Genomic DNA, 72,089 nt, shown 5'->3' with positions numbered 1-72,089 from the left:
ACGTTGGGAAGAGTCTGAGAAAGGAAAAGAACAAAAGGAGCTTTTATTAAGTCAAATAGGAACTCCTAAAGACCTTTTAAAAAGTTTAACCTCAATTCTAAAAACAGAATTTTGTGGTTATTTTGATAAAAAAGATCAAGATAGTGTAGCTAGTTACACTCTCTCAAAAATAAAATTATGTGATATTAGATATTTAGAAGAATTTTCTAAAAAATTCCTTCATGAATATCAAAAACTAAAAATGAAAATATAGAGTTTTGGAAAAACCAATACGTATCTTATTTAGATAAGCCTTTGTAGAAACTCGGGGCTTTCAAAAGATAATATAGATACTATAGGTAATAGAATTAACTTTGCAAAGAAAGAATAACTTTACATTGTTTGCAAAGTAAAGCGGGTAAACAAGTCAAAAATAAGTTAAGTCATAAATATTGTTCTAAAATCTTAGAAAATGAATGAGAATTTGGGTGTAAACAAATATATCCCAACACTTATAAAAAAGCGTAAAAATATAAATTAGGAAAATGGAAACCGGTAATAAAAATTTTACGGTAAAAATCAAAAAGTGGTTAGGAAAAAGACTTCTAAACCAAAGAAACAAATTTGTAAATGTTTTATTTGTGATGAAGATGGTCATATAGCTAGTAATTCTCGTAATGAGGAAAAATGCTAGAAAAATGATAAAAAGTCTTGAAGAACAAGATTTAGAAATATGTTATCAAAAGGAAACAAATCTGAAGAAATTTTATATGAGTTACTACTGAAGCAGATTACGATAGTAACGATGAATATATATTTATGTTTAATACAGGAAGTAGTTCTAATAATCAATTAGAAGAAATTTTGAATCTGAAAAGCAGGATATTAAATTAGGAAATTTAATCGGAGAAGAAAAAACTTTTACGATGAAATGATAGAAAAGATTAATAAAATCATATTTCTAAATAAGAAATATATAAGATCTCTAAGTTCAAAATATGGACTCGAGACATATAGAAAAAATTAGCGGGAACACGATTAGCTAAAGATACAAGAGGAGGATTAATAGAAATCCTCTCTTTACTAAAGAAAAATCAAAAGGATTAGAAAGAAATATCCTCAAGTTAGATATATTCGGTTAGGTATAATCATGATTACTATTAGAGCTTTATTTAGAAGAGGTCATGATATTCCTATTATAGTGTCCTTTTAGATAAAAGATTTGAAAATCCAATAAAAGCACTTATTGGAGGTATTAGATCTAATTTACATCAGTAGTAATAAATTTAAAGTTAAACCTAATTATTTTATTTTCATTCTGGATCCTCTAATAGAAGAGTGTCTTTTCCTTAGAATTCAGACAAAAAATTCTGATATTAATGATTTGGCAGAAGATCTAGCAATCAGCTGGATTTCCATTAATGAATATACAAAAACTGCTGAAGTAGAAATAAAAGAGATTAATAATAAAATTATTGAACTCTTTGAACCAAACAGTTCACTCTTGAAATTCACCAAGATTATTAGATATAAGAGATATGTCAATTCCAAGAGATTGGATGATGGAAAAAATTAATAGTTCTAGTACTTCTAAACCAGTTAGTACTATAGAATATATGTCATCGGGCAATAAATTGTATTTTAAAAATAATTGTATAACAAATACAAATGGAAATTTAGTTTTACCCTCTAGTTCTCAACAGGATGAAGAAGAGGATAATATTAGTACAAATAGTACACCAATAGGAATTAAAGCTGTTCAAATTCCTATATTTCCTCTTGATCCTAGTAATAATTCTAGAAAAACTAGGATGGAAGAAAGTCAAACTTTAACAATTGATAAAAAGTCAAAAGTTGGAATAAATATCAAAATCACATTTCAATTTAGAAAATATAAAAATATTCTCTAAATGCTTTTATTGATCTTGGAGCTACAATTTGTAGTTGCGGAAGAAATGCAATTCTGTAGAAAATGGGAATTAATGAAAAACCTATAAAAATAATAGGAATAGCGGTAGTAAAACTACTATACATTATAAAGCTAAAATTTACCAATCTACATAAACAATGTTAGATTTGTGATTCCTAAAATTGTATGTTTTCCTAACATGAAAGGAGATATATTATTAGGAAATAATTTTATATGTAAATATTTACCTTTTACTATAGATAAAAATTCTATTTGGTTATCAGTAAAAAATGATTTTATAGAAATTCAAATTGAAGAAAATAATAAAATTTTGTGTAATAAAAAATTTACACCTATTAAAATTAATTAGTAGTTTATTACTAATATTTGCTGATTTCTTGAGCAGGCCTAATGGATAGAGGTAAACAGCCTCTAAAAGAAATAATCGGTGAATGGACAACCGTTCACAAAAAACCCAACAAAGGGAAAGCAGAATCAAACTCCAAAAAAGGATTTTTACCTGCACAAATACCATTTTATCCTAACCAAGGATATTATGTGTCCTATCCAATAGTAAACCAGCCAATGGGAAATACGTTTTCATTGACTCCAAACACGGTAAGTCAATTACAATGGTCCCAGAATCCGAATTCAGTATCACAAACAAGTTATGTTGAAGTCATTAAAAGAGCTGAGAATTTGTTGAATCAACAACAAATTCAAGAATTAAAAGATCTTTCAAAAATTAAAGATTGTTATAACCCTGGTTTATCACCAGAAAATTATGATTTTATAAATGAGATATGGAAAACCCATATTTCAAATCAAAGAGCCAACTTAGAAGAGCTTTTTGATTTTCATTATTCTTAGTTGAAAAAACAACTAAAGAAAATGAAGCTGAAGATTTATTATTAAAATCTATTTTATATAGAGAATGGGATGAATTCCAGTTAGAATTCATGGATATAAAGGAGATAAATAATCTTCTTGATATCATTCAATATTTTATTCATAAAGGGAAAAACAATTAAAGTATTTATATTTTTGTGGATGCGGTTGCTTCCACGTCTCCATCTTTTTGCATAGCTATGGTTGCTTCCATGTGTCACGCTTGTATTTATGACCGCTGTTGTCACTGCTTGTGTCACAGCTGCTTTTGTCGTCTCTTACATCATCATTGTTTTAATGATGATTAAGACTCGATTAAGACTTTTTGTCTTCATCTGTATGTTTTTATCAAGCATTAATGGTTGCTTCCATCTTGCTTGCATCATCAATTTATTTTGATGTGATTAATGGTTGCTTCCATCATAATTCATCCCTCAAGATGATGAATGGTAGATATATCTTGATGACAATTTTCCCATGTACTTCTCATTTGTTGCAGAATGCTAGATGGAAAATCGTCTATTTTCATGTCTGCTATCTTTTTTAGCAGATTGATGCCTTCATCATTTTCTTCAATAAGATGTGAATGATATGCTAATATTCTTCTTCCATCAGTTCTGAATTGATAATTTCTTTCTTGAAGAAGATATTTAGCTTTAGCCATTAAATCAACACCGGCTTGGATTTGATAATAGCTTGAATTTTCTTGACACTTGTCAATTGTTTTTGCCAAGTATTCTTTATCTTCATTTACAGCTGATAGTCGGGGGGCTTCCGAGCATTCTGTGAATTTCCCATATTTGATATGGCTGAAAATTTTTTTCTTTTTCAGAAATACCAATAAGAGTACTTATTTGAATATAAAAATAGTAGAAAAAGTCATCATCTTCTATGATGTTTTGTAATAAAGATTTGACAACTGCTGGAAAATCTTTTACAAGATGAAAAGAAAGATTTTGGACTACTATTTCTCTAACAAAACCCCATTCGATACTTGTTATATCAAACGGTTCATGATCCAATCTAAATTTTATAGCTGGATATTCTTTACTTATAAAATTTGTAAAAACATAAGATTGTAGAAAATATTCGAAAAAGATTTTTGGAATTGAGTCATTGATTCTGAGATAGTTCTATTAATTTTATTGAATATTTCCATAGGTAAAATCATCTAGATTTATTATATAAAATGATTCTAAATACTTTATTCATAGTAGAATTGTTTTTCCTTTATGAATAAAATATTGAGTGATATCAAGAAGATTGTTTACCTCCTTTATATCCATGAATTCTAATCGAATTCATCCCATTCTCTATATAAAATAGATTATAATAATAAATCTTGACTTCATTTTCTATAGTTGTTTTTTCAACTAAGAATAATGAAAATCAGTAAAGCTCTTTGGAAGTTGCCTCTTTGATTTGAAATATGGGTTTTCATATCTCATTTATAAAATCATAATTTTCTGGTGATAAACCAGAGTTATAAAAATCTTTAATTTTTGAAAGATCTTTTAATTCTTGAATTTGTTGTTGATTCAACAAATTCTCAGCTCCTTTAATGACTTCAGCATAACTTGTTTGTGATACTGAATTTGGATTTTGGGACCATTGTAATTGACTTACCGTGTTTGGAGTCAATGAAAACGTATTTCCCATTGGATAGGACACATAATATCCTTGGTTAGGATAAAATGATATTTGTGCAGGTACAAATCCTTTTTTGGAGTTTGATTCTGCTTTCCCTTTGTTGGGTTTTTTGTGAACAGTTGTCTATTCACCGACTATTTCTTTTAGAGGCTGTTTACCTCTATTCATGAGGCCTGCTCAAGAAATCAGCAAATATTAGTAATAAACTACTAATTAATTTTAATAGGTGTAAATTTTTTTATTACGCACAATTTTATTATTTTCTTCAATTGGAATTTCTATAAAATCATTTTTTACTGATAACCAAATAGAATTTTTATCTATAGTAAAAGGTAAATATTTACATATAAAATTATTTCCTCATAATATATCTCCTTTCATGTTTGGAAAACATACAATTTTAGGAATCACAAATCTAACATTGTTTATGTAGATTGGTAAATTTTAGCTTTATAATGTATAGTAGTTTTACTACCGTCTATTCCTATTATTTTTATAGGTTTTTCATTAATTCCCATTTTTCACAGAATTGCATTTCTTCGCAACTACAAATTGTAGCTCCAAGATCAATAAAAGCATTTAGAGAATATTTTTATATTTTCTAAATTGAAATGTGATTTTGATATTTATTCCAACTTTTGACTTTTTATCAATTGTTAAAGTTTGAATTTCTTCCATTCTAGTTTTTCTAGAATTATTACTAGGATCATTAGGAATTATAGGAATTTGAGCAGTTTTAATTCCTATTGGTGTACTATTTGTACTAATATTATCCTCTTCTTCATCTCGTTGAGAACTAGAGGTAAAACTAAATTTCCATTTGTATTTGTTATACAATTATTTTTAAAATACAATTTATTGCTGATGACATATATTATATAGTACTAACTGGTTTAGAAGTACTAGAACTATTAATTTTTTCCATCATCCAATCTCTTGGAATTGACAGATCTCTTATATCTAATAATCTTGGCTGAATTTCAGTAGTGAACCTGTTTGGTTCAAAGAGTTCAATAATTTTATTATTAATCTCTTTTATTTCTACTTTAGCAGTATTTGTATATTCATTAATAGAAGTCCAACTGATTGCTAGATCTTCCGCCAAATCATTAATATCAGAATTTTTTGTCTGAATTCTAAGGTAAAGATACTCTTCTATTAGTGGATCTGTAATGGAAATAAAATAATTAGGTTTAACTTTAAATCCTATTACGCCTGTATGTAAATTAGACTGAATACCTTCAACAAGTGCTTTTATTGGATTTTCAAATCTTTTATCTAAAAGGACAGCTATAATAGGAATATCATGACCTCTTCTAAATAAAGCTCTAATAGTAATCATGATTATACCTAAATGAATATATCTAACTTGAGGATATTTCTTTCTAATCCTTTTGATTTTTTCTTTAGTAAAGAGAGGGATTTCTGTTAATCCTCCTCTTGTATCTTTAGCGACTGTGTTTCCGCTAATTTTTTCTATATGTCTCTGAGTCCATATTTTGAACATAGAGATCTTATATATTTCTTCTTTAGAAATATGATTTTATTAATCTTTTCTATCATTTCATCGAAAAGTCTTTTATTCTCGATTAAATTTCCTAATTTAATATCCTTTTTTCGAGATTCGAATTTCTTCTAATTAATTATTAGAACTACTTCAGTATTAAACATAAATATATATTCATCATTACTATCGTAATCTGTTTTTGATATTAACTCATATAAAATTTATTCAGATTTGTTTCCTTTTGATAACATATTTCTAAATCTTGTTCTTCAAGACTTTTTATCATTTTTCTAGCATTTTTCCTTTATTAGGACAATTACTAGCTATATGACCATCTTCATCACAAATAAAACATTTACAAATTTGTTTCTTTGGTTTGGAAGTCTTTTTCCTAACCACTTTTGATTTTTACCGGAAAATTTTTATTACCGGTTTCCATTTTCTTAATTTATATTTTTACGCTTTTTATAAGTGTTGGGATATATTTGTTTACACCCAAATTCCCATTCATTTTCTAAGATTTTAGAACAATATTTATGACTTAACTTATTTTTGACTTGTTTAGTCATTGTATTTTGCAATCAATGTAGAGTTATTCTTTCTTTTGCAAAGTTAATTCTATTACCTATAGTATCTATATTATCTTTGAAAGCCCCGAGTTTCTATAGTGCTTATCTAAATAAGATAAATATTTGTTTATACATATCTCATCCCAAGGTGGGGTAATTTATGAAAGTATTGGTTTTTCCAAAACTCTATATTTTCATTTTTAGTTTTGATATTCATGAAGGAATTTTTAGAAAATTCTTCTAAATATCTAATATCACATAATTTTATTTTTGAGAGAGTGTAACTAGCTACACTATCTTGATCTTTTTTATCAAAATAACCACAAAATTCTGTTTTTAGAATTGAGGTTAAACTTTTTAAAAGGTCTTTAGGAGTTCCTATTTGACTTAATAAAAGCTCCTTTTATTTTTTTCCTTTCTCAGACTCTTCCCAACGTCTAAGAAATTAAAGGACATCACCTTGAAAAGTTCCTACAAAATAATTTAAGAACTTTTCTTTTGACCATGTGTTGTTGTTTACAACAATAGTCATAGACTGTGCCCAATCTTCTATAGTTTTTTCATAATTTGAAATAGGAGTATTAGACAGATCTAAATATATTCCTCCTTGGGCAACATTTCTTTTATTTAAGTCATCTATTCGTTGTTGAACAGGTTGACTTGACGTTTCTCCTGGGTATTCAGGCTTTACATCATTAGTGGCTATATTTTCAGTTTTGTTACCAAAAATCCTAAATTTTTCATTATCGAATTCAAAGTCTTTATTAGAAAATCTAAGATAATCATCTGCTTGACTATCGATTCTATTTTTCCTTTTCTATATGGATCTCGTGGTTCAGTATCCATAGGGTCTGGGATATCTATATCTTTGTCTACTTCTTCAGATGAAGTGGTTTCTTCATCAGAATTATAAGTTGAGACTTTTATGTCTTCATCTTGATCTGTTGAAGTTTTTCTTCATCGATTGTTTCTTATATAATTTTGTTTTTTCCGAATTACTTGAACTACTACTATCATCAAATTTTAACATATAATGATAATTAAACATACTAAAAAGATCTTTATGTTTTCATAAAGTTCTTCTATTAGTTTTAAATATTCAACTCTTTCTAGTTGATCATTACTATTAGTAAATTTTTCTTTCCAATGTTCTATAAGGGTTTTATAGGATTGGAAATCATATTCATTTTGTTCATCATCTTTTTACGTTTTTTATGTTTTTATAATTTTTAACATAGATGACGACTCATCGATGAAGTGTTTTCTTCATCGATAAAACAAAAATATGATCTAGACCATTACCGTAATATAAATGACCTAAATTTACATCGGACTCGATATTATTATTATTAAAACTTGATCTAATTTATTATTAACACTAGTTAATATTTCTTTAGACTCATGGTTTAAGTCTAAATCTTTTTGTTACCTATGTTATTTATTTTTCTTCTCTGTAACTGACTTTACTAAATAACCTACCAAAATAAAAAGAAGTCATATCAACAATACTATTAATACCCTTACTCAGAGATGAAACATTGTTTTCATTTCTAGAGTCTATATGCGTAATATGATCACAAGTTTTATCTTTAAACTGACACTCGATTTGTTCCATAATGTTTGTCTCGGGTACCTAAGACCAGCCTGTTATCCTAACGTCTTCACACAACGCCTAACGTCCTCCCTGGACTCAACGGCAACAAGAAGACAAATAAACAGATATAGGTTTTGAAACAAATAACTGTGGAACAAAGAGAAATGCAAATCAAAGATAAAAACTTACAATGAATATTACGATATTATTTCTCCAGAAAATCGTTACACCGGCACCTCTGATACCAATCACCAGGGGGGGTATACAAGGGATTTGAGAGTCTGAGCGGAAGGGAATATAGACTATTTATTAACAGAAGGAAAAGGTTACAAAAGAAAAAACTAAAAAGTAAAGTATTTGGTAATTTACAAGATGCTATACAGTTGATCTTTCCTCCCTATTTATAGAGGAATTCTAAAACTTCTATACAATTGTATTTTGAATCCCGAACAGTGTTTTTGATAAGGACTCGGCTTCTTTGTGGATGTGGTTGCTTCTACGTCTCTATCTTTTTGCATAGCTATGGTTCCTTCCATGTGTCACGCTTGCATTTATGACTGCTGTTGGCACTGCTTGTGTCACAGCTGCTTTTGTCATCTCTTACATCATCATTGTTTTAATGATGATTAAGACTCGATTAAGACTTTTTGTCTTCATCTGTATGTTTTTATCAAGCATTAATGGTTGCTTCCATCTTGCTTGCATCATCAATTTATTTTGATGTGATTAATGGTTGCTTCCATCATAATTCATCCCTCAAGATGATGAATGGTAGATATATCTTGCTGACAATTATCCCATGTACTTCTGATTTGTTGCAGAATGTTAGATGGAAAATCTTCTATTTTCATGTCTGCTATCTTTTTTTGCAGATTGATGCCTTCATCATTTTCTTCAATAAGATATGAATGATATGCTAATATTCTTCTTCCATCAGTTCTGAATTGATAATTTCTTTCTTGAAGAAGATATTTAGCTTTAGCCATTAAATCAACACTGTCTTGGATTTGATAATAGCTTGAATTTTCTTGACACTTGTCAATTGTTTTTGCCAAGTATTCTTTATGTTCATTTACAGCTAATAGTCGGGGGCTTCAGAGCATTCTGTGAATTTCCCATATTTGTTATGGCTGAAAAAAATTTTCTTTTTCAGAAATACCAATAAGAGTACTTATTTGAATATAAAATTAGTAGAAAAAGTCATCATCTTTTATGATGTTTTGTAGTAAAGATTTGACAACTGCTGGAAAATCTTTTAAAAGATGAAAAGAAAGATTTTGTACTACTATTTCTCTAACAAAACCCCATTCGATACTTGTTATATCAAACGGTTCATGATCCAATCTAAATTTTATAGCTGGATATTCTTGACTTATAAAATTTGTAAAAACATAAGATTGTAGAAAATATTCGAAAAAGATTTTTGGAATTGAGTCATTGGTTCTGAGATAGTTCTATTAATTTTGTTGAATATTTCCATAGGTAAAATCTGTCTAGATTTATTATATAAACAGAGTCTAAATACTTTATTCATAGTAGAATTGTTTTTCCTTTATGAATAAAATATTGAGTGATATCAAGAAGATTGTTTACCTCCTTTATATCCATGAATTCTAACCGAATTCATCCCAGTCTCTATATAAAATAGATTTTAATAATAAATCTTCAGCTTCATTTTCTTTAGTTGTTTTTTCAACTAAGAATAATGAAAATCTGGTAAGAGCTCTTCGGAAGTTGGCTCTATGATTTGAAATATGGGTTTTCCATATCTCATTTATAAAATCATAATTTTCTGGTGATAAACCAGGGTTATAAAAATCTTTAATTTTTGAAAGATCTTTTAATTCTTGAATTTGTTGTTGATTCAACAAATTCTCAGCTCCTTTAATGACTTCAGCATAACTTGTTTGTGATACTGAATTCGGATTTTGGGACCATTGTAATTGACTTACCGTGTTTGGAGTCAATGAAAACATATTTCCCATTGGATAGGACACATAATATCCTTGGTTAGGATAAAATGATATTTGTGCAGGTACAAATCCTTTTTTGGAGTTTGATTCTGCTTTCCCTTTGTTGGGTTTTTTGTGAACGGTTGTCTATTCACCGACTATTTCTTTTAGAGGCTGTTTACCTCTATCCATGAGGCCTGCTCAAGAAATCAGCAAATATTAGTAATAAACTACTAATTAATTTTAATAGGTGTAAATTTTTTTATTACGCACAATTTTATTATTTTCTTCAATTGGAATTTCTATAAAATCATTTTTTACTGATAACCAAATAGAATTTTTATCTATAGTAAAAGGTAAATATTTACATATAAAATTGTTTATCTCCTTTATATCCATGAATTCTAACTGGAATTCATCCCATTCTCTATATAAAATAGATTTTAATAATAAATCTTGACTTCATTTTCTTTAGTTGTTTTTCAACTAAGAATAATGAAAATCTGTCTGACTCTTGGAAATTGGCTCTTTGATTTGAAATATGGTTTATAAAATCATAATTTTCTGGTGATAAACCAGGGTTATAAAAATCTTTAATTTTTGAAAGATCTTTTAATTCTTGAATTTGTTGTTGATTCAACAAATTCTCATCTCCTTTAATGACTTCAGCATAACTTGTTTGTGATACTGAATTCGGATTTTGGAACCATTGAAAACGTATCTCCCATTGGTTGGTTTACCATCGGGTAATTTAAAACATTTGATCCAAGTGGTTGATTTACCATTGGATAGGACACATAATATCCTTGGTTAGGATAAAATGGTATTTGTGCAGGTACAAATCCTTTTTTGGAGTTTGATTCTACTTTCCCTTTGTTGGGTTTTTTGTGAACGGTTGTTCATTCACCGACTATTTCTTTTAGAGGTTGTTTACCTCTATCCATGAGGCCTGCTCAAGAAATCAGCAAATATTAGTAATAAACTACTAATTAATTTTAATAGGTGTAAATTTTTTATTACACACAATTTTATTATTTTCTTCAATTGGAATTTCTATAAAATCATTTTTTGATAACCAAATAGAATTTTTATCTATAGTAAAAGGTAAATATTTACATATAAAATTATTTCCTAATAATATATCTCCTTTCATGTTAGGAAAACATACAATTTTAGGAATCACAAATCTAACCTTGTTTATGTAGATTGGTAAATTTTAGCTTTATAATGTATAGTAGTTTTACTACCGTCTATTCCTATTATTTTTATAGGTTTTTCATTAATTCCCATTTTTCACAGAATTGCATTTCTTACGCAACTACAAATTGTAGCTCAGTATCAATAAAAGCATTTAGAGAATATTTTTATATTTTCTAAATTGAAATGTGATTTTGATATTTATTCCAACTTTTGACTTTTTATCAATTGTTGAGTTGAATTTCTTCCATTCTAGTTTTTCTAGAATTATTACTAGGATCGAGGAAATATAAGAATTTGAGCAGTTTTAATTCCTATTGGTGTACTATTTGTACTAATATTATCCTCTTCTTCATCTGTTTGAGAACTAGAGGTAAAACTAAATTTTCATTTGTATTTGTTATACAATTATTTTTAAAATACAATTTATTGCACGATGACATATATTCTATAGTACTAACTGGTTTAGAAGTACTAGAACTACTAATTTTTTCCATCATCCAATCTCTTGGAATTGACAGATCTCTTATATTTAATAATCTTGGCTGAATTTCAGTAGTGAACCTGTTTGGTTCAAAGAGTTCAATAATTTTATTATTATCTCTTTTATTTCTACTTCAGCAGTATTTGTATATTCATTAATGGAAGTCCAGCTGATTGCTAGATCTTCTGCCAAATCATTAATATCAGAATTTTTTGTCTGAATTCTAAGGCAAAGACACTCTTCTATTAGAGGATCTGTAATGGAAATAAAATAATTAGGTTTAACTTTAAATCCTATTACACCTGTATGTAAATTAGACTGAATACCTCCAATAAGTGCTTTTATTGGATTTTCAAATCTTTTATCTAAAAGGATAGCTATAATAGGAATGTCATGACCTCTTCTAAATAAAGCTCTAATAGTAATCATGATTATACCTAAATGAATATATCTAACTTGAGGATATTTCTTTCTAATCCTTTTGATGTTTTCTTTAGTAAAGAGAGGATTTCTATTAATCCTCATCTTGTATCTTTAGTTCTTGTGTTCCGCTAATTTTTTCTATATGTCTCGAGTCCATATTTTGAACTTAGAGATCTTATATATTTCTTCTTTAGAAATATGATTTTATTAATCTTTTCTATCATTTCATCGAAAAGTCTTCAACTTCAAGATCATATTATTGTAAAAATAAAATAATTTCTGAAAAATAGAAGATAAAAACATCTTTCACAATTTTTAGGAATAGTCAATTATGGAAGAACCTTTTTCCCAAATTAGCTGAAAAACTAGGTTCATTATATGATAAATTAAAAAGAATATTTGTTTTTTTGGACTAAGCAGGATGAAGAAGTTATAAAAATATAAAAGCGAAATAGCTTATAATCCAAAAGTTTATTTGCCTAAAAAGGTGATAAACTAAATTTAGAAATTGATGCATCACAATATTATTGGGGATGTATTCGAAAGCTAAAATAACTAATAATAATGAAGAACTAATATGTGGATATAGTTAGGAAAATTTAAACCTAATGAGGTTAATTATATTATTTATGAAAAAGAATTACTAGCTATTAAAAAGGGATAAAACTTTCCTTATTTATTTAGCTTTGAAAAATTAATTATAAGAGGCGATAATCAAGCGGTAAAAGCAGGTTTTAACTAACAATAGTTTAGAAAGCTGTTCCTAGAAGAATTAGGTGGTATAATGATTTATGTACTTTTAATTTTGAAGTTTTTTATATTAAAAGTGACAAAAATTTTCTTGCTGATTTTTTGAGCAGGCCTTATAATGGATAGAGGTAAACAGCCTCTAAAAGAAATAGTTGGTGAATGGACAACCGTTCACAAAAAGCCCAACAAAGGGAAAGCAGAATCAAACTCCAAAAAAGGATTTGTACCTGCACAAATACCATTTTATCCTAACCAAAGATATTATGTGTCCTATCCAATGGTAAATCAACCACTTGGATCAAATGTTTTATATTACCCGATGGTAAACCAACCAATGGGAAATACGTTTTCATTGACTCCAAACATGGTAAGTCAATTACAATGGTCCCAAAATCCGAATTCAGTATCACAAACAAGTTATGCTGAAGTCATTAAAGGAGCTGAGAATTTGTTGAATCAACAACAAATTCAAGAATTACAAGATCTTTCAAAAATTAAAGATTTTTATAACCCTGGTTTATCACCAGAAAATTATGATTTTATAAACGAAATATGGAAAACCCATATTTCAAATCAAAGAGCCAATTTTCGAAGAGCTCTTACCAGATTTTCATTATTTTTAGTTGAAAAACAACAAAAGAAAATGAAGTGAAGATTTATTATTAAAATCTATTTTATATAGAGAATGGGATGAATTTTCGGTTAGAATTCATGGATATAAAGGAGATAAACAATCTTCTTGATATCATTCAATATCTTATTCATAAAGGAAAAACAATTCTATTATGAATAAAGTATTTAGAATATGTATGTATAATAAAGCTAGGAAATTATTACGGTAGAAGTATTTTAAAAATAGATGAAGTAATTTAGAATGACAAATTCAATTTCAAAAAGCTTTTTAGAATATTTTCTACAAGCATATGTTTTCTTGATTATTTAGATAATGAATTTTCTACTTTAAAATACACACTTGATCATGAACCATTTGATATAACCAATATTGAATAGGGTTTTACTAAAGAAATAGTTGTGCAAAATCTCTCTTTTCATCTTTTAAAAGATTTTCCAACTATTGTAAAGTCTGTTTTACAAAACATCATAAACAATGATGATTTTATTACTATTTTCATATCAATATTAGTAGTCTAATTGGTATAGCTGAACAAGAAAAATTTTATCAGTAGTATCAAATTTGGATTATTAAAAAGATGATTGGACACCACCAATTATCTGCTGTTAATGAAGATAAAGAATATTTGTCAAAAACAATTGACAAATGTTATAATAAATTTGAAAATTATCAAGTCCAAACAGGATTAGAATTATTATCACAAGCTTATTATCTTCTCCATGATGAAGTCTACAAACTATGGACGGATGGAAGAAGAATATTGGTATTTCCAAATGGAAACATTCAGGAGGAAAGAAATGAAGAATCTGTGAAGCTATTAAAAAGGATTGCTGAAATGGAGATAGAAGAATTTCCATCTCACATCACAGAAAAAATCAAATATACATGGGAGATGTGGAACTCACCACCAAGACTCTCATCAGATTCTTTACATTTGGATGAAATTGAAGAAATGAATCTCAATAATATGCAAGAAGGTTGATGTCAACAACGATAACAACCAGAAATCCACATACCAACAAAAAGCTTGGCAAAGTAGATGTCATCATAATGGAAGCAACCATTAATGATAAATCACATCAAAATGGATTGATGATGCAAGCAAAATGGAAGCAACCATTAATGCTTGATAAAAACATACAGATGAAGACAAAAAGTCTTAATCGAGTCTTAATCATCATTAAAACAATGATGATGTAAGAGATGACAAATGCAGCTGTGACACAAGCAGTGACAAGAGCGGTCATAAATGCAGGCGTGACACATGGAAGCAACCATAGCCATGCAAAAAGATGGAGACGTGGAAGCAACCACATCCACAAAGAAGCCGAGTCCTTATCAAAAACACTGTTCGGGATTCAAAATACAATTGTATAGAATTTTTAGAATTCCTCTATAAATAGGGAGGAAAGCTCAATTGTACAGCATCTTGTAAATTACCAAATAATTTACTTTTTAGTTTTCTCTTTTGTAACCTTTTCCTTCTGTTAATAAAAAGTCTATATTCCCTTCCGCTCATACTCTCAAATCCCTTGTATACCCCCCATGATTGGTATCGGAGGTGCCGGTGTAACAAGTTTCTGGAGAAATAATATCGTAATATTCATTGTAAGTTTTTATCTTTGATTTGCATTTCTGTTTGTTTCACAATTGTTTGTTTCAAAACCTATATCTGTTTATCTGTCTTCTTGTTGCCGTTGAGTCCCGGGAGGACGTTAGGCGTTGTGTGAAGACGTTAGGATAATAGGCCGGTCTTAGGTACCCGAGACAAACATTATGGAACAAATTGAGTGTCAGTTTAAAGATAAAACTTGTGATCATATTACGCATATAGACTCTAGAAATGAAAACAATGTTTCATCTCTGAGTAAGGGTATTAATAGTCTTGTTGATATAACTTCTTTTTATTTTGGTAGGTTATTTAGTAAAGTCAGTTCTGTAGAAGAAAAAATAAATAACATAGGTAATATAAAAGATTTAGACTTAAACCATGAGTCTAAAGAAATATTAACTAGTGTTAATAATAAATTTGATCAAGTTTTAATAATAATAATATCGAATCCGATGTAAATTTAGGTCCTTTATATTACGGTAATGGTCAAGATCATATTTTTGTTTTATCGATGAAGAAAACACTTCATCGATGAGTCGTCATCTATGTTAAAAAATTATAAAAACATAAAAACGTAAAAAGATGATAAACAAAATGAATATGATTTCCGATCCTATAAAACCCTTATAGAACATTGGAAAGAAAAATTTACTAATAGTAATGATCAACTAGAAAGAGTTGAATATTTAAAACTAATAGAAGAACTTTATGAAAAACATAAAGATCTTTTTAGTATGTTTAATTATCATTATATGTTAAAATATGATGATAGTAGTAGTTCAAGTAATTCTGAAAAAACAGAATTATATAAGAAACAATCTAATGAAGAAAAAACTTCAACAGATCAGGATGAAGACATAAAAGTCTCAACTTATAATTCTGATGAAGAAACCACTTCATCTGAGGAAGTAGACGAAGATATAGATATCCCAGACCCTATGGATACTGAACCACCAGATCCATATAGAAAAAGAAAAATAGAGTCAGATAATCAAACAGATTATTATTTGATTAAAAATTTAAGTAAAGCTCAATATACAACCAGTATGTTGACTAGTAATATAAAAAATTTAACTATTGATGAGAAAAATCCTGAAAATATAAGAGATTATATTAATAAAACTTCACTAGGAGGGTTAGGTGTAAAACCAAATACTCATCATAGGCATAAAAAGAAAAATATATTTTAGATAATAAAATAGGTTATATAGTCAAAAATTTTCTAACAAAAGAAAGGAAGTTAGAAAAAGAATTAAAAGTCTTGAAAAACAAGATTTACAGATAAGTTACAAAAGGAAACAAATCCTAATAATATTAATTACGAAAATATATTTTATTAGAAAAATCTAAAAAATAAAACCTATTATTCAACAAATGAAAATTGGGAAAAATGATATTATCACTCTTTCAAATTTTCAACCCAAAAAGTATTATACATATATTGAAATTAACTTTCAATTTAGAGATTATAAAAAATATTCTCTACATGCTTTATTAGATACTGGAGCTACAACCAGTAGTTGCAGAAAAAATGCAATCCCTATAGAAAAATGGGAACCTATGAATAATCCTATAAGAGCAATTGGAATAGATGGTAGCGAAACCATAATCCAATATAAGGCTAGAAATATACCAATCTACATAAACAATGTTAGATTCGTAATACCTAAGATTTTGTGTTTTCCAGAAATGCATGGAGACATATTACTTGGTAATAATTTTATATACCAACATTTACCTTTTTCTATTGATAAAAATTTTGTTATTTTGTCTGCAGAAAATTTCTCAGTGGAAATACCACTTATAGAAAATCACAAGTTTGTGTGTGATGAAAATTTTACACCAACAAAAAGGAACAAATTAAACAACTAGAAACAAATCATTGGTTGTTTAAAATTCTTGAAAATAATTTTAGTGAAGAACCATTAAAATTATGGAAAAAGCAGTCCAAGATCTTGTGAAATAAAATTAATTAATCCTAATAAAATCATTAGGGTTAAACCTATAATCTATACTAAACAAGATATAGATGAATTTGATGTTCAAATAAATGAACTTCTAGAAAAGGATTAATAGAAAAACTAATAGTCCTCATTCCATCCGACTTTTATGGTAAGAAACCATGCTTAAATTAAAAGAGGAAAAGCTAGGATGGTCATTGGTTGTTTAAAATTCTTGAAAATAATTTTAGTGAAGAACCATTAAAATTATGGAAAAACAGTCCAAGATCTTGTGAAATAAAATTAATTAATCCTAATAAAATCATTAGGGTTAAACCTATAATCTATACTAAACAAGATATAGATGAATTTGATGTTCAAATAAATGAACTTCTAGAAAAGGATTAATAGAAAAACTAATAGTCCTCATTCCAGTCTAGCTTTTATGGTAAGAAACCATGCTGAAATTAAAAGAGGAAAAGCTAGGATGGTCATTAATTATAAGAGATTAAATGAGAATACTATTTTCGGTGGATATTTTATTCCATGAAAAGAAGTATTAATTAATGAGACTAAACATGCTAAATACTTTAGCAAATTTCATTGCAAATCCGAATTTTGGCAAATCATGCTAACCGATGAATCAAAACCTTTGACAGCCTTTAGTGTCCCTAATGGTCATTATCAATGGAAGGTATTTGGTAATTTACAAGATGCTATACAATTGATCTTTCCTCCCTATTTATAGAGGAACTCTAAAAATTCTATACAATTGTATTTTGAATCCCGAACAGTGTTTCTGATAAGGACTCGGCTTCTTTGTGGATGTGGATGCTTCCACGTCTCCATCTTTTTGCATGGCTATGGTTTCTTCCATGTGTCACGCTTGCATTTATGACCGCTCTTGTCACTGCTTGTGTCACAACTGCTTTTGTCATCTCTTACATCATCATTGTTTTAATGATGATTAAGACTCGATTAAGACCTTTTGTCTTCATCTGTATGTTTTTATCAAGCATTAATGGTTGCTTCCATCTTGCTTGCATCATCAATTTATTTTGATGTGATTAATGGTTGCTTCCATCATAATTCATCCCTCAAGATGATGAATGGTAGATATATCTTGATGACAATTTTCTCATGTACTTCTGATTTGTTGCAGAATGTTAGATGGAAAATCCTCTATTTTCATGTCTGCTATCTTTTTTAGCAGATTGATGCCTTCATCATTTTCTTCAATAAGATGTGAATGATATGCTAATATTCTTCTTCCATCAGTTCTGAATTGATAATTTCTTTCTTGAACAAGATATTTAGCTTTAGCCATTAAATCAACACCGGCTTGGATTTGATAATAGCTTGAATTTTCTTGACACTTGTCAATTGTTTTTGCCAAGTATTCTTTATCTTCATTTACAGCTGATAGTCGGGGGCTTCCGAGCATTCTGTGAATTTCCCATATTTGATATGGCTGAAAAAAATTTTCTTTTTCAGAAATACCAATAAGAGTACTTATTTGAATATAAAATTAGTAGAAAAAGTCATCATCTTTTATGATGTTTTGTAGTAAAGATTTGACAACTGCTGGAAAATCTTTTAAAAGATGAAAAGAAAGATTTTGTACTACTATTTCTCTAACAAAACCCCATTCGATACTTGTTATATCAAACGGTTCATGATCCAATCTAAATTTTATAGCTGGATATTCTTGACTTATAAAATTTGTAAAACATAAGATTGTAGAAAATATTAGAAAAAGATTTTTGGAATTGAGTGCATTGGTTCTGAGATAGTTCTATTAATTTTGTTGAATATTTCCATAGGTAATATCTGTCTATATTTATTATATAAATGATTCTAAATACTTTATTCATAGTAGAATTGTTTTTCCTTTATGAATAAACTATTGAATGATATCAAGAAGATTGTTTATCTCCTTTATATCCATGAATTCTAATCGAATTCATCCCATTCTCTATATAAAATAGATTTTAATAATAAATCTTGACTTCATTTTCTTTAGTTGTTTTTTCAACTAAAAATAATGAAAATCTGGTAAGAGCTCTTCGGAAATTGGCTCTTTGATTTGAAATATGGTTTATAAAATCATAAATTTCTGGTGATAAACCAGGGTTATAAAAATCTTTAATTTTTGAAAGATCTTTTAATTCTTGAATTTGTTGTTGATTCAACAAATTCTCAGCTCCTTTAACGACTTCAGCATAACTTGTTTGTGATACTGAATTCGGATTTTGGGACCATTGTAATTGACTTACCGTGTTTGGAGTCAATGAAAACGTATTTCTCATTGGTTGGTTTACCATCGGGTAATTTAAAACATTTGATCCAAGTGGTTGATCTACCATTGGATAGGACACATAATATCCTTGGTTAGGATAAAATGGTATTTGTGCAGGTACAAATCCTTTTTTGGAGTTTGATTCTGCTTTCCCTTTGTTGGGTTTTTTGTCAACGGTTGTCCATTCACCGACTATTTCTTTTAGAGGTTGTTTACCTCTATCCATGTGGCCTGCTCAAGAAATCAGCAAATATTAGTAATAAACAACTAATTAATTTTAATAGGTGTAAATTTTTTATTACACACAATTTTATTATTTTCTTCAATTGGAATTTCTATAAAATCATTTTTTACTGATAACCAAATAGAATTTTTATCTATAGTAAAAGGTAAATATTTACATATAAAATTATTTCCTAATAATATATCTCCTTTCATGTTAGGAAAACATACAATTTTAGGAATCACAAATCTAACATTGTTTATGTAGATTGGTAAATTTTAGCTTTATAATGTATAGTAGTTTTACTACCGTCTATTCCTATTATTTTATAGGTTTTTCATTAATTCCCATTTTCTCAGAATTGCATTTCTTACGCAACTACAAATTGTAGCTCCGGTATCAATAAAAGCATTTAGAGAATATTTTTTATATTTTCTAAATTGAAATGTGATTTTGATATTTATTCCAACTTTTGACCTTTTATCAATTGTCGAAGTTTGAATTTCTTCTATTCTAGTTTTGTAGAATTATTACTAGGATCAGTAGGAAATATAGGAATTTGAAGCAGTTTTAATTCCTATTGGTGTACTATTTGTACTAATATTATCCTCTTCTTCATCAGGTTGAGAACTAGAGGTAAAACTAATTTCCATTTGTATTTTTATACAATTATTTTTAAAATACAATTTATTGCTGATGACATATATTCTATAGTACTAACTGGTTTAGAAGTAGTAGAACTATTAATTTTTTCCATCATCCAATCTCTTGGAATTGACAGATCTCTTATATCTAATAATCTTGGCTGAATTTCAGTAGTGAACCTGTTTGGTTCAAAGAGTTCAATAATTTTATTATTAATCTCTTTTATTTCTACTTCAGAGTATTTGTATATTCATTAATGGAAGTCCAGCTGATTGCTAGATCTTCTACCAAATCATTAATATCAGAATTTTTTGTCTGAATTCTAAGGCAAAGACACTCTTCTATTAGAGGATCTGTAATGGAAATAAAATAATTAGGTTTAAATTTAAATCCTATTACGCCTGTATGTAAATTAGACTGAATACCTTCAATAAGTGCTTTTATTGGATTTTCAAATCTTTTATCTAAAAGGACAGCTATAATAGGAATATCATGACCTCTTCTAAATAAAGCTCTAATAGTAATCATGATTATACCTAAATGAATATATCTAACTTGAGGATATTTCTTTCTAATCCTTTTGATTTTTCTTTAGTAAAGAGAGGATTTTGTTAATCCTCCTATTCTATCTTTAGCTAATTGTATTCCGCTAATTTTTTCTATATGTCTCGAGTCCATATTTTGAACTTAGAGATCTTATATATTTCTTCTTTAGAAATATGATTTTTATTAATCTTGTCTATCATTTCATCAGAAAAGTCTTTTTCTTCTCCGATTAAATTTCCTAATTTAATATCCTGCTTTTCGAGATTCGAATTTCTTCTAATTGATTATTAGAACTACTTCAGTATTAAACATAAATATATATTCATCGTTACTATCGAATCTGCTTTCTAATATTAACTCATATAAAATTTCTTCAGATTTGTTTCCTTTTGATAGCATATTTCTAAATCTTGTTCTTCAAGACTTTTTATCATTTTTCTAGCATTTTTCCTTTATTAGGAAGATTACTAGCTATATGACCATCTTCATCACAAATAAAACATTTACAAATTTGTTTCTTTGGTTTGGAAGTCTTTTTCCTAACCACTTTTTGATTTTACCGAAAAATTTTTATTACCGGTTTCCATTTTCTTAATTTATATTTTTTACGTTTTTTATAAGTGTTGGGATATATTTGTTTACACCCAAATTCCCATTCATTTTCTAAGATTTTAGAACAATATTTATGACTTAACTTATTTTTGACTTGTTTAGCCTCTTTACTTTGCAAACAATGTAAAGTTATTCTTTCTTTTGCAAAGTTAATTCTATTACCTATAGTATCTATATTATCTTTTGAAAGCCACGAGTTTCTCGGTGCTTATCTAAATAAGATACGTATTTGTTTATACATATCTCATCCCAAGGTGGGGGTAATTTATGAAAGTATTGGTTTTCCAAAACTCTATATTTTCATTTTTAGTTTTGATATTCATGAAGGAATTTTTAGAAAATTCTTCTAAATATCTAATATCACATAATTTTATTTTTGAGAGAGTGTAACTAGCTACACTATCTTGATCTTTTTATCAAAATAACCACAAAATTTTGCTTTTTAGAATTGAGGTTAAACTTTTTAAAAGGTCTTTAGGAGTTCCTATTTGACTTAATAAAAGCTCCTTTTGTTCTTTTCCTTTCTCAGACTCTTCCCAACGTCTAAGAAATTGAAGGACATCACCTTGAAAAGTTCCTACAAAATAATTTAAGAACTTTTCTTTTGACCATGTGTTGTTGTTTACAACAATAGTCATAGACTGTGCCCAATCTTCTATAGTTTTTTCATAATTTGAAATAGGAGTATTAGACAGATCTAAATATATTCCTCCTTGGGCAACATTTCTTTTATTTAAGTCATTTATTCATTGTTGAACAGGTTGACTTGATGTTTCTCCTGGGTATTCAGGCTTTACATCATTAGTGGCTATATTTTCAGTTTTGTTACCAAAAATCCTAAATTTTTCATTATCGAATTCAAAGTCTTTATTAGAAAATCTAAGATAATCATTTGTTTGACTATCTGATTCTATTTTTCTTTTTCTATATGGATCTGGTGGTTCAGTATCCATAGGGTCTGGGATATCTATATCTTCGTCTACTTCCTCAGATGAAGTGGTTTCTTCATCAGAATTATAAGTTGAGACTTTTATGTCTTCATCCTAATCTGTTGAAGTTTTTTCTTCATCAGATTTTTTCTTATATAATTCTGTTTTTTCAGAATTACTTGAACTACTACTATCATCATATTTTAACATATAATGATAATTAAACATACTAAAAATATCTTTATGTTTTCATAAAGTTCTTCTATTAGTTTTAAATATTCAACTCTTTCTAGTTGATCATTACTATTAGTAAATTTTTCTTTCCAATGTTCTATAAGGGTTTTATAGGATCGGAAATCATATTCATTTTGTTTATCATCTTTTTACGTTTTTATGTTTTTATAATTTTTAACATAGATGACGACTCATCGATGAAGTGTTTTCTTCATCGATAAAACAAAAATATGATCTTGACCATTATCGTAATATAAAGGACCTAAATTTACATCGGACTCGATATTATTATTATTATTAAAACTTGATCTAATTTATTATTAACACTAGTTAATATTTCTTTAGACTCATGGTTTAAGTCTAAATCTTTATATTACCTATGTTATTTATTTTTCTTCTCTAATCGACTTTACTAAATAACCTACCAAAATAAAAAGAAGTCATATCAACAAGACTATTAATACCCTTACTCAGAGATGAAATGTTGTTTTCATTTCTAGAGTCTATATGCGTAATATGATCACAAGTTTTATCTTTAAACTGACACTCGATTTGTTCCATAATGTTTGTCTCGGGTACCTAAGACCGGCCTGTTATCCTAACGTCTTCACACAACGCCTAACGTCCTCCCTGGACTCAACGGCAACAAGAAGACAGATAAACATATATAGGTTTTGAAACAAACAACTGTGAAACAAACAGAAATGCAAATCAAAGATAAAAACTTACAATGAATATTACGATATTATTTCTCCAGAAACTCGTTACACCGGCACCTCTGATACCAATCACAGGGGGGTATACAAGGGATTTGAGAGTATGAGCGGAAGGGAATCCATATTTCGATTATAAAATTAGTTTATCACCTTTTTTAGGTAAATAAACTTTTGGATTATAAGTTATTTCTGTTTTTATATTTTTTATAACTTCTTCATCCTGTTTAGTCCAACAAAACAAATATTCTTTTTTAATTTATCATATAATGAACCTATTTTTCAGCTAATTTTGGAAAAAGGTTCTTCCATAATTGACTATTCCTAAAAATTGTGAAAGATGTTTTTATCTTCTATTTTTTCAGGAAATTCTTTTATTTTACAATAATATGATCTTGAAGTTGAAGACTTTTTCGATGAAATGATGGAAAAGATTAATAAAAATCATATTTCTAAAGAAGAAATATATAAGATCTCTAAGTTCAAAATATGGACTCAGAGACATATAGAAAAAATTAGCGGGAATACAGTCGCTAAAGATACAAGAGGAGGATTAACAGAAATCCCTCTCTTTACTAAAGAAAAAATCAAAAGGATTAGAAAGAAATATCCTCAAGTTAGATATATTCATTTAGGTATAATCATGATTACTATTAGAGCTTTATTTAGAAGAGGTCATGATATTCCTATTATAGCTGTCCTTTTAGATAAAAGATTTGAAAATCCAATAAAAGCACTTATTGGAGGTACTCAGTCTAATTTACATACAGGCGTAATAGGATTTAAAGTTAAACCTAATTATTTTATTTCCATTACAGATCCTCTAATAGAAGAGTGTCTTTGCCTTAGAATTCAGACAAAAAATTCTGATATTAATGATTTGGCAGAAGATCTAGCAATCAGCTGGACTTCCATTAATGAATATACAAATACTGCTGAAGTAGAAATAAAAGAGATTAATAATAAAATTATTGAACTCTTTGAACCAAACAGGTTCACTACTGAAATTCAGCCAAGATTATTAGATATAAGAGATCTGTCAATTCCAAGAGATTGGATGATGGAAAAAATTAATAGTTCTAGTACTTCTAAACCAGTTAGTACTATAGAATATATGTCATCGGGCAATAAATTGTATTTTAAAAATAATTGTATAACAAATACAAATGAAAATTTAGTTTTATCCTCTAGTTCTCAACGGATGAAGAAGAGGATAATATTAGTACAAATAGTACACCAATAGGAATTAAAATTGTTCAAATTCCTATATTTCCTCTCGATCCTAGTAATAATTCTAGAAAAACTAGAATGGAAGAAATTCAAACTTCTACAATTGATAAAAAGTCAAAAGTTGGAATAAATATCAAAATCACATTTCAATTTAGAAAATATAAGAAATATTCTCTAAATGCTTTTATTGATCTTGGAGCTACAATTTGTAGTTGCGGAAGAAATGCAATTTCAGAGAGAATGGGAATTAATGAAAACCTATAAAAATAATAGGAATAGACGGTAGTAAAACTACTATACATTATAAAGCTAAAATTTACCAATCTACATAAACAATGTTAGATTTGTGATTCTTAAAATTGTAAGTTTTCCTAACATGAAAGGAGATATATTATTAGGAAATAATTTTATATGTAAATATTTACCTTTTACTATAGATAAAAATATTTACCTTTTACTATAGATAAAAATTCTATTTGGTTATCAGTAAAAAATGATTTTATAGAAATTCCAATTGAAGAAAATAATAAAATTGTGTGTAATAAAAAATTTACACCTATTAAAATTAATTAGTAGTTTATTACTAATATTTGCTGATTTCTTGAGCAGGCCTTATGGATAGAGGTAAACAGCCTCTAAAAGAAATAGTCGGTGAATGGACAACCGTTCACAAAAAACCCAACAAAGTGAAAGCATAATCAAACTCCAAAAAAGGATTTGTACTTGCACAATTACAATTTTATCCTAACCGAGGGTATTATGTGTCCTATCCAATGGTAAATCAACCACTTGGATCAAATGTTTTAAATTACCCGATGGTAAACCAACCAATGGGAAATACGTTTTCATTGACTCCAAACACGGTAAGTCAATTACAATGGTCCCAAAATCCGAATTCAGTATCACAAACAAGTTATGCTGAAGTCATTAAAGGAGCTGAGAATTTGTTGAATCAACAACAAATTCAAGAATTAAAAGATCTTTCAAAAATTAAAGATTTTTATAACCCTGGCTTATCACCAGAAAATTATGATTTTATAAACCATATTTCAAATCAAAGAGCCAATTTCCGAAGAGCTCTTACCAGATTTTCATTATTTTTAGTTGAAAAAACAACTAAAGAAAATGAAGCTAAAGATTTATTATTAAAATCTATTTTATATAGAGAATGGGATGAATTCGGTTAGAATTCATGGATATAAAGGAGATAAACAATTTTCTTAATATCATTCAATATTTTATTCATAAAGGAAAAACAATTCTACTATGAATAAAGTATTTAGAATCTGTTTATATAATAAATCTAGACAGATTTTACCTATGGAAATATTCAACAAAATTAATAGAACCATACATAACCAACAGACTCAATTCCAAAAATCTTTTTCGAATATTTTCTACAATCTTATGTTTTACAAATTTTATAAGTAAAGAATATCCAGCTATAAAATTTAGATTGGATCATGAACCGTTTGATATAACAAGTATCGAATGGGGTTTTGTTAGAGAAATAGTAGTACAAAATCTTTCTTTTCATCTTTTAAAAGATTTTCCAGCAGTTGTCAAATCTTTACTACAAAACATCATAAAAGATGATGACTTTTCTACTATTTTATATTCAAATAAGTACTCTTATTGGTATTTCTGAAAAAGAAATTTTTTTTCAGCCATATCAAATATGAGAAATTCACAGAATGCTCGGAAGCCCCCGACTATCAGCTGTAAATGAAGATAAAGAATACTTACCAAACACGGTAAGTCAATTACAATGGTCCCAAAATCCGAATTCAGTATCACAAACAAGTTATGCTGAAGTCATTAAAGGAGCTGAGAATTTGTTGAATCAACAACAAATTCAAGAATTAAAAGATCTTTCAAAAATTAAAGATTTTTATAACCCTGATTTATCACCAGAAAATTATGATTTTATAAATGAGATATGGAAAACCCATATTCAATTTCAAAAATAGATGAAGCTAGGAAATTATTACCGGTAGAAGTATTTTAAAAAATAGATGAAGTAATTTGCAGACAGCAAATTCAATTTCAAAAAGCTTTTTCAGAATATTTTCTACAAGCATATGTTTTTACTGATTATTTAGATAATGAATTTCCTACTTTAAAATACAGACTTGATCATGAACCATTTGATATAACCAATATTGAATGGGGTTTACTAAAGAAATAGTTGTGCAAAATCTCTCTTTTGATCTTTTAAAAGATTTTCCAGCTATTGTAAAGTCTATTTTACAAAACATCATAAACAATGATGATTTTTATTACTATTTTCATATCAATATCAGTAGTCTAATTGGTATAGCTGAACAAGAAAAAATTTATCAGCCGTATCAAATTTCGATTATTAAAAAGATGATTGGACACCACCAATTATCTGCTGTGGAACTTACCACCAAGACTCTCATCAGATTCTTTACATTTGGATGAAATTGAAGAATGAATCTCAATAATATGCAAGAAGGTTGATGTCAACAACGATAGCAACCAGAAATCCACATACCAACAAAAAGCTTAGCAAAGTAGATGTCATCATGATGGAAGCAACCATTAATGATAAATCACATTAAAATGGATTGATGATGCAAACAAGATGGAAGCAACCATTAATGCTTGATAAAAACATACAGATGAAGACAAAAAAGTCTTAATCGAGTCTTAATCATCATTAAAACAATGATGATGTAAGAGACGACAAAAGCAGCTGTGACACAAGCAGTTGTATACAATTGAGCTTTCCAAAGCAAACGTAAGTGTCCAAACTAGAGTCTTGCCCTAGAATAAGTTCATCGACCAGCAGTTTCCCTAGTACACCGGTAATGCTAGGATGTCATAGTTTAAGACAACAGTCTCCAATGACCAATAAAAAGGAGGAAGGCTAAAATGACATAAGATCAACTTGGTAATCAATTTCCTAGTGTTTGTTTGTTGTTCTTCGACAATCGTTTGGTTAAGTTGCAACTTGTTTAATAGTTGTTCCTATATCTGCTCCTGCTCGTAAAGATCAGTTGTTTTTTTTTTTCAATTTGGTAATAGAGCTAGACATTTGATGTAATAAATTTCATCTCGCTGTTGATTTTCAGTCACTATAAAAGTAGCTTCTGTGTCTAGACTGTCAAAGTTGAATAGATTCAACTATGTCTATTGAAAAATGAGGATAAGAGCTTTCATCAAGTTTATGGATAATGATCTATCATGATAACATATTATGTTGTGTTGATGAACCAGAACTTAAAGGAATGTTTAAAATCATAAGGAGTAATATGTAAAGAAAATTTAAAAAGAACTAAAAGGGATTGAAAACGTATGTGAAAAGTATATATAAAAATTACATCATTCTAATATTTAATATAATATATATTTTTTCTTACGGTAGTCTTATGTTTTGTATGGAAATGTGTAATAATTATATATTATTTTGATTAGATTAATGTCATTTTTGGATATAAACTTAGTCATTAGGTCTATTTTGCTATTTATATATATATTTTTTAATTATTTTAAAACTAGAACTTAATTTGGGTAAAAATATACATGTATCAAAATTAGACCTGATCATAGGGCAGGGCCCGCCCTAAAAGTGAGAGGATTTGAGTAAAAATATAGGCTCAAAAAATAAGTTTTGGTAAAAAAATAAGGCCCGTTTAAAAAAATGGGTCTGGCCTTGAGTAAGACATTTTTTCTCTGGCCCAGCTCGACCCGCATTCACAAAAGGACAAAAAAATCTACTATTTTAATGCTATTTTCTTGCTGTTTTCCCCTATTTTGCTACCATTTCACTATTATGTTGCTACTATTTTGTTGTTATTGTTTGAATATTGTATAACACTTATTTTATTATTAATTTTGTTATTATTTTAGAGACATTTGCTTGTTAAGTTGCATTTTTGTGTTATTTAAGTATAAATATTTTTTATTTTTTATTTTTATTTTGTTGAGAAATATTTATTTTAATGTTTTTAGTATTTTTGATGTATTATATAAATTTAAGAATTATATAAAAAAATTTAATATGAGTGGGTTGGATTGGGCTAGACCTGAGTTTTAGCATTTTTATCTGGGTCGGGCTTGAGAAAAATTTTAGGCCCATTTTTTGGGCTAGACCGAGCTCGGGCATAGCAAACACGCCTAAAATTTTAGTTGAACCCGACCCAGCCCGGTCCAGAAACACCTCTAATCAAAATTGAAAAAATATAATTAATCCAAGTTAATGGCAAAAATTACATTAATTGTTTTAACTATTTTAGTTAGATCATAATTTTTAACTTTCATACTAATATTTTTAATATGCATATTATTATTAATTTTGTTCAAAGCATTATTAATTATGTATAACTGTACATTCAAGTTGTGTCTAAACCATGCCCTTTTATGATACCCATAAAAAAAAACAAAAAAACAAAACTCCCTCTCCTTTTAGATTTTAAAATATTAGTATTGTTTGAATTTTAATCTTTAAAATATTGTAAAAATTTAAATATATATATCTATCCATACACTTCATGTTGACACATAGCACACTTATCATGTTTTTTTTTTCATTTTATAATTGTAGAACCCAAATTTTGGCCCTAGCCTGCACAAACAAAAAAAAGAAATAAAACCAAACCAAAATAAATAAAACCCAATATCAGGCTCAAATTATTAACCCATTAGCTTAATACCCAAAACAACCCAATACCCATTGCAAACCCTAGCCCAAAATAACCTAAACCTAACAGCGAAGAAACCCCAAGCAGAAAAAACAACAGTCGTCGCCCCTAAACGGCAACCCCCGCGTGTGTCGTTCTCTTCGCGTGTGCCGCCATGTTCACCTGCAAAATGAACTAGGAGAGCCCAATACCAACACAAACATAGTGTAAAAGTAGAAAAAATAAGGAAATTTCGGGCTATAAAAAGGGCCCCGAGTTTATGTAATTTTTTACACATGAATGAATCAAAAGAGATTGGAAAGAAATCAGTTAAAATACCGGGCATTCTCAAATGTGGTTATTTTATTTTTTCGGCTTATTTATTATTATTTTTTCCTTTTCTTTTCTTTTAAAAACGAAAACCGAAAATAAAAAATAAAAATCGTACCTTTGTGAGGAGGAGGTGCCGATTCCGATGAAAATCGGTGTTTTTGAAGTCTGAGAGTTGAAAAAACAAAAAAAATGGGTTTTTGATTTTTTCGGCAACCATGTACGGTGGTGCCATCACCAGCGACCGGCGGCCACCACGGTGGTCTGGCGCCGGAACCATGGCCGGATCTTGGGGTGAGGGAGAGAATTTGAATGAAATTTTTGAAGGTTTTTAAAAACAAAGGCTGAAATAAAAAATTTTAAAAATTTTGGGCTTAAATACCCATATCAAAACGACGCTGCTTTGAGTTTTAAGTTCAGAGGGCAAAACGACGCCGTTTTGACCCTTACTCCCCTCTGACCCGCGCGGTGACCCAACCTAGGTAGGATCCGCGTGTTTTCTATTATTGGGTTATTTGCGTTTTAAGTCCGACGCGCTAATCCCCTGGGGAAGTGACGCGTGTCCAGGAAAAGGGTTTATTGCCCCTTTGGCCCTCGTTTCTTCGCGCGCGTTACATATTAATCCTATTTTGATTTTATCTTTAAATTTACTACAAATTTTGCTTCAAATTTTATTCTGATTTCAATGTGGTCCTTTGACTAATTTTACTTTATTATTTACCTATTAATTTGTTTATTGTCCTTATTTTTCAGTTAATATTATTTTTTTCTCCTATTATGATTTTTTTTTTTATAAATCTTAACATTTCTTTTACTAACTTATTTTATTTCCTTTATAATCTTTAAATATTGTCATATGTATGATTTATTTATGTATTTATTATATCAGTATTATTGTTATTATCATTATCATTTTCATCATTTTTACTATTTTATTTAATATTTCATTTAATATTTTATTTATTTATTTACTACTTTCAATTTTAAATCTATCTTATATTAGTTTTTTTCTTTCATTTTGTATATTGGCTGATTTATTTTTCATTTCCCATTGATGTTTTTGCCATGTTAGTTGATTCCATGATTAATTTATTTGCCATTTTTAAAGTATTTTCAAATTTAAAATTTATTGTTACGGTTATTGTTGTTATTCATTATTATTACTCATTTTATTCTTTTGGATAACATTAGAATTAGAATGATGTTTGTTATGTAATCATTGTTGTTGTACATGCTATGAACTATTTATTAAATACATTCGTATTACAGTCATTGGTCGATTTAATATTTTTTTCGTGTGACATTTCAAGCATCGTATCAATTCTGACCCAAATGCATATTTTTCAAAAAACTAAAATACTTCGTATTTTAAAATTCGAAAAGATCGTATCTAAACTTACGATATACGACCCCTTTTTTGAAAAAACATGTTTTTTAAAAAATTGTCTTTGTAATCAGAAAAGGAACGTGTTCCAAATTACGGGATATGATTCCTTTTCTAAAACCGAGATAATCAAAATTTCTAAAAATAAATAAATTTTTGGTGTTTATTTTCGTGTCGGGGTTAAAGGAATTGTGTCCTAACTCACGGGATATAATTTTTTTTCTCGATTAATATGAAATATACCCCTCCTTAAATTTTTAGGTGATTTTAAAAGATCATATTTTTAAATTTCTTTTTGAATTTTCAATCATTCGACCTTAAGACATTAAATAATTAATTTGGTACCAATTTTGGGCGTTACGAGGGTGCTAATCCTTCCTCGTACGTAACTGACTCCCGAACCCATTTTTCTAAAACTCGTAGACCAAAATCGTTTTTAGGTGATCCGATCACACTTCAATAAAAGATTGGTGGCGACTCCAATTTTCATTTTTAAGTCGACAACTAATTTTTGTTTTCAAAAAATAGTTTCGACAGCTTGGCGACTCCACTAGGGACTTATTAAGAGAGTCGAGCCATAAATTGATTAATTTTTGTCTTATGGTCGAAAAATCAAATTTTGTTTTAAACTACGTTTTTCCTTCGCATTCATTGGTTTTAATCATGGCATACTTGCTTGGTTTAAGTCTGTGAATTTGCATTTTGCATTACATAAGTTGGTCAAATTTACCCCTTTAAGTGGGAGTGAGAAGCTAGTCCTTCGTGAGGTTTTCACCTCCGTGCAGGATAGTGGACCGCTTTCGGAATACATCCGTACCTATGTCTTCGTGAGATTTTCATCTCCGTGCAGCCATAGAGAAATGTATTCCCCTGAACCGAACTTGGTCCATATGAGTCTATAATGGGTGAGGATCGAGGAATCTACTGGTTCGGGTACCTTTGCTCTAGAAGCTAAAACCTCATATAGTGAACCTTAGGAACTTGCCCTAGGTAGAACTATACCAAACCCTAGTAGATTCCTGAATAGGTACTTTATTATTTCTTGTTTGTGTTGAATTCTGTTTTTATACATGATACTAACTTTTGTGTGTTTTGCTTTGATTGCATGACATTTTGACTGCATAGCTTTTCATTCTAAAAGGCGTCGGTTCATATTCGATTACTAGACAGAGAGCTTATCATGGAAAATGGATTTCTTGATAAAGTGGAGGATAATGCGGCTATCCAAACCTGGTCTAAGGCAATACAGTGGGAAAAATGTGATAGTTTGGCCGAAGGATATGTATCAGAGTTGTGGGACTTCACTCGTATTAGTGTAACCCAGAATAGTCTGCAGGAATTAAAGGAAATCTGGGATCAGTGGAATGATGAGGTCAAGCAACTTTTTTATTCTAGCTATGGAGATATGCCTTATCTGCTTGACATAAAGGTGAACAAACACTTGTTTCGTGCCCTCGCCCAGTTTTGAAATCCTACTTACAGTTGTTTCACTTTTGGGGGAGGTGATCTGGTACCTACAATGGAGGAGTACATGGCATGGCTTTACTTCGTTGCTCGAAGATTCAAATAGATAGAGTTTACTTGAGAGCTGTCAATGTCCCAACCTTTTTGAAGAAATTAATAAATATCACTAGGATAAGCGAGCAATGGGTTGCAGCGCGGATCAGGTAGAAGGGGGATAGTAAATGTATTCCTTGGAAGAATTTGAGGGATCTAATTTTAGCACACCCAGATGTGAAGAAGAAAGTTGATGTCTTTGCCTTGAGTGTCTACGGCTTAGTTGTATTTCCCAAAGCCTTGGGACATGTTGATGAAGTAGTCACCGATCTTTTTGACCGACTTGATAAGGGGGTTACACCAGTCCCGACAATTTTGGCAAAAACCTTCAGATCGCTGAACGAATGTCAGAGAGCAGGTGAGGGTAGATTCATCGGATGTGTGCAGCTCCTTTTAGCATGGTTCCACAGTCACTTTTAGAAAGTTGATAAGGTTTCTTATCGGGTTTTCTCGAAAATTATTCACCTTTGAAGGAGATAGTGGCTATACCGAGGTGGGATGATATCTTGGAGGAAAAATAGATGGAAATTTTTCAGAATCTTCGAGAAGAGGATATCGAATAGGGAGCTCCTTGGATGCTTCTAGATGAGATCTTATATAGATGTGGTAATTTTGATTGGTTCCCCCTACTTGGGATTTGGGGAGTTATTGGCTATGCACCGTTGCTAGTGCTAAGACAGTATAGGTCAAGGCAGTTCGTACCTGCAACTCAAGGACTAGCTTAGTGTGAATTTTCATATAAAGGCGATGGTTACAAGAAGACGATTTGAGAGATATCCAATGCCTGGAATTAGACTCGACGGATGAAAAGGTTGGCAGTATGTCTGATAGCGACCCCTGAATATACCGAGTGGTGGAGTAGAAAGATTAATGATAACATCTCTGGGCCAAGTCAGGGAGACAGTCAGCTGACACAAAAACATCCGCAAGTTGTTCCCTCTGAGTTAGAAATTATAAAACAAGATTTTAAAATAAGGAATACAGAGTTATAAAAGAAGATAAAACAAATGGAAGAAGAGAAGATGAATTTGAGACTTGACATGGATGTTCAGAAACTAGAAACCAAAAAATTAAGAAAAGGGAAGAATAAGGCTGAGGGAGATTCGGATAGCTTGAAAATAGACTATAAGAGGTTGCGTTGTTCGATGAAAGCTGCTGGGTTGGGGAAAACTTCAGAGCTGTGGTGTCAAGATATTTAAGAGGAAAAGATCAAGGCCGATAGATGGGAAAGGAAGTTCCAGGAGGCCCAGATGTGAAATGAGACCCTAGAGAAGAGTTTGTTAGAAAGCCGAAATGAAAAGCGTGAGTTAAAAGCTAGAGTGGCTGAACTTGAGAAAATTCTGTATAAGTATCGAAACCGTAATTCTGTAATAGAGCTAAGAGCGAGCTTAGAGAAGATTGAGCAAATGAAAAGAAGAGTGGAAGAATTAGAAATGGCATTACAAAGTTGTGAAATGCGGATTGAATTCCTTGAAGCTAGTGAAGAGCGTAAAAAAGAACAGCTCCTTTGTTGTCAGAACCAAGTCAGAAACAGAGATAACATAATGGGGGAGGCTGTGACTCAGATCAGTACAAGCTGATATACTAAGTATAAAGTACGAGCTGGAATCAGACCGGGGGCAGGAGTTAGCTTCGCTGCTTAGGAAAATTAAAGCCTTGAGTGTTAGGGCTAAGCCATATATGTAATTTGTTTTATGTAAAGATTTTTTTTTCTGGTAAAGTTTTCTAAATAGAATCGAATTCAAATGGACTTCTTTTTGCATTCACTTCATGCAATTGCATTACATTACATCATATGCATAAAAATCCACCAAAAGGACCTAATTAGTTAAAATTATTTCAGTTTATCTGGCAACTGGCAAAAAACTTACCAACCAAACATCGTTATGGTACCCGAGCTAAGACAAAGGATATGAACCAAAGATTAGAAAAACTCGAACAACAGCAAAGGGAGATGCAAGCCTAGCTACAAGCGCAAATGCAAGAGCAGCTAGCTAAGATCCAACAATAAATGATTGACAAAATGCTAGAATCCCGAAAAAGCATGATAACCCAGTTGACCCAATTATTAACTGGGGGAAAAGATAAAGGGAAATGCCCTATGACCTACCCCAGTGAGGATAATGATGAGCCACTATATCCTCCAGGTTTTACACCACCTAAAGTACAGGTCCAAGCTGAGATGTACCCGCAAAGACCATTCGTCACAATTAGGCCGCAGGCCGATGCTTCGATGCTAGTGAACTTTCAAACTAGATCAAGTTCAAATCCAAGAAATAAGCCAGCTAATCCAGTGATCCCCGATTTTGATGAAGTGGCAGAAAAGGAAAAAGCTAAGGCAGAATTGCCAAAACAACTAGAGGACAGGTGTAGACGGCTGGTGGAAAATTTTAAAGCGATGGAAAGAGTTAATAGTCATCAGGGAATTGATGCTAAAGATCTGAGCTTGGTTCCAGATTTAGTTCTTCCGTACAAGTTCAAAATGCCAGAATTTGAAAAGTATAATGAGACTAGTTGCCCTGAAGCTCACATCACCATTATTTGTAAACTAATGGCTGGATATGTTAACAATGACCAGCTACTAATGCACTGCTTCCAGGACAGCTTGGTGGGGGCAGCGTCCAAGTGGGACAACCAATTCATCTATACCAGGATTAGTTTGTGGAGGGACCTAGCATAAGCATTCATGAAGTAGTATAGTTATGTCACGGATATGACTCCTAATAGAATTACTTTACAAAACATAGAGAAGAAGCCTAATGAGAGTTTTAGGCAATATGCACAGAGATGGAGGGAGGTTGCCATCCAAGTTCAACCACCACTTCTAGAAAAGGAAACCACGATGCTCTTTATTAATACGTTAAAAGCCCCATTCATCACACACATGCTAGGGAGTGCCAGAAAGAGTTTTTCAGATATTGTCATGAATGGAAAGGTGATTGAGAACGTCATAAGATGTGGAAAGATAAATGCCGAAGAAAGTAACAAAAGGTCAGCCTTAAGGAAAAAAGAAAACGAGGTAAACAACACGAGTACATACAACAAAGGTTTCTCGAAGTCGATTACGGTAAATCAACCAGGGAAGGGGTTGCCAATCAGCAAGACTCATCAAGGCAAGAATCAGGTACAAGACAAAACAATGAGAGGCCCTAGTTCACGCCGATTCCAATATCGTATAAGGAGCTATATCAAAGGTTGTTCGATGCACACGTCGTATGATGCAAACGCATAGTACGATTATCATTGGGGAATTACGAGGCATTCCATAGAAAATTGCACCGTTTTTAAGAAACTGGTTGAAAGGTTTATCAATATGGGTATTGTCAAATTTGACGATTCATCCAGTATAGAAAATCCGCTACCCAATCATACTGTTAATGAAATAAACATGATAAGTGAGGCTATGGGGAGAAGAATCAAGGTAGACGTTGCAAAAATAAAAACTCCCCTGAGAAGAGTCTGGAAGGATATGATCAAAAGAGGGTTAATTGTTTCAGATTTAGGGGAAAGATGTGAAGAGACGAGAAATTACTGTGAGCTCCACCATAAATAGGGGCACGAAATCCAGGAGTGCAAAGAGTTTAAAGTCCTAGTTGAAGGCATGATGGATGACAATGAAGTGGAATTCTATGAATAAATCTAGGATGAGGGAAGTATATGTGCGTCGGAGTCTACAATGAAAGTTTCAAAGGTGAATCACCCTGTGGTTATCATTTTAAGACCAAAAAATAATGACACCGGGTTACTAGTAGCACCGAAAATCTCAATTCGGAAACCCACAGCCTTTTCTTATAAAGATAGTAAGAAGGTCCCGTAGAACTATGAGTACAATGTAACCATCCCGGGAAGGGAGACTTCAGTCAGTGCTTTAAAAGAAAATCAGGGTATATGTTCTCGTACACAGAGTGAGAGATACTACGACGTAATAAGTCCCCAAGTAGTACCTATAAAAGGACAGGAAATGACAGAATAAAGGAAAGAAGAGACAGCCAAGCCCATCAATGAGCCAGTAGGGGAGGAAGAGGCCAAAGAATTCCTTAAATTTTTAAAGCACGGTGAATACAGTGTGGTAGAACAGTTGCATAAACAACCAGCTCGCATATCTGTACTAGCTTTTCTCTTGAGTTCGGAAGTACATCGAAGCGCGTTAATGAAAGTGTTGAATGAAACATATGTGGCCAATGATATCTCTGTCAACAAATTAGATCAGTTGGTTAGCAATATAAGTGCTAATAACTTTATTTTCTTCAATGACGATGAAATACCACCTAGAAGTATGGGGTCTACTAAAGCTTTGCACATTACTACCCGATGCAAAGGGTACACCTTACCTGGGGTTCTGATTGACAATGGATCAGCATTAAATGTATTACCCTTGTCCACATTTAACAAGTTACCAGTGGATAGCTCGCATATGAAGTCGTGCCGGAATATATTGAGGGCATTTGATGACACTGAGAGGAAGGTTATGGGGAGAATTGAAATACCCTTATTAATTGGTCTAACTGTCTATGAAGTAGACTTCCTTGCGATGGACATCAAACCTTCCTACAATTGTTTGTTAGGAAGGTCATGGATACATTCGGCAGGGGCTGTACCTTTGTCACTACATCAAAAGCTGAAGTTGATATCAGAGGGTCGATTGGTGACGATAAATGCCGAAGAGGATACTATTGCGGTCGTAACCATGAATGCGCCGTACTTAGAGACAAATGATGAGGCAGACGAATGTTCTTTTTAGTTTTTAGAGTTTGTGAATGCCACATTTATTACCGAGGGGAGCAGGATGCCGGTGCCAAAAATGTCCAAGGTTACAAGAATGGGTCTACGGTTGATGGCAGGAAGAGGAGCCCGACCGGGAAAAGGACTAGGGAGACATCTTTAAGGAAGAGTTGAGGTTCCAATGTTGAAGGACAAGTATGACCGTTTTGGCTTAGGGTACAAACCAAATACAGGACAAAGAAGGAAGGAGATAGAGAAGAGGCAAGAAAGAAGAAGGGCACGCATAAGTAGGGAGGAGATCAAGTGGGAACCGATGATATTCCCTCACATATCCAAAATTTTTGTGTTAGGTGAGATTATCCATCCCGAGCAAAAGACGCCAATAAGAGAAAGTATTGAAGAAATGTTGGAAGGCTTTCACATCAATACCGTAAACACGGCTGAAAGAAGGACCTTGTTAGAAATCTGCCCTTACGAACCTAGGAGCGAGCTAAATAATTAGACTGCGAAAGAAATCCCTGTAGTCTTTAGAGCTTATTAAGAGTAAGGTTCAGAATATTCTTGTTGTTTTTAGCCTAAAAATGATAGGAATTCCTTTGCGAAATAGGCTCATGTCTGAATGTTATTATTCTAATAAATTTGCGAAATAGGAATTCATTTGTTTAAGATTGTATTCCAAATCATTCTTTCATTACATTTACAATCATGTTGTACAAATAATTATTCATAAATTCATATATTCTTTGTATATTCTTTGGTACCCACCGTAGGTCCCCAGATATCAATGACATGAGTGACGTTGCTACAAACTCAGAATTTTCTTTTGAACGAGACATGTGTTTAGAGGGATCGCATGACTTTGAAGATGATGTAGACTGTGGTTTATCTCAAGACTCGTTGAGGTTGGTAGAATAGGAAGAGAGACAAATCCTACCTCACAGGGAGTTAATAGAAATTGTGAGCTTGGAAGAGGGAAAAGAGGTGAATATTGGAACTGACATTACCACAGAGACGGGGCGAGACCTCATTGAGTTACTCCAAGAGTTCAAAGACGTATTCGCATGGTCATACCGGGATATGCTGGAATTAAGCACTGACATCGTAGTGCATCACATTCCTATAAGAGAGGATTGCAAGCCAATACAGCAGAAACTTCGAAGGATGAGGCCTGATATTGTGCTAAAAATAAAGGAGGAAGTCAAAAAGCAGATTGATGCTGGGTTCTTATAAGCGATCAAGTACTTCAAATGGGTAGCTAATATTGTTCCAGTCCCTAAAAAAATGAGAAAGTAAGAATGTGTGTGGATTACAGAGACCTGAACAAGGCCAGCCCAAAAGATAACTCATTGCGTCATGTTGACACCCTAGTGGATAATACAGTAGGATACTCTTTGTTTTCCTTTATGGACGGCTTCTCTGGATACAATCAGATAAAGATGCATCCTAAAGATATGGGAAACACCACATTCATCACCTTGTGGGGAACGTTTTGCTATAAGGTGATACCGTTAGGTTTAAAGAATACTGGGGCAACATATCAAAGAGCCATGGTACCTTGTTCCGTGATATGTTGCACAAAGAAATCGAGGTTTATGTTGACAATATGATTGCAAAATCTAGGACGGAAGTGGAACATGTGCAGGTCCTGAGAAATTTGTTCTTAAGGCTGAGAAAGTTCCAGCTCAAGCTTAACCCAACGAAATGCACTTTCGAAGTTAGGTTAGGAAAATTGTTGGGTTTTATAGTCAAGAAAAAGGAATCGAGATTGACCCAGATAAGGTCAAGGCGATACGAGATTTACTTCCGCCACGTACTCAGAAAGAAGTTCGTAGTTTCTTAGGGAGGTTGAACTACATTGCTCGGTTCATTTCACAACTAACTGAGAAACGTAACCCCATATTTCGTCTTTTGAAAAAATGTAATCCAGGTGAGTGGGATGAAGAATGCTAGGAAGCTTTTGACAGGGTAAAATAGGACTATCGCCACCTAGCCCCAATAGGCCACTGATACTATATTTAACGGTGTTTGACAATTCTATGGGATGTGTTCTAAGCCAACATGATACGACAGGAAAGAAAAAAAGGGTAATATAGTATCTCAGTAAAAAATTCACTGATTGTGAAATGAGATACTCGCCTATTGAGAAATTGTGTTGTACTTTGATCTGGACGACTCGGAGACTGAGGCAGTATATGTTGTACCATACGACTTGGATGATTTCAAAATTAGACCCTTAAAAGTATATGATGGAGGCGACTGCTTTGAATAGGAGAATGGCCAGATGGCAAATTTTACTTTCCGAATTTGACATAGTCTATGTAAGTCAGAAGGCCGTGAAAGAGAGTGCAATAGTTGACTTTCTAGCTAGTAGAGCCTTGGAGGATTACATGCCCTTGAATTTTGATTTCCCGAATGAAGACTTGATGTATGTGGCAGTCACTGAAGAAAATTCCCAAGTGGGTCACATTTGGAAGCTAAACTCTGATAGAGCCTCGAACGCTATGGGCAATGGAATTGGGGAAGTCTTAGTATCCCCAGACGGGGATCATTATCCTTTTACTTGCAAATTAGATTTTGATTGCACAAACAACATAGCAGAATATGAGGCATGCATCATGGGCATTCGTGTGGCTATAGAGCATGAAATCAAAGTATTAGAGGTATATTGGGATTCAGCATTGGTGATATACCAACTCAAAGGTGAATGGGAAACGAGAGATCCCAAATTAATCAGTTATCGAAAGCTGGTTCTTGAATTGATTGAAGAGTTTGATGACATTACTTTCTGCTATCTTCCACAAGATGAAAACCAGATGGCTGACGCATTGGCTACTCTAGCCTTCATGATTAAAGTAAACAGCCAAAAGGACATGAAGCCTATCCGGATAAGCATCTATGAAACCCCAACTCATTGTTACAATATTGAGGAAGGAGAAAAGGATAACGACACTTGGTATCAAAATATATTATGATACGTGAAGAATCGTGAGTATTCTGATAAGAGGATTCTGAGAAGACTAGCCATTGATTATGTCTTAGATGGGGAGATCTTATATAAAAGAGGGAAGGATCAGGTATTATTAAGATGTGTGGACGCTATGGAGGCAAAAAAATCTTGGAGGAGGTCCATGAGGGTATTTGCGGAACACATGCCAGTGGTTTCACAATGGCTAGACAGATTATGAGATTCGGGTACTACTGGTCCACTATCGAAGGAGATTGCATTAGTTATGCTAAGAAGTGCCATAAATGCCAAATTTATGGTGATAAAATGCATACGCCTCCTTCGCTTCTTCATGTTATGACTTCTCCATGACCTTTTTCCATGTGAGGTATGGATGTCATTGGCCCAATATTGCCGAAGGTTTCTAATGGGCATCGTTTCATCTTTGTGGTTATTGATTACTTTACCAAGTGGGTGGAAGCCGCTTCGTATGCTAATGTCACAAAATCAGCAGTCAGCAAGTTCTTGAAAAAGGAGATCATATGTCGATATGAAATACCCGAGAGAATCATATCTGACAATACGTTGAATTTGAACAATAGCTCAATAGCGGAGGTCTGCAGTCAATTTAAGATCAGACACCATAATTCGTCACTGTATCGCCCAAAAATAAATGGTGCAGTGGACTAAAGTTGGATGAAGCATAATGGGTCCAGTCTCGGTATGATCAGTTGAACTTAATAGAGGGAAAAAGGCTAAAAGTTATTCAACACAGTCAGATGTATCAAAGGCGAATGATGCAGGCCTACAACAAAAAGGTTCGTCTAAGAGAATTCCACGAGGGGGGCCTAGTATTGAAAAATATCCTTCCTATACAAAAAGATTTTAGAGGGAAATGGATGCCAAATTGGGAAGATCCATATGTTATAATGAAGGCCTTTTTCGGAGGAGCTTTAATCTTAAATGAGATGGATGGTAAAAACTTGCCAAACCCTGTAAACTCAGATGCAGTCAAGAGTTACTTTACCTAAAAGGAGAAGGGATCAAGGTGAAAACCCGCAAAGGGCGCTTTGAGTCCTTAAAAAAAAGGATAGGCCAAGGTGAAAACCCTCAAAGGGCACCTTGAGACCAAAGGGGATTTGAGACCAAAGGGGAATTGAGTTGAAAACTCGAAAAGGGCGGCTCAGATTTTGATCAAGATGGGACATGAATTGATCAGAGTAGCTCAAAATTTTGATTGGGGCATGTGGTGATCTTGCTATGCCTGAATTAACAAGAAAGGGGTATGCGACATTTAGGGCATCGACAGAGTACTGTAGATCTCCTAAACACATGTCTTCAGAAAGTTTGTTCAAAGAAGCTCAAACTGTGATATCTGGGGCACCTAGTCTTCATACTATTTATATTGAACTTGTTGTCCCTGGAATTCCTTATTCTTTGCTATTCTTGGAATACTTTATTCTTTTCAAGATATTTGTTTTCAATCAATTCTTTTTTTATTTTTATTTTTTTATTATATATACATCCTTCTCGATAATTTATTCATTTTAAGCTATCTTATTCTTATCCAGTGTTATAATCTTTTGCAAGCATGTTGCATTATAATAATGATTAATGGACTAATAAAACTTTCACAATGGAAGTTTTGCATATTACTCCGGAAGTTTCTAAATAGTACAGTAACCTGAAATGGGTCTATTATTTAGAATACACCAAGTTTAAAGGTTGAAATGTCAGAGAAGGAAAAGTCTAAATTAGGACTATCTCTTTGGATTTTGTTGTCAAAAGTATTGATTGAACAAAATGACAAGATGTCATGTTGGTGATAAAGCTTCAATCACCAAGTAATAAGAAGGGGTTTCCTTAGAGAAAAGAATCCTTCATTTGTGTATAAGCATTTGGTATGACACCCTAGAAATGGTGTAAAGGACCAAAGACTTCCACATTCTATATCCTTGAATTGCGATAGGAGAAGATTGAGGAAAAACCAGGTTTTTTCTACCCTTGGGTTACAGCGGGAGAAAGATGGTACAAATTTTGTGTCCCAATGGGTTGAACTTTGAAGTTTATAGTGGGGCAATCTGATTAAGTGTTTTTTTTAGATACCGGCCAAGCAAGAAGGCATTATAGCACGTTAAGGATAAGACCTTAATAAGCTTCGAGCAATGACAACCTAAGCGATAAAGAAAGATCATTATAAAAAATGAGATTCTTCATTCATGCAAACATCATTCATACATGTCCAGTTAGGAGCATTTGATTCATTTTGATCATGGCATCTTAATCATTAGGCATGATTAAGGTCATAAAATGGATTATACAGGTTATGTTCCCCAGAACAGATCGGTGAAACCATAAACTCTATACCACTGAAGTTGTAGTGGACGACAAATCTTATTTTCTTAAGGAAGTAGGGAAGCAGATTTAAGCCACTAGTCATATCTCCACGAGCAACAGTGTAGTAGGTTGAGGATTGTAGATTCTGTCTCCTTAAGCAGTAATGAAGCAGATCGAAGATGGCGAATCTTATCTTCCCAAGGTAGTAGGGAAGCAGATTTAAGCCACTAGACTTATCTTCCTAAGCAGCAGTGGAGTAGGTTGAAAATAGCAGATCTTGTCTTCCTGTATTGGCAGTGAAGTAGATCGAAGATAGCAGATCTTGTCTTCCTGTATTGGCAGCGAAGTAGATCGAAGATAACAGATCTTGTCTTCCTGTATTGGCAGCGAAGTAGATTGAAGATAGCAGATCTTGTCTTCCTATATTGGCAGCGAAGTAGATTGAAGTTAACAGATCTTGTCTTTCTATATTGGCAGCAATATAGATCGAAGTTAGCAGATCTTGTCTTTCTGTATTGGCAGCAAAGTAGATCGAAGATAGCATATATTGTCTTCCTGTATTGGCAGCGAAGTAGATCGAAGACATCAACCTTGCCTCCCTGGGTTTACAGCGGAGCAGACTGAAGATAGCAGATTTTGCCTTACTGTACTGACAGCGAAGCAGATCGAAGACACCAATCCCATTTCCTTGGTATTGCAGTGGAATAGATTGAAGCTGAGGGCATCGAATCTCATTACCATGGCATCGTGGTAGATTAAAGCTAAGGGCAGCGAATCTCATTTCTTTGGCATTACAATGAAATAGATTAAAGCTAAAGGGAACGAATTTTGTTTCCCTAAGCAGTAGTGGAGCAGATCAAAGATGGCGAATCTTATCTTTCCAAGGTAGTAGAGAAGCAGATTTAAACCACCAATCCTATCTCCTTGACGTTGCAGTGGAGTGGATCGAAATGGCAACTCCTATACCCTTGAAGACACAGTGGGTCGAAGTGAAGTTACTCACCGAAAGAAGTCAATACTCGACAAGACCGGGTAAATTTGTCCCTATTAAAGTCTTTGCTTCATTCTCGTTGCACGATAATGAGTAGAGAGGGGCAGTTGTAAAACCCAAATTTTGGCCCAGGCTCGCATAAACAAAAAAATAAATAAAACCAAACCAAAATAAATAAAACCCAATATCAGGCCCAAATTATTAACCCATTAGCCTAATACCCAAAACAACCCAATACCCATTGCAAACCTTAGCCCAAAATAACCTAAACCTAACAGCAAAAAAACCCCAAGCAAAAAAAATAGCAATCATCGCCCCCAAACGGCAGCCCCCGCACGCGCCGTTCTCTCCTTGTGTGCCGCCACGTTCGCCTGCAAAATGAACTAGGAGAGTCCAATACCAACACAAACACAGTGTAAAAGTAGAAAAAATAGTGAAATTTCGAGCTATAAAAAGGGCCCCGAGTTTATGTAATTTTTTTACACATGAATGAATCAAAAGAGATTGGAAAGAAATCAGTTCAAATATCGGGCATTCTCAAAGGTGATTATTTTATTTTTTTGGCTTATTTATTATTTTTTTCCTTTTATTTTCTTTTAAAAACAAAAACCGAAAATAAAAAATAAAAATCGTACCTTTGTGAGGAGGACGTGCCGATTCCAATGAAAATCGGTGTTTTTGGAGTCTGGGAGTCGAAAAAACAAAAAAAATAGGTTTTTGATTTTTTCGGCCACCATGTACGGCAGCACCATCGCCGGCGATCGACGGCCACCACGGTGGTCCGGCGCTGGAGCCATGGCCAGATCTTGGGGAGAGGGAGTGAATTTGAATGAAAATTTTGAAGGTTTTTAAAAACAAAGGCTGAAATGAAAATTTTAAAAAATTTTGGGCTTAAATACCCATATCAAAATGACGCCGTTTTGAGTTTTAAGTTCAAAGGGCAAAACGATAACGTTTTGGCCCTTACTCCCCTCTGACCCGCACGGTGACCCGACCTGGGTAGGATCCGCGTGTTTTCTATTAGTGGGTTATTTTCGTTTTAAGTCCTTCCCCATTTTCGATCTGTTTCAATTTAGCCCTTTTCACACTTTTTCCTTTATTGTTTAAATTGGACATCATATTTTTCCAGATTTTCAGTTAATCCTCGACGCGCTAATCCCCTGAAGAAGTGACGCGTGTCCGAAAAAAGGGTTTATTGCCCCTTTGGCCCTCGTTTCTTCGCGCGCGTTACATATTAATCCTATTTTGATTTTATCTTTAAATTTACTACAAATTTTGCTTCAATTTTATTCTGATTTCAATGTGGTCTTTGACTAATTTTACTTTATTATTTACCTATTAATTTGTTTATTGTCCTTATTTTTCAGTTAATATTATTTTTTTCCTATTATGATTTTTTATAAATCTTAATATTTCTTTTACTAACTTATTTTTATTTCCTTAATATTTCAGTTAATATTTCAGTTAATATTATTGTTATTATCATTATCATTTTCATCATTTTCATCATTTTTACTGTTTTATTTAATATTTTATTTATTTATTTACTACTTTCAATTTTAAATCTACCTTATGTTAGTTTTTTTTCTTTCATTTTGTATATTGGCTGATTTATTTTCATTTCCGTTGATGTTTTTGCCATGTTAGTTGATTATATGATTAATTTATTGTTATGGTTATTGTTGTTGCTACTCATTTTATTCTTTTGGATAACATTAGAATTAGAATGATGTTTGTTATGTAATCATTGTTGTTGTACATGCTATGAACTATTTATTAAATACATCCGTATTACAGCCATTGGTCGGTTTAATAATTTTTTTTGTGACATTTTAAGTATCGTATCAATTCCGACCCAAATGCATATTTTTCAAAAAAATAAAATACTTCGTATTTTAAAATTCGGAAAGATCGTATCCTAACTTACGGGGTGTCGATTTTTTTTTTGATAATTCCACATATACGACCCTTTTTTTGAAAAAACATGTTTTTTTAAAAAACTCATCTTTGTAATTAGAAAAGGAACGTGTTCCAACTTACGGGATATGATTCTTTTTCTAAAACCGAGATAATCAAAATTTCTAAAAATAAATAAATTTTTGGTGTTTATTCTCATTTCGGGATTAAAGGAATTGTGTCCTAACTCACGGGATATAATTTTTTTTCTCGATTAATATGAAATATACCCCTCCTTAAATTTTTGGGTGATTTTAAAAGATCATATTTTTAAATTTCTTTTTGAATTTTCAATCATTCGACCTTAAGACATTAAATAATTAATTTGGTACCAATTTTGGGCATTACGAGGGTACTAATCATTCCTTGTACGTAACTGACTCCCGAACCCGTTTTTCTAAAACTCGTAGACCAAAATCGTTTTTAGGTGATCCAATCACACTTCAATAAAAGATTGGTGGCAACTCCAATTTTCATTTTTTAAGTTGACAACTAAATTTTGTTTTCAAAAAATGGTTTCGACAGTAATGGTTAATTTTCAGTTTTGGTCCTACTAATATGTTTAAAATTGAGATTTAATCATTATACGTCAACTATTAACATAATTCGGTCTTTATGTTTTTATAATGTTAGTGATTAGTTCATATAATTAATATAGTTAACTTTTCAATTAAAATATTACGTCGTTATATATAATTTGAAAGTGAGTTTTAAAATAAAAAATAGAGGAATTAAATTCTTAAAAATAAAAGTATGAGGACTAAATTCCAAATGTACAAAGTGTAGAGACTTAGAGTCACAGTTGTTTGAATTGGACCAGATTGGTCGGGGTTGTAACACCTCTCGCCCGACCCGATCGCTGGGTTCGAGTTACAGGATGCCTCATATGTTGCCAAAGCAACTACCGTCAAATTCACTGTAAATAAATCATTCAAGCATTCAATCATATCATAAACACATTTATATTATGATACACAATTAAATCTGAGCCTTAATCAAGCTTACGAAAGCTCTTTCGTTACCTTGAACATGAAATAGGATCAAATTGCGAAGTTTCAAAATCTCAAGGTCGATGCTGTGACATCACTTCCTTCACGTTGTGACACCACCAAACATTTTGTCACGTCGTGACCTCAGACCACTCGACATCGCGACGCGACTCACTATTGGTTGTGTAACACCCCAAATCCGGTCTAAATGTTATGACCGAATCTGGTGATGTCACATTGTAACACCCCTTACCCGTATTCGACGCCGGAATAAGGTACGAGGCATTACTAGAACACATAAACTTATAAACATGTTAAACCGAGTTATAAAATTTCATTCAAATTTAAACTCTTCAAATTTTTAACATGCTTTTATAAATCTTCACGTTATAACTTCAAAATACTATATTTGTAACAAATAGTGCTTCTGAGACCCAATACATACTCATGCAATTCAATACTTCATTTCCATTTCATTTAATTCACGATTCTCATGCTCACGATTAAATTCAATTTCTCAATCCAATATACATTTCAATACCACAATAATTCATTTAACTTACATCATATCATTTGCAATTTCCATTTAGTTCACGTACAATTCAATTTCATTAAGTTCAATACTAATACATATTTATCGTTTAACTTAACGTCCCCTTTTTGCATCATTTTACACTTCAAGCATGAACCTAGTATTTCATTTCCTTTCCACTCCCGTTTCCTATGCATATCACACAAGATATAAACATTACACTCAACCATAGTCGCAAGCTAGTCTTTTTGAAGACTAACCACATGATAAACCATTTTAATAAAGATTACAAACTTTAAACCTTACCACCCTTTTATGATCACAAGCATATTTCCATCTAGACATTTACCATCTCAATGCATAATTTTATAAATTTAATGCTGCGTAATCCAGCCACAACTTGGCCAAAGCCTAAGCATACACACCAAACATGCTAGCCAAATAAACATATAGTATAAGCATTATAAGCATGGATAAGCACCACATTTATTTATGTATCAAACTTATCAATATGAGTTAATTCATAAACCATTTCTGACATTGCTACATACCAAATCATATGCCAAGTATACCACATACACATACTATGAAACTTTATTTTCTCACATGAACTTTAACTATAACTAATAATGTACAATTATAAACATCATTTCTTTTCAATCGTTTATCGATTATAATCGAGCATATGACCAATTATACACAAATCATTCATATGTTCTTCCAATTTTCCTCCTCTTCCTCTCCATTCCACATCCTTAATGTATATAACACACTTAAACAACATTAACTACAATTTTACTATTCACTCACATGTATATTCAAAGCTGTCTATTCAAGTCACAGTCACTAAATTATTTTTACCCGGAGGTACTGAACTCCAAATTAAGATCTGTAAATTTTTCCCAAATCTAGATTCATATATCTTCTTAACATAAAATTTTCAGAATTTTTGGCTTAGCCAAAAAGTACAGTTTATTCTTTAAAGTTTCTCTTGTTTCGCTGCTCGACAGTTCTAACCTCTCTTCACTAAAAATTAATTATCTCATTGTACAGAATTCGGATATTCTTTTTGTTTGTTTTTCTTGAAAATATGTTCACTGAGTATTCTAAAAATATAAAATTTATCCCATAATTATTTTTTTACAATTTTCCAAATTCAGAACAGAGGATTCCGAACTTATTCTGACTCTGTCTAACTAAACTTCAAATATCTCAAAATATATAACTCTTTTGCTTGCTCTGTTTCTTTTATGTGAAAATAGACTCATTTAGCTTAAATTTCATATATTATTCAGCCTCTAATTCAATCTCCACCATTTTTTGTGATTTTTCAAAGTCACACAACTGTTGCTGTCTAAATTGTTTTATTGCTAAATGTACTCTTTCATAATTTCACTTTTTCACTTTCAATCACAATTCAATTCAAAATTCACTTTTCCATTTCTAAGTTGATACTCAATTCAATTCCACACCTATATTCATTATTCAATTACACTTAGTCAATTTCCTGATGAACACTTCAGAATAATAACAGATACTCCGTAGATTCAGCACATAGCAACCACCTTATTAATCAATGATGTCCGGTGGAATCAGCACATAGCAACCATCTTACTAATCAATGATGTTCGATTCACATAGTAGCCTGCACATAGTACTACACACGTGATCGAAACTATCAGGTACGCATAGTAGCCTACACATAGTACTACACATGCGACCTATCATTCCGGTACACGTAGTAGCCTGCACATAGTACTACACACGTGACCATCACTTTCACTTTTACATAGTGGCCTACACACAATCCGTGCCACACATGTGATCATTTCTGTCACTTCATTCGTATCCCTTTTTATTCCAAACGTTCATTCGGGAATTTTTCACTTTTTTTCACTTTTCTTTTTATCGATCAATTTCAATTTCTCGTCTTTCTTGATTTATAACAATACATTTAACTTATATAATCTTCACACTATTCATTCTAGTCCAAAAATTATACTTTGGAAAAATTATGTTTTTGCCGCTAAAGTTTCACAAAATTACGATTTTTCCCCTAGGCTCGTAAAATAATTTTTATTCAATTTCCTTGCATTTTAGGCCTAGCTAAACCATTTTCATAACTATAGCAGTTCACAATACTCACTTATTCACACACTTGTGACATATTTTATAACTTTTACAAATTAATCCTTTTAGGCATTTTCATCGAAAATTACTTAGTACAAATTGTATATCACACTCCAAACATTCATATTCTTCCATAAAACATTAAAATACATGCATATCATTTATGGGTAAATTTTTAAACACAAACCCTAGTTCAAAACAATGATAAAAATAGGTAAATCTTGTTACGAGGATTTCAAAAACGTAAAAAACATTAAAAACGGGATAGAATGGACTTACAATCGAGCTTGGAAGCTTGAAAAACCCTAGCCATGGTTTCTCCATGCAATTTTGGGCCTAGGGGTTGAAGATGGACAAAAATTGGCTCTTAATTTTGTTTTTAATTCATTTTAATAACTAAATGACCAAAATGCTCTTAATGAAAAACTTTGGAAACATGCCTAACCATACCCATTTTTGTCCACCAACTTAACCAATGGTCTAATTACCATATAAAGACCTCCAATTTAAAATTTCATAACAATTGGACACCTCTAACATATAGAACTCAACTTTTGCACTTTTTACAATTTAGTCCTTTTGACTAAATTGAGTGCCCAAACGTCAAAATTTTCGAACGAAATTTTCACGAAATCATTTTGTGAAATCGTAGACCATAATAATATAATAAAAATATTTTTTTTCTCATCAAATTTGTGGTCCCGAAACCACTATTCCGACTAGCCCCAAATTCGGGCTGTTATAGGTCGATGTTGCGACAAGGAAGATTGCTCGTCGAGACGTGGACTCAATTCTTGGTAAAATTTAGGCCATTTGGTACCCATTTCATGGCTACCACACAAACTTTACATTTTGTGCACAAATGGTTAAGTTTACCTACACCAAAACACATTCAACTTACACCAAAATAGATACAAATATTCACATTCAACCTTATACCAACTTATATCACATATTCAACCATTATATATATCAATTCAATACCACGGCATTCAAACCAAACCATTTGACAAAAGCTAAACATTTACCTATCTTAAACTACTTGAAACATACTAAATTACATCCATTTATGTCATTTCAATTGCTACATACATAACTCAAACTATTTACCAAAACATGCCATTTCATCTAAACATTAACACTTCCAAAATCAAGCTTTTGGTAATTTTAAAGCTATGCTCAACATTCAAATTTAACATATACAAAACACCTATGTATGTACCACAAAATCAGACTTAAAATAATAAAAAAGTTATCGTTTTGAATACGGGATAATGTGAGCTTCAAACAATTCGCTTGACGTGTTTCGCAAGGTGAAATCTATAAAAAGAAGGGAAAATAACGGGGTAAGCATATTGAATGCTTAGTAAGTTCATATGAAATTAACTTAAGTTACCTTATCAATTCAACAAGCTAAACATTTAAACACAATGGTATTCAATATGACATCCTTTGGCATACTTTAATGTAACTATTTCATACCATCAAATACAACCATATAGGTTAGTCCATTTGCATTTCATAATCACTATGTAAGAAATTGTATACTTTATTCAATTTGAATTCATAAATCATTCAATCTCATTTCAACATCTTCAACATTTGAATAAGCTAGGTTTCACCTGAGAGAACTATAGTAAATTGAACTTGGATACACAGAACTATATCGCTCACACAAGCTGACATCATATCGAGGTTACTAGTACAAGCTAAACCAACGATACATATAAGCCGAGAATCTGCTAGAAATGTTGGATCTCATATAACCATGTAAATCCCTGATCATTTCCATATTTGACACTAATGACATGCCATACGTATCCTAATATTTTACTAAGTTCACACAGGCATTATTACTGGAATCATATAAATTCAATCCCTGTAACAACATATACATGTCATACCAATCTTATAAACACTCATTTCCATTTTGGTACATTGTACCTTGTCAATCACAATAATCATTTATCATCAATCATTGAATTTCATGCATCAATTTCTAAATTTCTATCAAGACCGGTAAGTTTCTCTTATTTCTCAATAGCTAGACCTCATCAATTCTGGAAAATCATTATTTTCGTTAAATTTTTCATCTGTTACGGATCTTTTACAATCTTGTCGAACCCCCCAAAAAATCTTGAAATTCACTATTAATTCTTGCATTTTGTCAATTGAAAGACCCATGTAGGTAACTTGGATCATACTTGGACGTAAGGACCATCGTATGAGACCTTGGAAGTTAGGTGTGTGTTCTTTTACGAAAAATTGAGTCAAAATTCAAAAATTGCTCAGTCGCACATGACCTACCACACGAGCGTATGGCCAGCCTTTGTGGATCACACGGCCTCTCACACAGCCATGTCTCTCTATAACCCCTCATATTTTTGTATCGCACACGGCTTGAGGCTTCGTACATGGTCCGGTTGCTCAGCCCTGTGGCCCCTACACCTCACCTATTCGAATCGCACATGGCTTGGGGGTCTACACACGACTGTGAGGCCCTTGAAACCTAAAAATTACAGTTTTATCTTAACTTTTATTATTTTATTCAAATCAGTCCCTGATAGACTTTTAATGGCATTTAAGGAACTAGATTATGCACTTAGGTCCTGGATTAGGAATAGAACAACGAGATATATAGATGATTGAATTTATTAACTGAATTACTCTTGATTGATTGCTTGAATAGTGAATAATGTTACATGTATTTTAGGAATACCCGATTGAATGATCTAAATGCCTAAATTGTTGGCAAAATTGGATGCCTAATTTATTCATGATTGTCTTTGATTGGATATGAGATAAAAAGTAAATGATATATTGATTAAATGCCTTGGAATGTATTTATAGTGCATTTGCATGGGTTGGGTTGATATGATCAGAGGAATAATCAGTAGTATAACTACATTTAATCATTCGCTGTGTACTTATAGTTACAGTAGATTCCAATTGTGATGGTCTCGTTGTGTACCCACAATTACAACAAATCCTAACTGTGATGTTTTCACTATGCTCTTACAGTCCCTCTGACAACTCTTATCTACGAGATGGTCGTGTTTCCATAGTTATCGACAGCTTTTATCTGCACTTACCCGAATCCAAATGTGGTATTAAGTCCACAAATTGGAGTGATGGTGGAGGGAGTTCGGGGGAACTCCTGATTTTGGAGCGCTAGTGGCTGGGGGGATGATGCGAATTTTTAAATTGATTATTGTATGGCATATTTGACAATTTATGATTACATGATTGAATTTATTTGATGAAATGATTGAAATGTTTTATGTGCATATATTTTTCATGAACAGTATGAATAACTCTAAAATTGATTTAGTTGATTGTCTATGTTTAAGAATATTATTATTGCTTGATTAAAGTAGCAACACCAAATTACCGTATTAAAAAATTGACAGATATATATAACCAATTGTTATTCTTGGTAATGATGTACGATGCTATTTAATGTTTAAAATTATAACTATATGATTTGGTTTATTGTAAAGGGACTCACATTGAGCTTCCATAGCTCATCCCCCCTAATTTCCATCTTTTAAGATAATCTTTCGGGATAGGATGCAAACATGACACTCGGAGGGTCTTAGTTTTTGCTTCATCTTTATTTCTGTTAATGTTATTATTTTTAGTTGCTTAGGAGGTTGAGTTATTTTTCGTTTTATTTTATTATGAACTGTGGTTTGGGGTTTAGTTTTAATTTAATTGTTAGATGCATATCATTCAGTATAGGTTATAAAATTTAGGTTATTATTTGTTAATATATGATTAAACTGAATTGTTTTATTAATAACACAAACCAAATTGTGTTATTAAAATTTAGGTTATTATGTTTAAAATCCGTTGCCATATTTAATAAGTTAAACTAGAATATAAATTGTAAACTGCTTGAATAAACATGAGTTTTAAAAGGAAATTTGATTTTTATAAAGGTCGAGCCACTTCGGTGGCTAATGTAATCTCCTGAATTTGGGTCTATCGTCTAGGCCAGGTTGGGGAGGTTACAATGCGCCAAAATTATGGCATGTTCATAAGCAAAAATGAAATCAGAACGGTTACACATGGAAAGAGCTGGGAGGAGAAAGAATACAAAAGGAGAATTTAAAAAAGAAGGGTAAGAAATCCTCAAGAATTATAAATAAGCTAGAACCCACCATAGAAAGTAAAAAAGGGTCATAATTCGATCAAGTAATGATCACCCAACGATCGCTCCGCCAATAAAGACAAACGAATGTTATATTGAAGACCGACACCCTGGCAAGCTGAATCATCAAAACAAAATAGGAGTAGTGTGTTTGATTATTCTCCAATTGAAACCTCTTACAATATGGGGGCTATTTTCATGAAAAGTAGTAAAGAAACTAAGTTCATTCGAACTTACAAAGGTTTTGACCTGTGGTTGCAAGATTTGCAAGACAAAGAATTCGAAAAGGGACCAAGCTAGACTGTGTTAGGTTAAAGAACAGTGTTAGTAAAGTGTCATACACATAGGAAGGGACTACCTTTTTAGGCTTCGCTTCGAGATGACCAAATTATAGTTATATAGATCTCGTAGAGTTTGAGTGGAGATAGTAAAATTTTGTTTTAAATCTTAAGGGTTCAGTTGTAAAGAATTAGTTATTATTTAATAAACTCCGTCTTGAAATTTTCAAACTTACAATTTGATATTTAGCTCAAAAAGACCCATTTGTGGCACTCTACACCTAGATTTGGTGATCGAGTCGAGTGAGGGTGTTACATACCTATTCATAAATACCATAGTTTTCATACTTTGCAATTTAATTCAATTGATGTAAAAAAACACCAAATTCACATTTATATTAAACTAACAGCAAAATCATTTCAATTTAATTATAACATGAAACAAAACAATAAGTTCTATATGAACTTATCTGGAAAAACAAAAAACGAACAAGTCTTTAATATAAGTTCCATAAGCAAGTTTGCCTTTTCCCCAATTATCTTTGGTTTGGTTTAATTCATCAATTCCAAATATTCTATAACATCCTATTATATGAATGAATCAGTTCAATTTCATTTTTGGTTGCCTCCAAAGTTTTTCATTTTATTCAAATTAATCTCTAAAATTGAAATAACAATATTTTTCAATTTTGAGCTTTGATTTCAAAATCGATCTTAATCACATCCTTCTATAACCCCTATTATCTATTACTACATAAATTTCATATTTTTACATTTTAGTCCTTATATTAAAAACTAACATTTAAACATCACAATATAGTCCTTTTCACATCTAAACTCAAAATCTAACAACTTATCACCAATTTCTTCAAGAAATCAACAATGGCAACTTTTAAAAACTTCAATAGTTTTACAAATCGGTACATGGGCTAGCTAAATCAAGCTTCCATTACCTCAAAAACATAAAAAATTACAAAAAAAAGACTTAATTGAGCTTACCAAATTTAGGCCGAAAGCTTGAAGAATTTCCTTAAGTTTTCTTTTATTTCACACGGCAATGTTGAAGAAGATGAAGAAAATAAAAATGACATCTTTATGTTTTAACTTATATAATTGTAATATATAATTGTAATTAAAGTATAATTAATCATAATTATTTAATTAAAATTTAATTAATTGAAAGTTAGTTACAATTAACAAGTTAGTGGATTTTAACACCATTCCACAACCGTTTGAAGAAATTATAATGGTCTAATTTCTCATCTAGTCCTTTGACCATTTAAAATCTATAGCGATAAATTTTTACCTAAATAACTATCAATTTGACAAATTTAATGGACCAACCTTTAATAAAATTTATTACTAATCTTGGAAATATTAAATATTAATATTTTTGGACTCAGACTACGAAAATAGGGTTTCAAAATTACCGTTTCCGACACCACTAGAAATCAAATTGTATAGGAGTATTGGTCCAAAAAGAGACCTAAGATTAGTTGAGTTGTGAACTGGTGCAAATCAATTGAACCAAGCTAAATATTAATTGAGCCGAGTTTTTTAAATGATTTTTAATGATTTATTTAATCGAATCGTACAAATCAGTGACATGAACCGTTTGACCACCAATCTAGTTCTAAAAACCTTATTTAGAGCATATTTTAATTTTTAAATTTTAACTCTATAATTTTACACAAATAAATACTTAACTTAGTCCAAAGCGTGAGTGAACTTATAGTTAAAAATTATGTTTGTTATTTCATTATTAGACACTTCTATACCTTCCGCAAAACCCGATTTAGCTCATAAAACCTTTTAATATTTTCAATATTACTTAATTAAATATAATTTAGGCTTAATGGTATATGACCCCACTAATTATTTCAAAAATATAATAATTGAGGATTTATAATTTTTTTGCATCCAATTAAGTCATCGAACTAACAAAATAATTAAATAGACTCTTGGATTATCGTTGACTGTTAGTAAATAACAATTATATTAACATAGCCATTAATGATCATATCAGCAAAAAAAAAAAAGAAATTATATTTTAAAATAAGTAAGCTTAGATTGAATTAAAGGTGTACATGGGCTAAATCGGGCCGAGGCTTGGTTCCAACAAAATTTTCAAGTCCAGACCCATTTTCAGGTCAACCCTCCCATTCAAAAAATCCATTTCACCATATAAAAAATAATAAAATATTAAAAATATATTTCTAATTGATATTTTATATAATTTTATAATTAAATTTAAATTAAAAAATATTTTTTTATTATTTGAATTGAATTCGAGATGGATCAAGGCGACCCGAAGTGTGAAAATCTTTGTCTAAATCCAGTCCTACCGACCATCCAACTCTTGGTAATCTAGATTCAACCTAGAAAAATAACTTTTTAAATTCATTTAAATCTGAACAAGTATTTCTTCCCATTTATTTTGTTTAATCAATAACAGTTAGCATTTCCTATAGACATAGCAAAATTCGAGTAATAATCATTATTGTCCCAATCAAATCTCATTGACGGTATCGTAATTTTTATAATTTTTTACAATTTTAATTATTTTTATAATTTCTAATAATTTTTTATAATTTTTAAAATTTTTAATGATATTTAATTTTTTTATAAATTTTAAAAAAACTACAGCCAAACAAAATAAATTTGGACAAATAGATGACCAAAATCAAATAATTTTGTTAAACTTATCCAAATTCATTCTAAGCTTGAATTTGTTAAATAATATTGTTAAATAATTTTTGGTTTTTTAAATTTTATTTTCATTGACGTTGGCTAACTTTAGGGCTATTGTAAGAAATTTGAATTGTGGGATCAATTTTTTAAATTAAAACATTTATAAAATTATATAAATTATTTCATAATTTTTTCCTTGTTGTTCTTCCTCTACTTCACTCATAAACTTTTTTAAAAATATTTTCATTCTTCTTAAACATTTTTAAAAAACACATCGTGGGATCGATTTTTAAAAATTAAAACATTTATAAAATATATTTTAATTGATTTTATTTTGTGAAAAAATTACTAGTTGTATGTTGTTTTCCTTCTACTTAAACACATAAAGGTGTTCACGAAAGTAACATACAACTAGTAATTTTTTTCACAAAATAAAGATCACTTAAGTGCTTTTTGCTGTCATGAGAATGCAATATATCATTTTTTAAACATAATACTCACAATAATCACACTAGCAACAACGATTTCTAAATAAAATGCTAAATTTCTAATAAATATTTAAGAAATCCAAGATTATAAATACAATATATCCTAATTTATTCAATGATTTGTATTAATCAACTTCTAAAATTATTACTCAATCACGATGTTAGGAATCTTATAAAATTAATATCCCAAAACCATTCAATAAATAAAAATAAATCTTACATGAAAATCCTAATCTATCACAAGAAAAGCTACAATCCCAATTTCCCAATTTTCTAGAGATTAATCAATAAAACTTGAAAAGAAAATGAGTTTTTACCAAAGTAGGAGACCCTCTTCAAAGTGTCAAAAGATTGAACACTTATCTTATAAAAATTCTAGAGAGTGTGTAAGAGAATAATAGAAATTTGAGAGAAAAGTAATGAGTGTCAGAAGAAAATAAAAGGATTAAGAAATTTTGGTTTTAATGGGTGGAGAGAAATTAATTTATTTTTATTAATTTGTTTTATAAAATAATTTTCGTTCAAAAATTTTTGCGGACCCTTTTAAATTTTGCAAAATATATTTTTATGAGACCATTTTAAATATTTTGTGGGATCAGTGCACCAATTATATAAATTTAAAAGGAACTTTTAAGTAAATTTTTTTATATTTTTTCTTTTGGGGTCAATTGACCCCATAACAGTATGGTTCTATCATTGGCTAACATGACGATCGCTAATAACTATGTCAGCAAAATTGTTAGTTATTAACGATCAACAATGATTAAAGGATCTATAATAATTTGATTTTCAATAGAACCGGAAAATACGATTTCGAATTTTAATTGACAAAAGGCTTGAGGACTTGAATGACAATTAATCAAAAGGCCAAAATAGTTAATAAACCATTATAAAGTAAAAGTTAATGGATGATGATGTCAATCGATTAATTAAGTCGTGTTATGTGAATTAAGTTAGCTTAATTAGGCTTTAATTAAAGTATAAATATAAAATAAGAGGGAAAAGATGACAACCATTGTCATCTTCAACTGACCGTCCATATAGGAAGGAAAAACAAAGAAAAAACATTCAAACCCTTGGAACTTTCCACCATTAATTTGGTAGGTAATTTAAGTCATTTGCTTGTAATTTTTATAAATTTGAGGTCATGGGAGCTTGATTTAACTAGCCCATCTACCAATTTCTGAAACTGTTTAGAAAGCTATCATTGTTGATTTCTTGAAGAATTAGACTTGAACTTGATAGATTTTAGGCTTAGATTATGGAAAGAACTAGATTATAAATTTAATTTAGCTTGTTTATTAACTTTGCTACATTAGAGACCAAATTGAATAAATGTGAAACTTGTCATAAAATTATATCAAAAATAGAAAGTATAAGGTCCCTAATGAGATTATATGAAATCAAATTTTAATCAAGCTAGGAATCCAAAGTTATGCTTATCCCAAGTTTAGGGACTACTAAATTGAATAAAATATAAAATTTGAGGGAAACAAAAAAATAGATTGATATAGGTTTATGCATATCATAACATTGTATGAAAGTGGTTGGTGTTGATTTGTTATATAAAATAATTGTATAGATTAAAATTTGGACCAAAGTGGAGCTAATAGGGAAAAACTAAAATTTTGGATTAGTCCCTAAAGTATCCACTCTTTTCACATTTTAAACATGTAAATTCATATGGAACTTACTACCTTATCTGTGTGATATGTGTGTTTATGTTTTATTTAATACATAAATATGTTAAGTATAAATTGAGATATTAGTGAATTTGGCATATATGGCTAGAATGGATTGAATTGAAATGTTATGTGAAAGTCTGAATGATTACAGGGCATGTAAATGAATCATGTGATCATGTATAGGGTACAATATAAAATATGGATAATTATAAGGATTTGCAATGCTTATATGTGTAAATGATGCCCGTGTGAACTCAATAAAAGGTTAGGATACGATTGGCATGCCAATAAGGTCTTATGCGCGCTTGTACGAGGATTATTTTAGACTTTAACGAGATTCAACATTCGTTGCGGATTCTCGGGTATTAAGTTACACAAGTTTAGCTCAGAAGAGTAACCTGATGTGTCGTGTAATAGGTTTAGCCCGGACGGGTAACCTAATATATATCCAAGTTCACTTGTGTATCCGATTTCGTTTTACTAGGATTTATCGGGTGAAACGATATAAATGAAATTGGAAACTTGAAAGTGGGATGAAATGGACTTGATAATCAAATTGAATTGTCATTGAATCATGTATACTTGGTATGATTTTATGATTTGTTGATTGAATATGCCATTGTGATAAGTATATGAAAGTAATATAAATTGGTATGCTTAAGTTACATGTAGCATTTAATGATCTTGTGTAACAGCCTGATTTTGGGTCTAGTCGGAACAGTGGTTTCGGGACCACAAATCCGACGAGGAAAAAAATGTAATGGCTTGAATTTTCAAAGGTGTCGGAATGGTGATTCGAGATCACTAAATTCGACAAATGAGTAGAAAATATTATTATTTTAGTGAGTATAAGTTAAATGTGAAGTTAGGAAAAATTTTGAAATAGTGAATAGTGCACTAGAAATAAATATTAAAATAATTAGAATCGAAAACGAGGTATTGAGACCTCAGAGATTTTAAACCGAGCCATAAATATTTTTATAAATATTTATGGAGTGTTAAAAAGTTAGTATTAAAGTTTCGTCAAGAAATTTTAAAGTTCCGATAATTAATTGAACAAAAATGACTAAATTGTAACAAATGCAAAATTATAGTAAATGATTAAACAGCTTAAATGATAAAAGGAAGAGGGCTTAAAAGGAAAATAGACCCAAGGTCTATTTGGGCTGGACGGCAAAGGCAGAAAATCAGGAGAATTAAGGGCAAAATTGGTATATTGCAAAATTTACTTAATAAAGTTAGGACCAAAGTGGAATTATCTAGATTTCTCTTCATTTTTTCTGCATTCTCATCAGCTAAAACACCATGGAAGGGTTTCTTCAAGCTGGTTCTTCATATTTTTACTGCAAGTAAGTTCAATTCTTGATCATTTCTTGAAATTTTTGTATTTTTAGGACTTTTACAACTAGGCCCACTTGTTGAATTCATTAGTTTTTGATTTTATGAAAGAAGTTGAAAGTTGATATGAATATGTGCTGGAAGTATATGATGATTTAGCATAAAATTAGAGCTTTAAATTGTTCATATGCTGATTTTATTGAAAGAATTGAATAGAAAGTAAATGTTTGGGACCTAATAGTAAAAGAGTTTGAAGTTAGAGCTATATGTGGAAATTATGAATTTCAATAGTTGTGAAATAACTTATAATGTCTAGGTAAAGTATTAATTGAGAGAATTAGACCAATTGATGGGCTAATTTAGAAAGGACTGAATTGTATAAACTGTGAACTTTGGGGCAAAATAGAAATCAACATTTTGCACTAAAACAGTTTTGGACAGCAGCAGTAGTCTAACTTTGAAAAATAACCAAAAATTTTAGATATTGAATTATAGGATGAATAAAATATGAAATTAAAGCTTATTGAGTCTAGTTTCTTATAAAAGAAACGGTGTAAGCAATGGAATTATAAATCATGAGATATAATGGATTTTGTGAGATAAGGTCAGAATGAATTCGGGTTCCACTGTTCTGACTTTGGAAAATCATTAAAATTGTACAAAAATTATTATGAGTTATAATTTATATGGTTAGAATCCTTAATGAGTCTATTTTCATAAGAAATAAATGGAAACATTATCCGAATTCTGTACAGTGAGAAAATTAATTTTTAGTGAAGAGTGGTCGGAACTGTTAGACAGCAAAATAGGGGAAACTTTAAAGAATAAACTGTATTATTTTGCTAAACCAAAATTTCTGAAAATTTTATGGTAAGAAGATATGTGAACCTAGTTTCGGGGAAAATTTATGGATCTTAATTTGGAGCTCTGTAGCTCCGGATAAAAATAATTTAGTGACTCTGACTCGGATAAATAGTTTTGAATATACATGTGAGTGAATAGTGAAATTATAGTTAATGTTGTTTAAGTGTATTATACACATTAAGGATGTGGAATGGAGAGGAGGAGGAGGAAAATTGGGAAATGTATGAATGATTTGAGTATAATTGGTCATATGCTTGATTATAATTGATAAACGATAAAATAGAAATGATGCTTATATTTGTGCATTATTGGATATGGTTTAAGCTCATGTGTGAAAATAAAGTTTCATAGTACGTGTGAATAGTATATTTGGTATATGATTGGGCATGAAATAATGTCATGAATGGTTTATGAATTAACATCTGTTGGTAAATGTGGCACATTAATAAATGTTGTGCTCATCCATGCTTATAATGCTTATGTTATATGTGTATTTGGCTAACATATTTGGTATACATGCTTAGGCTTTGGCCAAGTAATGGCTGAATTATGTCACGTTAAATTTATAAGTTATGCATTGAAATGTGATTATTGAATAGAAATTGAAATGGTTTGAATTGAATTATTGAATTAAACTGGAATATTGAAATTGGTGATTGATATGGATTTTATTGGAATTGAAACTGAGAAAGTGGAAATTGATATGTGAGACCGACATTGAATCAATTACGAATCTGAATATTGTTATGTATCTTGCATTGAACTGTGAAAATCTGAAATAATGAATTCTCGCAATACTGTGAAACCGATTGAAATAAGAAATTATAATTGATCTTGAACTAAGATGGAAATTTATCTTTGGAAAGTGAATTAAATACCCTATTAACTAGTCGGGCTAGTCGGATATAGTTGGCATGCCATAGGATATGGAAGAGTACGGGTATTTGCGGCTTACATCGATTAGGCACTTATGTGCCGACTCATCGTTATCTTGTTATCGATTCGCACTTTGTGTGTCGAATCATCGTTATCATATCGTTATGATTCAGCACTTTGTGTGTTGAATATATTATCGCTACCTTCTATCGATTCTTGTATCTTGTGTGTTTGGTTGGAATCCTGTATCCGTCGAGTCCGAGTCAAGTTAATAGGGCAAATGAAATAAAGTTCTTGATAAAACTAAATCGAATGATAAGACATATGTGAAAAGTGAAATTTGAAATAAAGAAATAAGAATGATAGTTATATATAATTAGTTGATAATATTAAAAGATTGAATTGTTTATTAGTAGTGATAATTGTAATGAAAAGTATGTGTGTGATTTAATGTCGATAATGATAAATTTTATGAAATAGATTTTGATAATATAAAATGATGTAAAATGAGAAGTGAAAATGAAATAATTTGAAATAGTGAAATAATATTTGAATTCAATTGAATACAAGTTATTGAAAAATATTTATGGATTTAGTGTATGAAGTGAGTATTTAAAGACTCTAACTGTAAATTGATTATAAAAAACGAATTGACAATGGAAATTGATGATGGATAAATTATTAAAATGGAATGGGAAATTGAAATGAATGTGAAATAATTACTAAAAACTAATGTTGTAAGGTTTAGATATGAAATAGAATAAGTTATTGAATTGAGAATTTCATAAACGTGTTAATGAATGGTATAGTCAATAAACATTGAATTAAATGGTAATTACGTATTAGTGTTAAACTTAGTGGCATTGAATTGTACGTGAATTAAATGGAAAATTGCTAGTGATATGATTTAAATTGTGAGCATGAAAATTGCAAATTGAATGAAATGGAAATGAAACATTGACTTGCATGAGTATGTATCGGGTCTCATAGGCCATATTTATTAAGATTATAATATTTTGAGGATATATTGTGAAAAGTTATAAAAGCATGTTAATAATTTTGAAGTTTTTAATTTAGATGAATTTTATAACTCAGTTAAATACATTTACAAGTGTATGTGTTCTTGTAATGCCTCGTACCCTATTCTAGTGTTAGATACGGGTAAGGGGTGTTACATCTTGGATATTGGTATATGCTCACCTTGTGATGTTTTGAATGTCATGCTCTTGCCAACATTATGCCAAACCAAGGTTTGCTTTAATGCTTATATAAGAACAAGGTAAATATAATATTTCCATTTGAACTTACTAAGCATTCTAAATACTTATTCTAGTTGTTTTATTTCCTTTATGGATCATCAACTTGAGGAACTTGCCGAGTTGGATCAACATGAAGCATACACTATCAAAAGATGGTAGAATTATTTTATTTTGAGTCTAAATATTGTGGCATGTACATAAGGGCCTTTGTTGTGCAAATGGTCAATTTGGAGTTAATGGTTATGTGGTAATATGATAATGGTTGAACTTGTGTATTAGGTTGGTATGTGATGCTAATATTTTTAATGATCTTAATTTGTATGGTTTGGTATGTTAAAGGTTGCAAGTAAGCTAGTGGGAATAGCTAAGTTGATGAATGACTTGAGAAATGGTATAATGGAATATTAAGTATGAGATATAATTGAATGCCATGCTTTTTTTTTTATTCATGTTGAAGTCATGTACATTTTTGGCTCTAAAATTGTACAAGTATGTCAAGTTTGAGTTGGAGAATGTAACAATTTGGTATAACTATTTGCTAAAGGGATGAATGTGCTTAAATGATAAATCTTTGTTTGACGTTATCTTGAATGTTTGATTTTACATGTCTATAGACTTGAATTAACAAAGTTTGATATGTATTGTTTGTGTTTTGGATTGCGGAAAGTTTGATAAGATTTGGATTGAAAGCATGAATTGGCACCAAATGTGATTTGTTTACAAAACATAGGGGCAACGTAGCGACCATCCAACCCCAACATCGCGACCTAGTTCGACAGTGAGTGGTGTCGTGACGTAACTCATTGTTTGGCGATGTTGCGACGTGGAAACCATGATGTCATGACATCGACCTGAGATTTTGAAAACTTTAGAATTCTATCCTAATTTACCCTCGGGTTAGAAAAAGAGCTTTTGTAAGCTCTTATGGGTCTCATAAATGTATATGTTACATAGTATGAATGTGAATTACACTTAATTGCATGTGTAAATGATTTGTTGGAAAAAATCCAGTTTGAAAACGGTTTTCTTGCATAGTAGAAAATAAAAATTTTAAAAATTGACCCAGTTTGTATCGAAATCGTACTTGTGTTTCTAGATAGATGAATCCTTATCGTTCCTGAATTTCAACCAAACGATCTTCTCCGCTTTTCTTTTGGGTGAAAATGAAAAGTATCTTCTCAAAATGATAACCGGTAGAATTGTTATTCCAGAAAAATATATTTAATAGTTGAGAATAAATTCTCTCTATTTTTCAGAAAAATATATTTAATTATTGAATTAGAAAAGTTTATTTCAAATAGAAAAACACTTCCTACTTAGAGTAGGATTAGGGTGGGCGGCACACCCTTGGTATTTCTACTAGGGTTTCTGCCCCTTTGTAACAGCCTGATTTTCAGTGGTTCGAGACCACCAAATCCGATGAGCAAGCTCGTAAATTTTATTATTTAGTATTTATGAGTCAAATATGGTTTTAGAAAGATTTTAAAATTGGTAATTTATGTTTTATAATGAATTATTAGGTTAGAATGGTAAAACCCTAGGTCAAGTGATTTTAGAAAATGAGGTATTGAGACCTCATTTCTATAAACTGAACAGTAAATATTTTTATAAATATTTTTATAAATATTTACTAAGTGTCATTAAGATAGTATTAAAGTTTCAATTAAAAATTTTAACATTTCGATAGTTAATTGATTAAAAGGACTAAATTGAAAAGGTGCAAAACTTGCAAATTATAAGAAATAAGTGATTAAATGACTTAATTAATAAATAAGGAGAACTTAAGGAGTAAATATGCCTAAAATAAAAGGGTGGGACGACATGTAAGTGTGAAATAATAAAATAAAGTAAATGGATGGCAAAATTGTAATTTGCATGAAATTAAACATACAAGTTGAAATTAAAAAAGAATTCTAGACATTTTTCTTCTTCAACTTCAGTAAACCGACATGGGAGAGAGTTTCTAAGCTGGTTTTTCATATTTTTTCTGCATGTGAGTCTAATTCTTGCCCTTTTCTTGTAATTTTTATGTTTTTGAGATTGTTCCAATTAAGTCCAACTAAGTCTTACCTTAGGTTTTTGATTTTATTGAAAATTTTGGAAGTTTCCATTGATGAATATAATATGTTTTTGATGAATAACATGAGTTTAGAGCTTTAATTTTGTAGTATGATGATTTTATAAAGTGATTTTGTTAAATATTGATTTTAGGATCAAATTGTGAAAAGGTTAAAATATTAGGGTTTGGTATTAAATTTCTATTTTATTAAGGACTGTATAATGGCCTAGAATGTTTAAATAAATTATTAATTGAGAAAAATTAGTTAATTTGATAGATTAACTTGTTAAGGGACTAAATTGAAAAGTTGTAAAAGTTTAGGGTAATTGTGTAAATTCAAAAATTAAAGGGTATTAATTTTGAAATGAATTGGAACTGAAATTTATGCTAATAAATGAGTAATTTTATATTTTAGATTAAGATCCCGTAAATACTGTAAAAAAGAAAAATTAGCGAATAGTCCCCGAACTTCTACAAAAATTACAATTCAACCTAGGTAAGTTCGTACGGTTAAATTTTAATAATCATATTGATTTGATGAATAGTATTATGTATTTATATTATTGTTGAAAATGAATTATTGTTGGAGTGAAGATTTTGAATTGAATATTCGGGTTAAATGGAATGCGAGATTTGAGTACATTCGTTGTGTGGCGCATGAAGACATTGGAGGAAATTGACGGAAAATTACCCAAGTAAATCAGGGTTCAAATTTTTTTGAAAACTCTCGTGTTTTACTTTCTGTTCGGCTCTTACAAGCTTCTGTTTAACTCTTATGAGTTTTCGTTCAGCTCTTTCGAGCTTCTGTTCAACTCTTAAGAGTTTCTGTTTAGCTCTTACGAGCTTCTGTTCAACCCTTATAGGTTTCTATTTAGCTCTCATGAGCTTCTGTTCAGCTTTTAGGCTTTTGAAAACGATGTACTCTTATCCGTAAGTTGTTCTCCGATTTAGGAAGGATTGGTAAGGTGATTTATATATTGAAATTGAAAGACATATTATTATTTTTGGTATTGATTAGAAACAAGTATATTCATTGATTGAAGTTGTGATTGACAAGGAGATTGCATGAATAATTTTGTTTATTTGATTTGTTATAGTAGATTTGGTAAGATTTATGTTTAACTCGTCGAATTTACTAAGCTTTATTAAGCTTATTTGTATTGTTTAATATCTTTGTAGATTTTAGAGAGGTTGGAAGATCGGATCAGCACTCAAGTCACACTATTCAACTTATTTCGGTAGTTTTTGAAACGTGCATTATGGTTTATATGGCATGTATAGGGTTTGTGTGAATTTGATTAAAGTTTGTTTTATGTAAATGTTAAGAATTATGATTTTGTTAATATAATCAACTTAAATATATATATTGGTTGGGAAATGAGGTACATTTGTGGTAGTGGTATAAGTGATATATGTTTGTATGTATTTAAATTGTGGTGAACTTTAGTAAAATTGTTAGATGGATTAAATAGGTAAGTTTGGGTATTTGGGTATATGTGATGATATGTTAGGTTTAAAACATGATTTTGGCTTGTTTTGATTGCTTTGTTGTGGTTTATTGATGTGTTAAAATGTTGTGTTTATGTTGATACCAAAATGGGTGAGAAATGTGGCCTTAAAATGGCCTATTTTCGTCCACACGGGCAGAGACACGGCCGTGTATCCCCTGTAATTTAGAAATTATACAAGTTAGTATACTCAAAATGGTTTACACGGCCTATCACACGGGCGTGTGATTTGGCCTTGTATCCCCTGCATCTTATAATTTTCAAGTTAGAATGCTCAAATTATTCACACGCCTAGCACAGGGGCGTGTGGCTTGGCCGTGTGACTCAAGTCAAAGAGCACCCAAGTTTGAAAACGGGTTGCAACACGACCATGTCCCCTATTATGAATGCCCACACGGCCTGAGACACGGGCGTGTCTCTTGACCGTGTGAGCCACATATCCCGGCCACATAGGCATGTGTCCCCTGCATCTTTGAATATTTTAAATGTTTTCTGAAAAATTCTCAGAGTAATCGATTTATTCTCGACTTATTTCTAATGTGTATTTTGGGCTTCGAGGGCTCATATAAGGGACTTATGTTTGATTTATGATATGAATACTATATGATGAGAAATATCTGTTTACTTGATCTGTAAATTTTGGTAATACTTCATAACCCTGTTCCGGCGACGGGTACGGGTTAAGGGTGTTACACCCTTTATATTCCATGAGGGGATTTTGAACCTCTCACATCGTGTCCAATTATGAGAACTTCCTGGACTTTTTGACCTAATACTTTGTAATTTAATCCAACTCGATTATATTTTTCTATTTTCTAAAATAAACTTCAATATTTATATTTAATTAAATAATTTCTCATCCCAATTTTACCCCTGGTAAAATTATGACGATTTTACCCATGATAAAATCTTCAAGAAAATATATTTAATATTTCTCTATTCAACTTGTTTACTATGATCGTATGGTTTATTTTCATTTTTGGGTTTTAAAATAACTCAAAACATAAACTCAATCTTCCGATAATTTTTTAGAATTCCTTGTTCATTTCTAAATGAATTCATTTCTCATTTTCATTTTCATTTCCATCTTGAGAAAACCATATTCATTTCCAAATTATTTCATATTCTCCATTTTTATTTTCATTCTGGAGAAAACCATACTCATTTCTTGAATGTTTTTCATTTCTCCATTTCTATTCATTATGTTCATTTTGATTCAACACGCAATTCATTTCTGGTTTCAACGAGCTAGCAGAGGGACCGATTGGACATATGAAATTGAGGCTCAAATGATTTATAATTAAGTTCCAGCTTTTCGCCTATTAATTATATACTCATTTAGTCACGAAGTCATTCCACTATAGTATCGTGACTGAGCTCTCCCCAATGACATATCATTATGAAAGTAACTCGATTAGTGGTCGTACAATAACCTTGTCATAAGTGTGTTACCCTCATAAAATATCCTTAATCTCTTTGGGTAATATTTTTTCTCCTGATATGATCCTGTTTTATCTCATGGTAACCATTATATCTTCCTTCATGAAAAGTCAATTACTATAAAATAGTAATCAAGTCGTTCATCACAAATACGAATGACTCGTGACCACATTTACTTTTCATCAACCACGTAATGCCAATGAGAAGATATCATTTACCCATGTCTCGAGCTGTGAATTCCATTGTTGTGAATGACGCAACATACTGCAAAAGTTGTACACCCAACGCACTAGCTTTCAATTCCTTATCTATTCGAGCTCAGGCTTTTAATTACATTAAAGTGTACAAGTCATGCATACACAGTCTATCATCCACTCAGGATTTAGGTATGCCACACTATGAACGTCACAAGTGAATAAATCCACAAACGGATTCAAAATCTATTCTTCTTGGGTCTTGTTTGATGTATTGTCACTACAGCCAGTCACATCTATATATGTATCTTCTGGGAGTCATCCACTTTGATTCACAAGACAAAAAATCTCTATAATTGGACTTGATAAATGACATATTAGTCTTTCAATCGGTTTGCTTGTTTCCGATTAGACTAAAGACATATTTAGGTTCGTCTACTAATATAAGTTGTCTTTCTATATTACGATCCGACCATGTAATACCGCTTAGTATTAGTTTAAACGTTAGACAACCAATGAGCAACATTTGACTCCATTTTGTTTTACGTGCAAAAACCATACAAGGGCAATCATTCAAAGTATATTAATGTAATCCATGAATTTGTCTTATTATTAAATCTGTTCAAAAAAATTACAAATTTTACAAATGAATATACTACACTCAAGGCACCAAATTTGGCATGATTGTATTGTATATATTTGTCTGAAGTTACTCCGGTAATGAATGTAGCATCTTGCAACTTAGACCTGGTGATCAGATCAAGCGAGGGGTGTTATAGGATCCATTTGGTCATTTTTGTTATTTTAGGGTCAATTGGGTGCAAAAAGTTTGCCAACTCTCAAATGGTTATTTTTAAATAGTTCAGGGGCTTGTGATGTCACTAAGTCTATAATTTATAATCAAATTTTTATAAATATGTCTTCCATCAAAATGGAGATAATAAACATGATTATTTTGGAGAGGTTTCGCGCTATCATTGATTGATGATTGATGGACCCTTTCAATAGGTTGAGTATTGAACCCAAGATGTCTATGTTCAATTTTATCTTTAGGTTTTGTCTCAGATTCTGTCAAGAGCTATGAGAGTTCTCAGAGGGGGAGTGCTTTCACCCACCAAGGAAAGCTCAACATTTGCTCTTGGTGGGATTTGAACCATACATGACTTTGTGGGTAAGTTGGGTGTCACTTGATCTTAGGATAAAATCGAATATAAACACATTGAGCCCAATACTAGATCTATTGAGAGGGCCCGTCAACCTTCAATGAGAGCTCTCCCTGAGCAATCAAAATCCTTCAACAAATATGTTTGACATAGATAATCATATAGTATGTAAAAACCCAAATGTAAGGATATTTCTATCTCGAATCAAATATTACGATACATAAAAAAGGATAAAAAAATCAAATGCCCCGTTTAAAGGGATTCTTTTTAATGTTTTAGGGTCTTGATTTTAGTGTAACCAAATTTGAGGGTTTTTATTTTGGATTTATGCTTTAAAGCAATGTTTGAAAAGACATTTGATAATTTAATTTCTACAACAATATATGGTTGGCTTTTAGTAATTAGGTAGAAGAAGAAAGAAACAGTTTTAAAATTTTACTTGTATGCTATCGCTTCAAAGCACCTACAATTGACCAACCTGATATGACATGCATATGACATTGAGAAGGGCACAGACAAGTAGAGTTCAAAGAGGATTTTGACGCGTATGCGATGGTGTTAAATTGCATACTAGAGATGGTTAATAAAGTGAGCGTGAATAAAGATGCAAAGCCGATGGCACCACCGCAATCTTGTGAAACTTGTTGAAGGACACAAACGTTGTTTGGTGTATGAACCTGAATCGAGTGGAATCATACTTGCATGGTATAGTTTTCCTTATCAACTTTCTCTTTTTATGTCTTCGGCGTCTGGCTTGCTTGGTCCATCCGGATATAATTATTGTGAAAATGGGCTGGAAAATAGTGATGGTGAAAAGCATTTAGAGGAAGAGGATTGTGGCCTGTTAATAAGTCTGAAAGTCTACAAATTTTGGATGGAAGTCCCCATTGAAGATCTGGTGGAGGATGGTGAGCAAATTAACTGAGGTTTTGCCGTTAACTCTGACCTGTTTATCAGTTTATGGATTTTCAAAATATACATTTTTTTTAATTTTAAAGAATTTTATTTATCATATATTTTAATTTTTGTTAAAAATCATAAATTTTAAAAAATTAGATTTTATCGATATTTATAATTTTTACGTACTTTTAAATAGTAAAGATCAAATTAACAAAAATATTAACATTGATGACTAAAAAGTTCTTTCTTTTTGTAATTGCAAAATTGAACGAATGGACCATGATTTTTAAATAAAAAATATATAACTCAATGCCTCAAAATTAAAGTATACAGACTAAATTTTAAATTTTAAAAAATATAAAGACCTCTTACATATTCAAACACACAAACAAAATGAATACTCCTATGTATAAGTTGATAAGCAATTCTATACAAATCGAATGGGTAATTGAATTAATTAAATCATCAATTTACAATTCAATCAATCTAGTTAAACAAAAAACGAATTAAAAATAAAAATTGATAAAATTCAATCATAAAAATTTTTAAAAAAAATCTGAAAATATATACAGAAATTAATTAACACAAATAAATAATAATACTAACATCAAAGCTAAAACTTTAGACTATTACGCATCAAGTCAATCTAAAAAAAAGTCACCAATCAAAAAATGCCAATTAAATAGAAAAGAATTTGGGCTTAAAGTTCAAATGGATTGGGCCACAAGCATGGGCCATAATTAAAAAAGTCCAAACATATGAAAAACTGATTTTTTTACTATTATTATTCTTGATTCCTTTTCGGTTGAAAATGGTTGTATTTAACTTTGTTGATTTGTAAGACTTCCCAAATTCTAATTCCTCTCGTTTAATCGGTTTGTTAAAGAAACTAAAATTGAAAATTAAGAAAGCTTTTATATTTTTTATAAATATATGTATTTTTATTTCGAAAGTTTATTGATTAACTTAATTTTGTTAATTTTAAGTTCATCACAACGTCATTTTTAAGCTACATGGCTATTAAATGAGTATATTTTTTATTTCAAAATCACACCAACAAGTTTAACCCAAAAAAATTAATAGTATTAACAATTGGACTTGAAATTTGAAATCTGAAAAACAAAAGAATTAAATTACTATAAATAAAAGTATAGAAATTAAATTATAAAATAAAAAGAGGCGATTGAAAGCAATTATTGGTTGTTGCCGAAACATTAATAGAATTACGTGTGGGCAGAAAAGGGATGATAATTAATGACAAAAGTAGGTTGATTGAAGTAGAAATGCTTCTTCCACATCATGGAAACCAAATCTGCCATTAATGGATGTAAAATGAGGTTGGTTCGTAAATGTTTTGAGATGCAATCATTATGACGGAAACTGTGATGTATTTTGTCATTTGCTGGAAACGTAGCACCATGGAACTCACCCTTTTCTTTTATTTCTTATAATAATATCTAAAACTTAATTAATATAACGAGTGATTTTATGTTTTGGAATCATATTTTTATATTTGAAATATGATAGTATCAATTATGTTAAATTTAATGAGATTTGTAACAAATTTATAATGATTTTAAGCCAAATTCTTTTCTATTATTATTTATTTATTAGGTGAAAAAATATAACTCTTAAATATTTCCATAGCTAAGTTTTAATCTAAATATAATTTAATAACTTTTTTCATTTTTGCTTATGATTAGAGGCAACCTAATAAAATGTGATTTTAGATAATCTTAGACCCGTCAATCAAATAGTTAAATATTATATTCCAACCAAATAGGGTGATTTAACATACAAGGTAATATGCTAAATAATCTTACACTCCAATAATATTATTACCAAAAGTAATATATTTCATGAGCCGAATACCCTAAGTGTCATTTTAAAAATCCACTCCCTTATTTATTAGGTTTTTTGAGGGAATGGAACAAAACAATTTATTTTTAATGTTTTGGTTGAAATCAAATTTGTTTAAGAGTGGAGTTACCCATTTAAATTTAAGGTTTTGTTCAAAATTTAAAAGAATTTGACAAAATATGAGGTTTGAACTTTGAATTTCGACAAAAAAAAATCAAGCTTTGACTCAACTCAGCTTGAATATAATTTATAATATTTTATTTTATATATAACTATAAATAGAGTCTCAAAGTTCT

The 72,089-nt window shown here is 30.9% G+C and overlaps 1 protein-coding gene across 1 annotated transcript; it reads left to right on the top strand.

Annotated features, from left to right (window-relative positions):
• The first annotated feature begins 40,492 nt into the window (after positions 1-40,492).
• On the top strand, positions 40,493-69,022 carry LOC105795973 (uncharacterized). The gene is made up of 2 exons (XM_012625622.1): positions 40,493-40,717; positions 68,924-69,022. Exons 1-2 carry the CDS (start codon positions 40,493-40,495, stop codon positions 69,020-69,022), a joined length of 324 nt encoding a protein of 107 aa, XP_012481076.1.
• The last annotated feature ends 3,067 nt before the right edge of the window (positions 69,023-72,089 follow it).

This window comes from Gossypium raimondii, chromosome 3 (assembly GCF_025698545.1).
Source record: "Gossypium raimondii isolate GPD5lz chromosome 3, ASM2569854v1, whole genome shotgun sequence".
Classification (NCBI taxonomy): Eukaryota; Viridiplantae; Streptophyta; class Magnoliopsida; order Malvales; family Malvaceae; genus Gossypium; species Gossypium raimondii.
This window is presented reverse-complemented; position numbering and strand designations above follow the sequence as displayed.

Bases quoted from the DNA above. Each gene is read 5' to 3' on its own strand.
- LOC105795973 (XM_012625622.1), top strand. From the start codon at position 40,493: ATGGATGTCATTGGCCCAATATTGCCGAAGGTTTCTAATGGGCATCGT. The intron at 40,718-68,923 runs GTCTGCAGTCAA...TTTTATCTTTAG, and splicing joins ACAATAGCTCAATAGCGGAG to GTTTTGTCTCAGATTCTGTC.